We start from the raw sequence: 72089 nt of genomic DNA on the forward strand, positions 1-72089 counted from the left end.
GGAAGCCCTGCAAGAGAGCTGGGAGAAACATAGCCTCAACAAACCAGGACGGAAGGCTCACCGCACCGCAGCACGCGACAGGCAGACAAGGGCACAATTGCACCAACGGATCACTACTGCCCGGCGGAGAGGGGAAGCGGACACAGCACCGGGCACCCAGAACCACAGGGTAGTGCGCAAAGCACTCGTTGGACACTGGCAACCAAGCTACGGCGGCCTAACACAGAGGGGCATCGGCTGAGTAGCCCACTGGGACTTTAAATACCCTGGCAGGAATTACGGCACCTGAAACCCGACAAAGCCCTACTCACCTCTATCTTTAATAAGTCACAATGGACGCAATCCAGCCTTTTCTGCAACCTACCAGGTCTGCTACCTGCAAGAACCAACACGGTGTCCTCACATCTGACCGATATGTACGGTATATGTTATCTCTCCTGCTCTTATCATGCTAATGTTTATTTAATTAGTACATACTGTATAACTCGCAGATACTACTGCTAATACACTAAGCTGAATATGCCTTTATTTACTAAATAGCAACCGTGCGAATTTTGAGGTGAAGTCCACAGTTACTACTGTGTGCACAGCATGCTGGAGACTCCCCATTTTTTGTTGAGGACATACTAGCTCAGCCTTGTTCAGTTCGTAATTTTTGACCCTACAGGTCCCGCAGTTTGATGTACCTGGGCCTGTACCCAGTGGCACACTGTTTCCACTGCCTGCATGCCTTCATGTTTAGCTAGCCTGCCCACATACAGCCACAAATGACTAGCACCTCTTAGCCTGATGTCAATAGCCCGCATAGCCACATGAAAAGCATTTGGATTATACACAGTGGCTCTAATATGTGAAGCTAGCACATTTTGGATAAACAACCTGTCTACATCACACGTACACTATTTCTAGCCCATGCAACCACACTAGCCTGTTCCTGTTTCTAGCATGATATAACCACTTTTGCAAGCAGTTAACCATTTATTGTGTAAGCGTGTTCCTACTATTTTAGTTAAATTTACGCGACAGGGAAATATTGAACCTGCGCATTTATTTTGTACAAAGATTGCGCACTTAATCCCTTACAACTAGTTAACGTTAAGCGACTTAAACTGCATATAGACTAAACCTGTTTACAAAAGCGACATTAAGCCATTATATATAAAAAAGAGGTATAAATACTAAGGAAATGTTAGATACCATTGTTATTGAACCCTATACTGTATTCTAAATGCAATTTCCCCCTCTCTCTATTCTGTATCCCATCTAATATGCCTCAATAAAATACAGATTGACAAAATATAATACAATACATTATATTAAATGCTTTGGTTGTTAAGTTGCAGGAAAATTATTAAAGCCAATTTAATTGGCTTTTGAATAAAGTGGATTAGCCCAGTATTTTCACCCAATCAATGCCCTTCAGACTGGACAGAATTGACATTAATCATGTGGACTTTTCAATTGCATATTATCAATGCTGACAAGGAAGGGATAGTCACTGGATACTGAAAAATGGTGATTAGAATGACCTATTCAATTATTTTGGTAGTGCCTCCATTTTTCCAAAAATAACACTCATGGCACCACGTTTACATTTCACTGACTCGTGTGTCAGTGAACCACAGTGAAAACTATGTTTAAAAAAAAAAAAAATTACTAAAAACTGCTCACATTTTTTTGTTTTGTTTAACATTTGCCAAGGAGGAGCCAGGCCAAGCCTGCAATTACATAAACCCTGACTCATAGATGGGGTGTCTGCCTTCACATAGGGAGACGCCTGATAATACATGCGTAAATAATAAATCATTTAACTAGTAGTAAGCATAATGATAATAGACAGTACATAATAAATCAATTACGGATTAATATGCTGCTATTCAATGCACAACCAATTTCTACCTAAACAGAATATTATTTCAAATATGTTATTCTCAAGTGCTTACATTTTTTTAGTGAATCTGGAAGTTCAGTTATTTAACATTTTCAATTCCTTAGTAAATTCCTGGTAACTCATGATTTAGTAAATTTAGTAAATAATCCCATCAAAGAACACTTGGTTCGCCTATATTATTATGTTTTATTTATGAACAGGACAATACATAAAAAAACACAAGGTCACGCATTTAGACTGGAAGAAAGGAGATTTAGTGTAAGGCAAAGGAAAGGGTCTTTTACATTAAGAGCAATAAGAATGTGGAATTCTCTGCCTGAAGAGGTTGTTTTATCAGAGTCCATAGAGATGTTTAAACAGCAATCGGATAAATACTTGCAAATAATATACAGGGATATCATTTTTAATTAGTGGGGTAATACCTTCTTGGTCCAGTGAGATATCTGAATGCCATTCTGGAGTCAAGAAGGGTATTTTACTTGTTTGTTGCAAAATTGGAAGTGCTTCAGATTGGTTTTTTTTTTTGCTTTCTTTTGGATCAACAGCAAAAACAAATATGAGAAAGGCTGAACTTGATGGCTGCAAGTCTCTTTTCAGCTATGTAAATATTTGTTCTGGTTAGCTCTACCCAGAGATATTCAACAAGCATGCTAGTACTCATTTGTACGATGATAATTAGAGCTGCTTTGGCTATTGTGTTATTGTGTTAACTTTGTTTTCTGCACTGTGGCACCAGGTTGTATTGACATGAAGAGTTCAGCCTTCACTATTCCAGTCAAGGGCGATTCTCTGGGATCTCCCCTCTCCCTAACTCCTTTTACTTCCATACCGTTACACACTTATAATTCTGGGATGTGTCCGCTGTTGGAATGTCTTTAATCTACTTATAGCTTATTGTCTCACTGTAATTGTGAAATGTTAAATAAATAATGTTAAAAAAATAAGAGTACTTGACTCAAAGGTGTCTTCTTCTTCTCCATTCCACCTCTTTTGCCAGAGCAGTGTTTGTGGACCTACGTTTGTATAAACTGACATCCTTTCTTTTGCTTTTGAAGCATCTTATTCAGTTAGCATCCATTTTAATTCTTCATTGAGTCTTTGGATCTTCACCTAGAATCATTCAAAAAATATTGAATTCAGCCATGCTTCCAGATCAGTTTCTTTGGCCCTCAATTTGAAATTCACATTGAATTCTCATTTTAGTAAATTACCCTGTATACGTAGACGTGAGACATAATAATTGAAGGGTAAAATCCTGAATATTTTAAACAAAGGTAAAAGATTGAGAGATGATCTTTGTGGGATCCAACAAAAGGATTTTGATTAATTATTGCATGATATATGTGAGAAGGGAATTAGATGATAAAAAAGATGAATACATTTATAGTAGATATTAAAAATATAGTACAATGAAAGATTTAGATGTCCAGGCAGTTCATAGCTGTGGTGAGACTAGGACAGTCTGGCTGTGGTGTAAGGACATGAAACATTTTGAGAGAAAACGCAGTTGGTTTTTGATATTGTAATTTTCTTCTTCATGTTTCTCTATCATTGCCATAAGTAAGGCCATAAAAAAATTCTAAATAAGGATTGTTGCATATAGTTCCCAATTAATGTAATCCTCGCTGAGTTTCTTTAATTAACATGCAATCAAAAGTGATCCATCACCGACCAACGTGCCAGACATTATACTGAAAGTTTGGTGTGTCTCTAAATACGTCAACCACTGGAGTTCTACATCCCTGCTTTGCAAAACCGTCTGCATTTACCCTGGACGTGTACTGTTAAACACTTTCTGATTTAGTGATATTAAAGGATCGCGAAATTCTCTCACTCCAACATCTCTTTGGCTTATTGCCCAACACAATACGTATTTAAAGGGGAAATGTCACATGTGTTCTCTTGGTACAACCTGAGAGCAAACTAAAATTTTGCTATGGTTATAATGCCAAATGGACTTTATTTTGCAAGTTACATTTTATGTTTTGCTGTTCAGGCATAACCAGTTCATGTACAAGTTCTCAGAAGATGCCCAAATGTATATGGTGCTCTGTCTGGCACTCAATTTGATGCATTGTGTCATTTTGTCATTGTTTTCAACGTGGAACACTCCACCCAAGCGTCTTCTTGCAGTAATCTTGCCCGCGTCATTGTTTGTAGTTTTGGGTTTTAGTTTCTTCATGGAAACACAAGGCACACACATGCTGGTGTCAAAATTTGACTCAGACCAATCAGACTCTCTCTATGGCTATATAAGTTATATCCATGGTTTTTTTCTATGTCCCATCATGGTCGTAGTTTCCCACGAGTGCATTATCTATATTATTATGATTTCCCCTGTTTTGATATGGCTTACTAACTCGTTAGTTCTGACGCCTATGATCCTTGACCCTGGTCTGATCATTTATAATCCTTGTCCTTGCCTTGTCTCTGTTAATGTTTAATTTGCTTGAAGACTGTTTTCTATACTTTCACATTTTAAGCTTAGCCATTCTAAGGGCCGCTGATATATTATTTTCTAAAAGTGGAGTATGCTTAGTTTGCGTGTTAGGGAACGCTCACTCTGACAAACCATAGGATAATTCTGTCTCCCTAGATATGAAGATGTTGCAGAGGTAAGTGTGTACCTTCACTATACTATTCACCTCTGTTAATGCTTTAATAGGGAGTACTAGGGTCATATAACTCACTTTCAGAGGAGTGATATTTTGACTTTAATGATGCAACAACGTAACATGTTGCGTGTTTGCTCTAAATGAATCTCTATTTTAATTCTTCAGCGGAGGTTAGAAATTAATGCATTTGTACATACCAGGGTAGAACTGATTTAAATGCCTTCAAGCATAAATTGCATAATCCGAAATATTACACACAAAGTGTGGTAGGAGCTAATAAAATTATATATTAATATCATGCCACAGGTAAATTCACAATTTCTTTTGCAAACATTTGAGAAGTGTTGAGGCACACCTTTTGGAAAGCTTTGCGTCATGGTTTACACTGGATATTAATGATAGCTGTAATGGAATTAAAGTTTAAAGGCATATAAGATAATGTTCGCTAGTTCATTACTGTACTCAGCAGTCTGATAGTGTTTGTCATTAGTGATGTACCGAACTGTTCGCTGGCGAATAGTTCCTGGCGAACATAGCGTGTTCGCGTTCACCACGGCGGGCGAACACATGCGCGCTTCGATCCGCCCCCTATTCGTCATCATTGAGTAAACTTTGACCCTGTGGCTCACAGTCAGCAGACACATTCCAGCCAATCAGCAGCAGACCCTCCCACCTCCTGTACAGCATCCATTTTAGATTCATTCTGAAGCTGCATTCTTAGATAGAGGAGGGAAAGTGTAGCTGCTGCTCATTTGATAGGGAAATGTATGGCTAGGCTAGTGTATTCAGTGTCCACTACAGTCCTGAAGGACTCATCTGATCTCTGCTGTAAGGACAGCACCCCAAAAAGCCCTTTTTAGGGCTAGAACATCAGTCTGCTTTTTTTTCCTGTGTAATGTAATTGCAGTTGCCTGCCTGCCAGCTTCTGTGTCAGGCTCACAGCGTATACTGTGCCCACTTGCCCAGTGCCACCACTCATATCTGGTGTCACAATAGCTTGCATTTAAAAACAATTTTTTTTTCACTGTAATAGATTGAATAGCAGTTAATTGTCTGCAAGCGTCTGTGTGTCAGGCCTACAGCGTGTACTCTGCCAACGTCTGCCAGTGCACAGTGCCACTCATATCTGGTGTCACAATAGCGTGCATTTAAAAACAAAACTTTTTTTTCACTGTTATAGATTGAATAGAAGTTAGTTGTCTGCAAGCGTCTGTGTGTCAGGCCAACAGCGTGTACTCTGCAAACTGCTGCCAGTGCACAGTGCCACTCAGATCTGGTGTCACAATAGCGTGCATTTAAAAACCCCAAAACTTTTTTTTCACTGTAATAGATTGAATAGCAGTTAGTTGTCTGCAAGCGTCTGTGTGTCAGGCCAACAGCGTGTACTCTACCAACCTCTGCCAGTGCACATTGCCACTCAAATCTGGTGTCACAATAGCGTGCATTTAAAACCCAAAAACTTTTTTCACTGTTATAGATTGAATAGCAGTTAGTTGTCTTCAAGCGGGTGTATCAGGCCTACAGCGTGTACTCTGCCAACCTCTGCCAGTGCACATTGCCACTCTTATCTGGTGTCGCAATAGATTGAATTTAAAAACCCAAAAACTTTTTTCACTGTTATAGATTGAATAGCAGTTAGTTGTCTGCAAGCGGGTGTCAGGCCTACAGCGTGTACTCTGCCAACCTCTGCCAGTGCACATTGCCACTCTTATCTGGTGTCACAATAGCGTGCATTTAAAACCCAAAAACTTTTTTCACTGTTATAGATTGAATAGCAGTTAGTTGTCTTCAAGCGGGTGTCAGGCCTACAGCGTGTACTCTGCCAACCTCTGCCAGTGCACATTGCCACTCATATCTGGTGTCACAATAGCGTGCATTTAAAACCCAAAAATTTTTTTCACTGTTATAGATTGAATAGCAGTTACTTGTCTTCAAGCGGGTGTGTCAGGCCTACAGCGTGTACTCTGCCAACCTCTTCCAGTGCATATTGCCACTCATATCTGGTGTCACAATAGCGTGCATTTAAAACCCCAAAACTTTTTTCACTGTTATAGATTGAATTGCAGTTACTTGTCTTCAAGCTGGTGTGTCAGGCCTACAGCGTGTACTCTGCCAACCTCTGCCAGTGCACATTGCTACTCTTATCTGGTGTCACAATAGCGTGCATTTAAAACCAAAAAACTTTTTTCACTGTTATAGATTGAATAGCAGTTAGTTGTCTTCAAGCGGGTGTCAGGCCTACAGCGTGTACTCTGCCAACCTCTGCCAGTGCACATTGCCACTCATATCTGGTGTCACAATAACGTGCATTTAAAACCCCAAAACTTTTTTTCACTGTTATAGATTGAATAGCAGTTACTTGTCTTCAAGCAGGTGTGTCAGGCCTACAGCGTGTACTCTGCCAACCTCTGCCAGTGCACATTGCCACTCATATCTGGTGTCACAATAGCGTGCATTTAAAACCGAAAAACTTTATTCACTGTTATAGATTGAATAGAAGTTAGTTGTCTGCAAGCGTCTGTGTGTCAGGCCAACAGCGTGTACTCTGCAAACTGCTGCCAGTGCACATTGCCACTCATATCTGGTGTCACAATAGCGTGCATTTAAAACCAGAAAACTTTATTCACTGTTATAGATTGAATAGCAGTTACTTGTCTTCAAGCGGGTGTGTTAGGCCTACAGCGTGTACTCTGCCAACCTATGCCAGTGCATATTGCCACTCATATCTGGTGTCACAATAGCGTGCATTTAAAACCCCAAAAGTTTTTTCACTGTTATGGGTTGAATAGCAGTTAGTTGTCTTCAAGCGGGTGTCAGGCCTACAGCGTGTACTCTGCCAACCTCTGCCAGTGCACATTGCCACTCATATCTGGTGTCACAATAGCATGGATTTAAAACCAAAAAACTTTTTTTACTGTTATAGATTGAATAGCAGTTAGTTGTCTTCAAGCGGGTGTCAGGCCTACTGCGTGTACTCTGCCAACCTCTGCCAGTGCACATTGCCACTCATATCTGGTGTCACAATAGCGTGCATTTAAAACCCCAAAACTTTTTTCACTGTTATGGGTTGAATAGCAGTTAGTTGTCTTCAAGCGGGTGTCAGGCCTACAGCGTGTACTCTGCCAACCTCTGCCAGTGCACATTGCCACTCATATCTGGTGTCACAATAGCATGGATTTAAAACCAAAAAACTTTTTTTACTGTTATAGATTGAATAGCAGTTAGTTGTCTTCAAGCGGGTGTCAGGCCTACTGCGTGTACTCTGCCAACCTCTGCCAGTGCACATTGCCACTCGTATCTGGTGTCACAATAGCGTGCATTTAAAACCCAAAAACTTTTTTCACTGTTATAGATTGAATAGCAGTTACTTGTCTTCAAGCGGGTGTGTTAGGCCTACAGCGTGTACTCTGCCAACCTCTGCCAGTGCATATTGCCACTCATATCTGGTGTCACAATAGCGTGCATTTAAAACCCCAAAACTTTTTTCACTGTTATGGATTGAATAGCAGTTACTTGTCTTCAAGCGGGTGTGTCAGGCCTACAGCGTGTACTCTGCCAACCTCTGCCAGTGCACATTGCCACTCATATCTGGTGTCACAATAGCGTGCATTTAAAACCCCAAAACTTTTTTCACTGTTATGGGTTGAATAGCAGTTAGTTGTCTTCAAGCGGGTGTCAGGCCTACAGCGTGTACTCTGCCAACCTCTGCCAGTGCATATTGCCACTTTTATCTGGTGTCGCAATAGATTGCATTTAAAAACCAAAAAACTTTTTTCACTGTTATAGATTGAATAGCAGTTAGTTGTCTGCCACCGGGTGTCAGGCCTACAGCGTGTACTCTGCCAACCTCTGCTAGTGCACATTGCCACTCATATCTGGTGTCACAATAGCGTGCATTTAAAACCAAAAAACTTTTTCACTGTTATAGATTGAATAGCAGTTAGTTGTCTTCAAGCGGGTGTCAGGCCTACAGCGTGTACTCTGCCAACCTCTGCCAGTGCAAATTGCCACTCAAATCTGGTGTCACAATAGCGTGCATTTAAAACCAAAAAACTTTTTCACTGTTATAGATTGAATAGCAGTTAGTTGTCTTCAAGCGGGTGTCAGGCCTACAGCATGTACTCTGCCAACCTCTGCCAGTGCACATTGCCACTCATATCTGGTGTCACAATAGCATGCATTTAAAACCCAAAACCTTTTTTCACTGTTATAGATTGAATAGCAGTTACTTGTCTTCAAGCGGGTGTGTTAGGCCTACAGCGTGTACTCTGCCAACCTCTGCCAGTGCATATTGCCACTAATATCTGGTGTCACAATAGCGTGCATTTAAAACCCCAAAACTTTTTTCACTGTTATGGATTGAATAGCAGTTACTTGTCTTCAAGCGGGTGTGTCAGGCCTACAGCGTGTACTCTGCCAACCTCTGCCAGTGCATATTGCCACTCTTATCTGGTGTCGCAATAGATTGCATTTAAAAACCAAAAAACTTTTTTCACTGTTATAGATTGAATAGCAGTTAGTTGTCTGCAAGTGGGTGTCAGGCCTACAGCGTGTACTCTGCCAACCTCTGCTAGTGCACATTGCCACTCATATCTGGTGTCACAATAGCATGTATTTAAAACCAAAAAACGTTTTCACTGTTATAGATTGAATAGCAGTTAGTTGTCTTCAAGCGGGTGTCAGGCCAACAGCGTGTACTCTGCCAACCTCTGCCAGTGCACATTGCCACTCAAATCTGGTGTCACAATAGCGTGCATTTAAAACCAAAAAACTTTTTTCACTGTTATAGATTGAATAGCAGTTAGTTGTCTTCAAGCGGGTGTGTCAGGCCTACAGCGTGTACTCTGCCAACCTCTGCCAGTGCACATTGCCACTCATATCTGGTGTCACAATAGCGTGCATTTAAAACCAAAAAACGTTTTGTCTATTATAGATTGAATAGCAGTTAGTTGTCTTCAAGCGGGTGTGTCAGGCCTACAGCGTGTACTCTGCCAACCTCTGCCAGTGCACATTGCCACTCATATCTGGTGTCACAATAGCGTGCATTTAAAACCAAAAAACTTTTTTCACTGTTATAGATTGAATTGCAGTTACTTGTCTTCAAGCGGGTGTGTCAGGCCTACAGCGTGTACTCTGCCAACCTCTGCAAGTGCACATTGCCACTCATATCTGGTGTCACAATAGCGTGCATTTAAAACCAAAAAACTTTTTTCACTGTTATAGATTGAATTGCAGTTACTTGTCTTCAAGCGGGTGTGTCAGGCCTACAGCGTGTACTCTGCCAACCTCTGCCACTGCACAGTGCCACTCATATCTGGTCTCACAGTAGCTTGCACGCATAGTACCACTAATCCAAAAAAAAATGACAGGCAGAGGCAGGCCACCCCGCAGGGGCTGTCGTGGTCGTGGTGCTGTGATTCCCTTTTGCCCTAGAATAATGCCCAGTTTTCAGAGGCCACGTACCCTGAACTTGAAAAGTTCTGAGGCCATAGTTGACTGGCTAACACAGGACACCCAATCTTCTACAGCTTCCGCTCGGAACCTTGATGCACCATCCTCCTCCAGCTTAGCTTCGGGAACCTCGCAAGATACCACTCACCCGCCTGCCGCCACCACCAACACTAGCACCACAGCTGCTTCACTTTATCTGTCAGAGGAGTTATTTACACATCCATTTGAAGAAATGAGTGATGTGCAACCATTATTGCCAGAGGATGTAGATAACAGGGATATGTCTCAGTCAGGCAGCATTACACACATGGACGTACGGTGTGATGATGATGATGTTGTACCCGCTGCTGCTTCCTTTGCTGAGTTGTCAGATACAAGTGAAGCGGTTGATGATGACGATGCGTCCATGGATGTCACGTGGGTGCCTGCTCGGCAAGAAGAATAACAGGGCGAAAGTTCAGATGGGGAGACAGAGAGGAGGAGGAGACGAGTTGGAAGCAGGGGGAGGTCGTCGCAAGGAGCTAGTGGCACAGTCAGATAGCATGCATCGGCACCCGGAGTCAGCCCGACAGCACGCCAATCAACGCATGTTGTGTCCACCACCAGAATGCTGTCATTGCAGAGCTCAGCAGTGTGGCATTTTTTTTGTCTGTCTGCCTCTGACAACAGCGATGCCATTTGCAACCTGTGCCAAAAGAAACTGAGTCGTGGGAAGTCCAACACCCACCTAGGTACAACTGCTTTGCGTAGGCACATGATCACACATCACAAACGCCTATGGGATCAACACATGAGTACAAGCAGCACACAAACTCAAAGCCGCCATCCTCCTCCTGGTCCAGCATCTTCAGCCACGTCAACCACTGCTGTCCTCCTTGCCCCCTCTCAACCATCCGCCACTCCATCTCTCGCCTTGAGCAGTTCCCGCTCATCTGCCCACAGTCAGGTGTCTGTCAAGGACATGTTTGAGCGTAAGAAGCCAATGTCAGAAAGTCACCCCCTTGCCCAGCGTCTGACAGCTGGCTTGTCTGAACTATGAGCCTGCCAGCTTTTACCATACAAGCTGGTGGAGTCTGAGGCGTTCAAAACATTTGTAGCTATTGGGACACCGCAGTGGAAGGTACCCGGACGAAATTTCTTTTCACAAAAGGCAATCCCCAACCTGTACTCGATTGTGCAAAAGGAAGTAATGGCATGTCTGGCACACAGTGTTGGGGCAAGGGTCCATCTGACCACTGATACCTGGTCTGCAAAGCATGGTCAGGGCAGGTATATCACCTACACTGCGCATTGGGTAAACCTGCTGACGGCTGCCAAGCATTGAATGCGTGGCTCTGCAGAGGAGTTGGTGACACCGCCACGACTTGCAGGCAGGCCTGCTGCAACCTCCTCTACTCCTCCTACTCCATCCTTTTCCATAACCTCATCGGCTGAGTCCTCTTCTGCTGCTGTGTCTTGCTCCACATCAACGGCACCCCTCCAGCTCCCCAGGTACTATTCCACATCCCGGATACGGCAGTGTCACCCCGTCTTGGGTTTGACTTGCTTGAAAGCAGAGAGTCATACCGGACAAGCACTCCTGTCCGCCCTGAACACACAGGTGGAAAAGTGGCTGACTCCGTAGCAACTGGATATCGGCAAAGTGGTTTGTGACAACGGAACAAATTTGTTGGCGGCATTGAAGTTGGGCAAGTTGACACATGTGCCTTGCATGGCACATGTGTGTAATCTGATCGTACAACACTTTTTGCATAAGTACACAGGCTTACAGGACGTCCTGAAGCAGGCCAGGAAGGTGCGTGGCCATTTCAGGCGTCCCTACACGGCCATGGCGCACTTTGCAGATATCCAGTGGCGAAACAACATGCCAGTGAGGCGCTTGGTTTGCGACAGCCCGACACGTTGGAATTCAACACTCCTAATGTTCGCTGCCTGCTCCAACAAGAAAAAGCCGTTAATGAATATTTGTATGACCGGGGTGCTAGGACAGCCTCTGGGGAGCTGGGAATTTTTTTGCCATGTTACTGGACGCTCATGCGCAATGCCTGTAGGCTCATGCGTCCTTTTGAGGAGGTGACAAACCTAGTCAGTCGCACCGAAGGCACCATCAGCTACATCATACCATTAGTTTACTTCCTGGAGTGTGCCCTGCGAAGAGTGCTGGATCAGGCCGTAGATGAACGTGAAGAGGAAGAGGAAGAGTTGTGGTCACCATCACCACCAGAAACAGCCTTATCAGCATCGCTTGCTGGACCTGCGGCAACGCTGGAAGAGGATTGTGAGGAAGAGGAGTCAGAGGAGGAATGTGGCTTTGAAGAGGAGGAGGAAGACCAACCACAACAGGCATCCCAGGGTGCTCGTTGTCACCTATCTGGTACCCGTGGTGTTGTACGTGGCTGGGGGGAAGAACATACCTTCATTGAGATCACTGAGGAGGAGGAACGGGAAATGAGTAGCTCGGCATCCAACCTTGTGCAAAGGGGGTCTTTCATGCTGTCGTGCCTGTTGAGGGACCCTCATATAAATAGGCTGAATGAGAACGACCTGTACTGGGTGTCCACGCTACTAGATCCCCGGTATAAGCAGAAAGTGGCTGAAATGTTACCAAATTACAAGAAGTCGGAAAGGATGCAGCATTTGCAAAATAAATTCAAAAGTATGCTTTACACAGCGTATAAGGGTGATGTCACAGCACAATGGGAATCTAACAGGGGAAGAGGTGAAAGTAATCCTCCTCCTCCCATGACCACGCCGGCAAGGACAGGACGCTTTAAAGACGTGTTGTTGATGGAGGACATGCGGAGCTTTTTAAGTCCTATGCATCGCCACAGCCCTTCGGGATCTACCCTCAGAGAACAACTCGACCGACAGGTAGCAGACTGCCTCGCCTTAACTGCAGATATCGACACTCTGAGGAGCGATGAACCCCTTGACTACTGGGTGTGCAGGCTTGACCTGTGGCCTGAGCTATCCCAATTTGCGATAGAACTTCTGGCCTGCCCTGCTTCAAGTTTCCTGTCAGAAAGGACCTTCAGTGCAGCAGGAGGTATTGTCACTGAGAAGAGAAGTCGCCGAGGTCAAAAAAGTCTAGATTACCTCACCTTTATTAAGATGAATGAGGGATGGATCCCAAAGGGACTGACAGTGGGCGATACATTCGACTAAAAAAGGCCTGTTGAGATGAGCTGCTTTGGGCTAAAATGGTGACCCTATGTAGGAGGAACAGTCCCTATTCTGCTCTGTGTCAGTGTGTATCAGGGTCCCTGAGGACAGGTGTGAATCCATATCTGCCAAGTGACCCTATGTAGGGGGAACAGTCCCTATTCTGCTCTGTGTCAGTGTGTATCAGGGTCTCTGAGGACAGGTGTCAATCCATATCTGCCAAGTGACCCTATGTAGGGGGAACAGTCCCTATTCTGCTCTGTGTCAGTGTGTATCAGGGTCTCTGAGGACAGGTGTCAATCCATATCTGTCAAGTGACCCTATGTAGGGGGAACAGTCCCTGTTCTGCTCTGTGTCAGTGTGTATCAGGGTCTCTGAGGACAGGTGTCAATCCATATCTGTCAAGTGACCCTATGTAGGGGGAACAGTCCCTGTTCTGCACTGTGTCAGTGTGTATCAGGGTCTCTGAGGACAGGTGTCAATACATATCTGCCAAGTGACCCTATGTAGGGGGAACAGTCCCTATTCTGCTCTGTGTCAGTGTGTATCAGGGTCTCTGAGGACAGGTGTCAATCCATATCTGCCAAGTGACCCTATGTAGGGGGAACAGTCCCTATTCTGCTCTGTGACAGTGTGTATCAGGGTCTCTGAGGACAGGTGTCAATCCATATCTGCCAAGTGACCCTATGTAGGGGGGACAGTCCCTATTCTGCTCTGTGTCAGTGTGTATCAGGGATCCTTAGGATAGGTGTCAATCCATATCTGCCAAGTGACCCTATGTAGGGGGAACAATCCCTATTCTGCTCTGTGTCAGTGTGTATCAGGGTCTCTGAGGACAGGTGTCCATCCATATCTGCCAAGTGACCCTATGTAGGGGGAACAGTCCCTATTCTGCTCTGTGTCAGTGTGTATCAGGGTCTCTGAGGACAGGTGTCAATCCATATCTGCCAAGTGACCCTATGTAGGAGGAACAGTCCATATTCTTCTCTGTGTCAGTGTGTATCAGGGTCTCTGAGGACAGGTGTCAATCCATATATGCCAAGTGACCCTATGTAGGGGGAACAGTCCCTATTCTGCTCTGTGTCAGTGTGTATCAGGGATCCTTAGGATAGGTGTCAATCCATATCTGTCAAGTGATCCTATGTAGGGGGAACAGTCCCTATTCTGCTCTGTGTCAGTGTGTATCAGGGTGTCTGAGGACAGGTGTCAATCCATATGTCAATGTGTCAATATGTCATATGTCAAGTGTCAATCATATCCATTGTGATTTAGGAATGTTAGGTGATTTATGCCCTTTATGGATTAAAACAAGACTCTGCATCAACTGTGTAATTTTACATGGGAGTTTTGCCATGGATCCCCCTCCGGCATGCCACAGTCCAGGGGTCCCCTTGAAACAACTTTTCCATCACTATTGTGGCCAGAAAGAGTCCCTGTGGGTTTTTAACATTCGCCTGCCCATTGAAGTCTATGGCAGTTCGCCCAGTTCGCCGGTTCGCAAACGTTTGCGGAAGTTCGCGTTCGCCATCCGCGAACCGAAAATTTTATGTTCGCGACATCACTATTTGTCATGTCTCAGCGTAGACCATGTTGGACAGGCAAACATAGAGTTGTTGGACAGGCAAATTCCTGGAAAGTATGGACCTGTGCATTTTGAATTGACAAAATTCTACTCTGGGATTTTATTTCTACCAAATATTCTGCTTAAAGACTCTAAGCCCCATAACCACTACAACACACTAAAGTGTTTATGGTGCCAGGAGTGCACTAAGTTGTCAAAGAGTTTTAGAACAGTTTGAATTCTTACTTGGGTTCCACCGGAGATTACTCCTTGCCTCCACAACTTCCAACATAGGGTTGGATGTTCTCAGTTGAAATTGTATTTATCTTTTTTTGTTGTTGCCTCCAAACCATAATCTCCTGTTCACTATACACCAAACTCCAAAATTTCCATGCTTGTATACCATACCTTTTTCTTATTTACCATCATATTTGTATCGATTCCTCCCACTCCCTGTTTTTTTCTTTCTACCGTCTTTAGGTTACTAAAGGTTGATCCACCCTTTTCGTTGTATTAAGTAAACATAGAAATTGATTTATTAGTATTGATTATACTTCTGACCTGTAGACCTTTTCATATGTTCTTTATAATTTTTAAAATCCGAACTTATTTACTGATTGATAAAAAAAAACACACTCAAGGGAAAAAAAAAACAGAGAGAAAGTGGGATTTACTAAATAACCTACATTTAAATATGCATAGAGATTTGGGCTATTCTTTCTTTGTTTTGTACAGTATGTATTGGTGCTATGGTCTTTGCTGCCACCCAGGGGTAGTGGGAGTTTGAGCGCAGGACTTATTTTTGTGCATTTTTATTGACTAGTTGATTCCTATTATCATTCTCTTAATAAAATTACAATGACAAAGTAGTTATTATTTATGTTATTTGTATGAACAGTTTGGGTGTTTTTATATGTATTTAGGTATTTTCACAGCTATGTATATTTTTTTCAAATTTTTTTCAAACTTTGTTTTTACCCCATCAGATAAACCACTGTAGATAATAGGCCACAAAGCCAAATTAACATTCTTGATAATGGTAGAACCCCAATTTATCTTGTACCCCTCTTTATCAATTAGAAAAGCATTACTTTTATACACAACTGTCTGTTCTTTAACTTTCCCCTGAATTAGGCAGGACCTTTTAGTACACCTGTGTGAGGTGCAAAGTGCACAGAGTAGTTATGACAAATCTGGGTGTGTCGATGTGCAACCTGTTCCCTTCTGGCATTCAAGCATGAATACATGAACCTGCTGTTTGCTGAGTTTCAGGTTACTACTAAAAAAAATCACAATAAGGAAGCTGGCTCTGACAACCCTATCATATTCAAAGCTGATGTCACAAGAAGGAAGGTTATAAAGGTAAGAGGTGATTTGATTTCACAAACAAGTTCCTCGCTCCTTCATTTAAAGTCTCAGAATCAGGATTTGGCACATGAAGGTAAGTTCTGGTTAAGCTTCGGCTATACTTGAGAGATAAGCGTGGACGGACATTTATTTACAAGAGTTCTTTTTTTTTCTCCTTTTTTCTGTTAATGGATACATGATAACATTAAACGTGTGAAGACCAATTCTAAGATTTCGCCCTGCTTTTGGGGTTAAAAGTTACTATCAAGACATTTGTGAAAAGGACTGGCACGTGTCCGTAAGATATTAGTGGAGAAAGGGTTAACGGTTTAAGCAATCTTTTTCATTGGTACATCTTATTTCTACTACATTCGTACATCCTTCTATAAACAAAAAAAGTAAAAAAGGTGCATAGGTACACAAGTGTACAAAATTTAAACAATATATATTTGTATTTTATTTATTTATATTATTATTATTTTTATGAGAAAATCTGAAAATCTGAGCAATACATTTCACATTTTTGTGTACATAGAAATCAATATGCAATATTTAAGCAAATATAGCAAATTGTGAAAAATGTGCCAAACTCCCTTAGAAATTGACACTCTTTTTTTCATATATTATATATAATCATTATATATATTATCATTTCATTGCAATATTGTATTTAATATGTACACAGTCAAACATATATTTATGTGTATTAACTTGCTCTTTATTATGTACAAACAAAAATGTGAATGCACGCAAGGGTCCTTCTTAGAAAAATCTAAAAAACACTTACCGTATAAGCCGACCCGAATATAAGCCGAGGCCCCTAATTTTACCCAAAAAAACTGGGAAAACTTATTGACTTGAGTGTAAGACTAGGGTGGGAAATGCAGCAGCTACTGGTAAATTTCTAAATAAAATTAGATCCTATAAAAATTATATTAATTGAATATTTATTTACAGTGTGTGTATATAATGAATGCAGTGTGTGTGTATGAGTGCAGTGTGTGTGTATGAGTGCAGTGTGTGTGTGAGTGCAGCGTGTGTGTGAGTGCAGCGTGTGTGTGAGTGCAGCGTGTGTGTGAGTGCAGCGTGTGTGTGAGTGCAGCGTGTGTGAGTGCAGCGTGTGTATATGAGTGCAGCGTGTGTATATGAGTGCAGCGTGTGTATATGAGTGCAGTGTGTGTATATGAGTGCAGTGTGTGTATGAATGCAGTGTGTGTGTATGAATGCAGTCTGTGTATATGAGTGCAGTGTGTGTATGAATGCAGTGTGTGTATATGAGTGCAGTGTGTGTGTATGAATGCAGTGTGTGTATGAGTGCAGTGTGTGTATGAGTGCAGTGTGTGTATGAGTGCAGTGTGTGTATGAATGCAGTGTGTGTGTATGAGTGCAGTGTGTGTGTATGAGTGCAGTGTGTGTGTATGAGTGCAGTGTGTGTGTGTATGAATGCAGTGTGTGTGTGTATGAATGCAGTGTGTGTGTATGAGTGCAGTGTGTGTGTGTATGAATGAAGTGTGTGTATGAATGAAGTGTGTGTGTGTGTGTGTGTGTTGCAGAGCCTTGGTGGGGGGTGGGCAATTTTATCATTATTGTTTTTAAATTAAATTAATGTTTTTTTTTATTATTATGTTTTATTATATTTAATTATTATTTTTATTATTTTATTTTATTATTATTTAATTTTTTTTCGTCCCCCATCCCTGCTTGATACATGGCAGGGAGGGGGGCTCTCACTCCCTGGTGGTCCAGTGGATGGGCACTGTGTAGGAGGGGGGCTGGCAGAGCTCTTACTTACCTCTCCTGCAGCTCCTGTCAGCTCCCTCCTCCTCCGCGCCGGTCCCGTCAGCTCCCTCTGCCAGCTCACACTGTAAGTCTTGCGGCCGCACTATGACCCCGCGGCTCTCGCGAGACTTACACTGGGAGCTGGCAGAGGTGCTGAACGGACCGGCGCGGAGGAGGAGGGAGCTGACAGGAGCTGCAGGAGAGGTAAGTAAACGCTCTCTGCAGCCCCCACAGCCCCAGTCTGTATTATGGCAATGCAAATTGCCATAATACAGACATTGACTCGCGTATAAGCCGAGTTGGGGTTTTTCAGCACAAAAAATTTGCTGGAAAAACTTGGCTTATACTCGAGTATATACGGTACTTTATTTAGGCACCGTTGAAAGAAAAAATTTGCAAATGTACAATAATAACCATTGACTTGCAGTCTGGACCATTCCTAATATTTGCAAAAATTAAAAAAAGAAAGCTATCTCTCTGTCTATCTAACTATTATGATGTTTAAGTAGAGATTGTAGCCGTATTAGTCCAGTGATGTAGATGTAAAAAACAGATACAATTCGTATCTTGTAATACCTTTTTTATTGGACTAACAGAATTTTTTAATGACAAGCTTTCGGGAGAACCTCCCTTTCTCAAGTCTGAAGCATTTCTGAGCAAGACAACACATAGAATTCAAAGTTGAGTTGTGATACAGGGGTTAAAGTGACAATAAAAAATAAAAAAGGTATTTCAAGATACGAATTTTAACTATTATGACATATATATATATATATATATTCTAAATGAACATATATATCATACGCACACACATTGCTGCATTCTTGCTCCTGTAGTCACATCAAATAGAAATGGGCTGTAACATCTGTCCTCATTCCAATCAGGATAACCTGTTTGTGAAGCTGTAACAGGTATTACCCAAATAAAATATTTAAAGATAGACAGAGATTGTTTGTGTTCATTTAAACTTTTTGTTGTTGTTGTTGTTCGGGATACAGATAAGCTCAGTCATGAAAATGTATATTTTCCATTTGCTGTTTTCTCTTCAAATCATATCTTTATATTGCTTTGTTTACTTTTATTTGACTGCTGTGAAAAAAAATAACGTGTAGTCTTGTTTTTTTTTTTAAATCATCTTTTGGTTTCAAGTAAATAAACCTGTTGAATATTAATATTAATATTAAACACTAAAAATATCTCCTCCAAAGTATTCCAATGAGTATGACAGTGAATTTTATAGGGCTGCGAAATTTGTTGGCGCTATATAAATAATAATAATAATAATAATAATAATAATAATAATAATGAACCACGTTCATTTCTTTGTTAACATTTATAGACTTGCAAAATGCTATTTTTTTTATTTATTCATAGTTACACTTTAAAAAAAGAATAATATTATATATATATATATATATATATATATATATATATATATATATATATATATATATTTATATATATATATATAAAACAAAAAAATCTTGCACTCCACCAATACCAAATATATGTAATGCCCGGTGCTTGTCAGCCAAAAATACAAAAGTTACAAAAGATAGCACTCCAAGGACTTATCTAAAATATAACTTTTATTTACCTTCAATAAAAATCACACTGTCAACGTTTCAGCTTGATCCCTTCAAGCTTTCCTGATGAAAGCTTGAGGGGGATCAAGGTGAAACGTTGACAGTGTGATTTTTATTGAAGGTAAATAAAAGTTATATTTTAGATAAGTCCTTGGAGTGCTATCTTTTGTAACTTTTAATTGCAGTAAATAATGAGTTGTAACAGGGTTGACATTTACTTACCTAGTTGAAAAGGTATAATTTTTTATTTTTTTTTATTATTATTGATCTTGGTAAAAGCAAAGATAAGCAGGGATTTAATTTTCTATTGTCTGACAAGTAAATCCCTCTTTAAATAACTTGTTATTGTATCTATGCTGAATTCATGATTGTTTGTATATGTAAATCATGATGGGGTATCTCCTGACACCATAAAGCTGACACTATGATACAGTTTCGGAGATATACTCATTTTATCCTACAGGGTTATTAACTTAAAGAATTTACACCTGCAGCATTGTTTTGTCCCTGCAATGTAAAGATAAACACCCAAGTGGGCTGGGATTATATAATATATTATACAACAATTATTATACTATATATATAATACACCAATCAAATGGGATTATATTATATTAAATACATATATACACACACACGTACCAATCTGATTGGTAATTGGTGCATTCATTAGAGCAGCTGTGCCCAAAAGGTAGCTCCCCAGATGTACAACTACAACCCCCATGATGCTTTGCATGCCTTTAGAATTGCAAAGTATCATGGAGGCTGTAGTTTTAAAACATCTGTGGATATGACTTTCGGGCAGCCCTGCTTTAAAGAGTAAAGCATGCCGATTGGCAGCCTGACAGTGAAAGAAAGTGATCTTTAGATGGATGTGTATACAGGATTATTCACTAAACTGAGAATTCAAAGAGAATTTCACATTTCAGGCCAAAGTAGACAAACAATTTTTTCCCTTAGATTTGGAATTCACTTTGAATTCTCATTTTTGTTAATAACCCTGTCAGTCTGAGTGTGCGTCTTTAAACCGTGAATGGAAATATCAGTTTTATTTCCACCTTAAATAAAATTAGATTTTACCGGAATTCCACATCAGGACAGAATATGTTGGGATGATTGTGGTAGTCATTATCTAGTGCCGTGAAGGTAGGTGTTTTTTACCTCCACGGCACTAGATAATGATAATAATTTACCTCCAATACACACCTTATCCAGTAAACACTTCAATTGATTTTACTGAAGTGAGGTAAAGAACAGTCTATATAATAAAAGTTAAAACAATATTAATTTCACTTTCTGACTGAAATTCTCCAATCTGCATAAGACACCTTGTGGAATTTTTTGATGCGGTCTAAGATTTTCTGACACAAGTTTCGCAAGTCCTAGTTCAGCAATTGAAACAGCACACTACTTTCATTCCACATGTATAAATGTTTCTTTGAAATGGCTTGATGTCTGGTTTCTGTTGTATCTTTCTTTTCTCACATCCAGTCACTCTTCAAGTCCTTCCACCTTTCATCAACTTCTCACAACCAAAACTCTGAATCATTTCCCGGTAATCTGCAATACACCTTAAAATTAAATAAATAAATTTATAAATTTATAATGAACTTGTCACCTAAGACACAGCTTAGCAATTAGCTGAACATTTGAGGCATGGTTCCTACAAATATTTCTGCTTACTCCAGAGTATATAAATTAGATGTTTATCAATGCTCTACATATATACCGCCTATAAAAAAGTCATATAAACGTGTCTCTTCAGTTCCTAAAGTCTACAAATTTTTAATCGTTGACTTGAAATCTTTTCATTGGAGCTTTAAAACATTCCACATGTTGTATCAGCCTTTTTGTTTTTAACAACCTCAGCAGTTTAGGTTATCATTATTATAGTACTTTTTGTGTGCATAAACACATGAACACTATAACGCAATAAATATTGGGCTTAATTATTAAATCAGCTTAGCAAAAATCTTAGGTTTCCCCAACATAGAACCCAGCCAGACAACTCTGCCCATCAGATGACTTGTGTCTCTTCAAACTTTTTTCCGTATGATTGCTGTCTCTCCGACACACTTTTTGGCAAACTCTAAGTGGAATGTTGTTTCCATTGGACTGATGCTCAGTTTTGGTGGATTACATTATCTGGACAGAGTTGTAATTGTGTCATATTCTTTCCAGTTTAATTGTGGATTTAATATTCTAGATCTAGGGTAGACAACCTTCAGCACTCAGTTGTTGTGGACTACATCTCATATAATACCAAACATGCCTACCCCGTGTCTAGATAAGTGGTCCCCAACCCTGTCCTCATGGACGACAGTCCAGGTTTTGTCAGTATCTCCATTTGAATAAAAAAGGGAAATACATAAATCCTGAACTGTTGGTGGTCCATGAGGACTGGGCTGGAGACCACTGTTCTCGATGAGGTCAAAAGTTAGAGACTTTCTATAAAACTTGTTTTGGACTTGTTTTGCTTGAACATCTTGGTTTTCATATTACTGTTGGCCTAAATATGTTTTCTAACAATCTCCAGGGCCGTCCAGACACAGGTGTATTTATTCTAAAATCACGTGGACTTTTCATTGCTCTTAAGTAATGTGTCTTCAGAAGGCAATTGGAGAATGCATAAAGATATTTTATTTCAAACATTAATTTTTTATTGAAACTTTAACAAGATGTACAAAAGATAGACTGTGAAACTGTGCCATTATATGAGAAATTAAAATTGCAGATCAGTTTCTCTCATGGACAGTATTATAAAACTTGCCTTAGGGTAAGAATGAGACATTTGCAATTGTTAGAAAATAAGGGTTGAAAATGTGCATTTCAAATATGTATTTTGTTATGTCAGCATCTATGCTCGATATCATGGCCTTTTCCATAAACAAAGTGCAATAATTAAAGTCCTAAAAATATTCTGCCAGTATTTTCTTCACTCAGTACTCTCACCTGTAGTAAATCTAGGAGATTTTTACAGGGTTAATAACAAATGTGAGAATTGTTAGGAATTGGTCAAAGTATGGGAGCATACTTGACTTGGAGAATTTGTCCAGTTTGGCAACGTTGGCCTTAAATTTCAAAATCCCTTTAAATTAACTTTGAATTTGTGACAGTTCTCAGTAAAGTGACTGAAGAAGAGTTAGAAAACTGAAGAAGAGTTTTTTTGTGTGCGTCTGGTGATGTTAAATTTGGCCCCTTCAGGTGTAAAACTGACAGCATGTAGGTCAAATGCTCGTATATCCGAAATGCTACGAAAGGAGACTAGGCATAGAAGTACTGCTAGTTTGGCTGAAAGTTGTCGAAGTGTCAGACCTTCGTTGGGGGGCCTGGATTCCAAGAATTCGAAGATTTGGGTGACATCCCAAAGGGATGGCTGGGGTGGTCTAGATGGCTGGGGTGGTCTAGCCAGTCGAATTTCTCTCAAGAGTCTACAGACAGAGAGGTGTTTACCTATGGAAGCATTATCAATAGAGTTGTGAGCCGCTGAAATAGCGGATCGAAACACATTGATCGATCTGTAGGATTTGCCTTGATCAAATAAGGTGGATAAGAAATTCAGAATGGCCGTGAGAGATGCTGAAAAGGAATCGATATCCCTTTTCCAAACACCAGCTGACCCATGTCTGCCAAGCAGAAAGGTAGGCGCGTCTACTGCCTGGTGCCCAGGAATCCCATAGGAGTGTCTGAGCTGTTGTCGGAAGTCCTGACACATTCCAGGATCCCCTGAAACAGTCCAGGCAACTAGTTGGAGTCTCTCCTGAAGAGCGAGAGGATGACAGTCCCCTACTGGATTCCTGAGGATGTCGTGGCACTGGGGCAGTAGAATTGGATAATTCACGGAGTTGGAAACCAGGTCTGGGCCCTCCATAATGGAGTTACAATTAATATTTTCACTCCCAGAGTTTTGATCCGGTAGATGGTGCGTTGTATCATGGAGAAAGGCAGGAGCGTGTATGCTCCCGTCTTTGGCCACGGGTGTAAAAAGGCGTCTACTGCCCAGGATTGGGGGTCTGGAAGCCAGCTGAAGAAGGCCTCTGTCTGGCGGTTCAGCCGAGACGCGAAAAGGTCTAGCGAGAGGGGTTCGCGAAGACCCTGAATCTGGTAAAACGAAGTGTAGTCTCGTTATTGGGGGAATTGGATTGTATGCTGACTGCCAGGAGTGTAAACCTTTCATATGATTTTACCTGTTCGGCTGTTTCCAGGATTCGTGTAGTTTGCAGTTTGGGAGATTGGTGCTTACTGTAGCTGCCTCTGCATCTGGAAAGGGGAATATCGCCTAAACGGTTTTTAACCTCGTGTGCAAAACCGTCTGTTACAGGGACCATAGTCCCCCGGTGGACCTTTCTGAGCACGTGGCGCCCCAACCTAGGAGGCTGGCATCGGATTCCAGGACAAAGTCTGGTTGGAATCCGAATATGGCTTTGCCATTCCAAGCTTCCATGTTGTGGAGCCACCAGTGGAGTTCTATGCGAACTTCGTCTGTGAGGGAGATCAACTGATCGTATGAAGTGGACCGGTGTAGGTAGTATGTTTTGAGCCGCTGCATGGCTCGATAGTGTAATGGTCCTGGGTAAATAGCCTGGATGGAGGCTGCCAGATCGCCAGATCGCGTAAGCGAATGTTTTGGGATGAGAGTAATTTGCAGATGTCTCTCTTTCTCGGCTTTATTTTCATGGAAGGCAATTCTAAGTGTGCTTCTATCGAATCTATTAAAAAACCCAAGGAATTGAACCATCTGTGAGGGTTCCAAGGCCGATTTCTGGAAGTTTATGACAAACCCTAGGTTTTGTAGCAACGCGGTTGTCATGTCTGTATGTAGGCAGAGCAGAGTTGGATTCTGAGCCATGACCAGAATGTCGTCTAGATAGATAATGGATCGTATCCTGCGATCGGAGTAGCGCCATCACTGGTTTTATCAGTTTAGTGAAACACCATGGCGCCGAGCAAAGGCCGAAAGGCAGACAAATGAACTGCCAAATCTCCCCTTGCCAGATGAACTGAAGAAAGGCTTGATGGTTGAAGTTACAGGGACTGTGAGATAAGCATCCTTAAGATCGAATCTCGAAAACCAGTTTCCCACGCAGAGGAGGTCCCTTAGAAGATGGATGCCTTCCATCTTGAAGTGTCGGTAACTGACCTGTCGGTTCAGGTCTTTTAAATTGATAATAGGGCGAAGATCTCCTGTCTTCTTGTGAACCAGGAAGATGTTGCTGATGAATGTGTGTGGGAAAGGCGATCTTTCGATCGCTCCTTTGTCCATGAGTTTGTGTAATTCTACTTGTACTGTGAGGTCGTCTGTTGTGGACATTCTCAGAGGTGTGGGTGGTGTATCCTGAAAAGGAGTGGAAAGCAAGTCTATTTTGTAACCCCTGACAGTGTTTAGGATCCATAGATCTTGTGAAAGCAATTCCCATTGCTGAAAAAAATGGGTTAGTCGGCTTGCTATAGGAATATTGAGAGAAAAAGGGGTTATTACCTGGAGCAATGCGTCCACGTAGGGAGGCAGATCCACGCCGTCGTATGAATCCCCTGTTAGTAAACAACTGCCGATGGTAAGGGGGAGTAGTTCCTGAGCTCCAATAGTTGTCCGTGGGATGAGGCCTGTAGCCTGTGAAGGCTGCTCTCCTGGTCGTTCGTCCTCTGTAACACCCAGCTCTCCCGGAGAAACGCTGTGACTGTGAGCAAAATACTCTGCGTAGGGAGGATTGGGCTTTGGTCAAGGTAGTAAAGACCGATACATGTTTTGATAGGTCTGTTATAAAAGAGTCTCCAAAAAGTAAGCCATTGGCTTCTGGTCCCAATTCTCGGGATCCTAGGTCTGCTAAAATAAAAATTTGCACAATGGGGCCAGCTATATCCATGAGTTTATCTTGGGTAGATTTTAGGCCTTGTTCAATGCCCTTACGAGGGTCTTTGCCTGTTCTATTGAGGAAGGTTACTAACATGGGGTCGAATTCGAGAGCCACTTTGTTAGGTATGGTAGGCCGAGGGCATTCGGCTCTGAGTTTGGCACATACTTCTTTTACAAGTGGCTTTTGTAGCCACATTCTGCAAAATTTGGCTATGTGGGCAGGTGGGGCCACTCCGGCCGAACGAGGGTGTTTAATGACCCTAGGATCGAAAAAGGGAGCGCCCGACGTATCCAGAAGGATGTCTGATTTGGGTTCTTTGGTTTTTGGAGGATTTCGATCTGAATTTGTATCTAGGTAGGTCTCTTTAACAAATTCTGATGGGGGATCTGGTAGCGCATTCGCTGTGGACGAGATAATAGTCATCAGTCATAGAGGTAGAACCCTCTAAAGGGTCTGAGGTGGCCTGGGCTGGACGGGTGGATGAGCGTTTAAGGGACTTGGCGGAAGCCTTGCCTTTTCCTGCTGATGCACTATTCCCTTTCCAGGGACGTTTACGTGATACCTCCTCCTGATACGAAGGCTGAGAGTCCTCGGAGTCAGAGGGGAGGCGTATGGTGGGGTTAACTTCAGTACAAGATTTAGTGTGAAAAGCTGCTAAAGCTTTAGGGATGGATTCCATAATAGTGAAAATGAGCCAGGTGCGCAGTTCTTGCGTGATTGCAGGCTCAGCTTGGTCAGACATGTTTGGACTCTTAATCATTTCAAAGGCTAGTTCACCCTTAAACAGAAGTATTAAATGGGTAAGACACTATAGTGTTAATTGAAATTGGGGGTCACCCACAAATAGACTCAAATTGAAAAGTGCAGTAGGATCTTAAGTGGTTAATACACTTATTATTAAATGATGGTGGGGGTCACCCACAAATATACACAGACAATTGAATGCAACAGTGGGGGTCACCCGCAAAAAGCCCTCCTTTATTGTTAAACACAGTCAAAGCAAAAGTATTTTTTTGAAAGAAGTCTGAAAGGAAAAATAAGGGCAAAGTGAAACACAGGGTCCTAATTAGAGAATACACAAAGACATTTGTTCAGGGACTCAGTAGGTACTTACCGATCCGGTGAGCATCTGGGATAATTCCGACCGTTATCTAGCCGACTACAGTGTGGAACGAGCGGAAGAAAGCCGTCGGAAAAAAATGGCCGCGGTCTCTTCTGAGGAGAGAGCCGGGGCCAGATATAATTAATAATCCAAGTGAACCTCCGTGGGGAACGGAGGTCGCCAGATATTTAAAGTGGAAGTTAGTCATGAAAAGTATTAATGTGGATGATGTGAATATTATTGTGGTAATAGTGACTAGTAATGATGTAAAAAGGACCTGTGTAAACAAGTGTGTATCATATAAAAGAATAAACAAATATATAATTAGCCTAAAACAAAAGGCAATATAATTGGAGTAGACTCGCCTGGGAGGCAAGCAGCAAAGAAAGAGGAAGTGGGAGGAGCTTGAGGACACTATATTCTATGCTTGTACACTCTGATTAGTTAAATCTTGTACATCATTAACTCAACCTCCCAGCAGCAAAGAAATAGTTAAGAAAGATAAGCAAATATGAAGCTTCATGTCTTGCCATAAAATTACATGTTAATCTGTCAGGTTAAAAATGTTTTTTTAAATGTTTTTTTTATGTACAGTACTTGCCTTGTATTATTTTTGCTGATGCTTCAATAATTCAGGCCTTGGTACTCTTGTCATCATAAATATCTCCTGGTTAATGTATTAAATGTTTCCATGTTTCTTATTAAACTCCCCATATCCCACCCATATACCCCCCCTACCCCCACCCTATTTTTTAAATCCTTTTGTGAAGTTCCTATCTATCAATCTTCTTTCCCTGCTTACTTTTGGAGAGAGAGAGAGCACATCTTGCATCCATTATATTACAATTAATTTTTGTATTCTGTTTATCTGCCCATTTTGGGGAGTTCTATACGTTCATCCCATCTCCTCCTTTCCTCTTCCCTGTTACCGCTCCTCTCTGGAACTGAATATCAGTTATACCCAACTTCATTATTACATACTAAGGTCAGGAGAGGAGAAATACGATATTACTTCCAGCTCCAGTTTTGTAGTTATTTAACCCCCCAAAATTAAAAATAAATAAAGATTTAGGGGGAAGAGGGGTCACTTTTTAACTCTATGGATTTGTATTTGTTTGGTTGACGTTTCCATTTTGCTTATCCATGTATCTCAGTCTTCTATTTGAGTATATCTATTTTCTAAGTTCACCAGGATACCCCTTCCCATTTTTGCCTGCCATATGACTTGTTTAATTAGTTCTTGGGTGCATGGGATTGTCAATTTTTTTCGGTTTCGTGCTAAAAGTAATTTAGCGGCCGTAATAATATGTAGTTTTAACATTAGTTTCTTTTTTGTCATTTTTGGCCAGTGCAGGTTTAACAGGACCACTTCAGGCTTAAATGCTAATTTCGTTTCTGTTATATCACATTGATTATATCTTTGCAGAATGTGTTTATGGGTGCACAATGCCACCGTGTATGAATCAGATTGCCTTCATTAACATTACATTTCCAGGAAGATTTACTTTAGATGTTAGGTACCCTCTGTTTGAGAGTTTGAATTGCGTTTCAGTAAGATTTAAGCAATGTATATGTTTATATATATTTGATTAAGGAACCTATCCACTCTTCTTCTGCTAAATGTACTTGCAATTATTTTTCACATTTATTAATCAATTCTATCGGTTTGTCGTGTCTCCATCTGTAACGGAGCTCCGTGTACTCCGACCGAGTACCCTCCGTTGATGGATGCTCCTAGCGCTCTCAAAGGACTCCAAGCACTGCAGACGACACCACAACCACCGAAGGCTCCACAACCGCCGTAGCTTAACTGGAGCAGCGCCGTCTTCCTTCCACCCTGGATCGGCTTCTGTCCTCCAGGACCGTGTGGGGAAGACCTCTCCTCCAGGAGAGCGTAACAGGAACAAGCTCTTAAAAGAGCTAAGTGATTAAGCTCAGGGGAATATGCAGAGCATAGCAATCCCCAGTGTGATACAGCAATTCCCTCCAATAACGAGACGAGGCTACGTTTTGAAGGGTCAAGAAGAGGTCTGAAGTGCTGGCACACCCAGCCTGCTTTTTATTACCAAAAGTACACACAGGACACACCCAGGGGGAGGCATAAAATAACCAATAACAGAATAGTACAGCCCACAGGTTCCCTCCCCTCTGCTGGGGAGATAATTGAGTTTCCTACTATATCTACTCAATTATCTCCAAGCTAAAACTTGCACATTTTTATAAATTTTTATGCACTTTCATAACTTTCCCATTTTACATGGTACATTAATAAAACTTACATTTTTATGCACAACATAAATTGTGGGACAACATATCCAAAATTCGTGAGAATCCGTCCAGTGGTTCTCGAAATATTAAAAAGTCTCTTTGGACCGACCGCATGCCTGTTTGCATGCCCAAAAACAGTTCCACAGATTCAGGCTGGGTGGTCGGTCTATTTCTGTCCTGAAAAACGGTTAAGTTCCATCCGAAATCGGTGTTCGGATATTCGAACGCACTTCGGCTTTTGCCGAAGTGTCGAAGTCAAATGCGGTTAACACTTCCGCGGTGATCGCTAGTCGAGTGGCGATCTATTTCCCCTGAAAAGATGATAAAGTCCCATTCGAACGAGTGTTCGAACGTTCGAACGGGACTTAGTCTCCAGCCGGGGTGTCGAATGGATAAGGGAAAGTGCAGTTCACCGCTGACCGCGTTCGGTTGCCTTAAGATGGCCGCCGCCACGTGTTCGGCTGTAATGGCGGCCACTTCGACGGCTTCGATAGTTCGACGGTTTTGGTACTTCGATGGCTTCGGCACTTCGACTGTATTCGAAGTGCCAGTTAAAATGTTGAAACACTGCTCCCAAGTATTAAAAGGGCCAGGAGCAGTATACACAAATCCATTATGCCCAAATGTACGTTTTCCAGGCCAATACAGTCCAGGGCCATAGTCACAGGGGAGGAGGCAGGCAAGCAGGCCTCTCCAGGACAAAGTGGCGAAGGGCACTTCGTCACACCATCTGTATATAACTTTGGTGCATTTTGCCAACAATTTTTTTTTTTTTAATTCAAGGTTTTTATTGTTTTCAAGTTGTAAGAAGGGGATATAGGGATACAGAAAAGAAGGGTTGGGGGGGGGGTGGAGGGGAGAGCGGTAACAGGGTCTTACGACCAGTCTTCCATATAATCCTTGTTATTACAGACAAAGTACCATTCCTTGACATGGGATCACATGACAGTCAAATTGTACATTATGAACAGTATACAGAACAAGGTTGAGCTTATAGCTGTCTTTTTTTACGGTGTGTGTACCGAGGGGTACTGCTTTCCTGGTCTCGTTTTTATAGAGATTCTTTACCTTGGTTTTTACATATAATTCGGGGTAGGGTACAGAAAGGGGAACTTGGGTTTAAGTATGGGTTCACAGAGTTAACAATTTTTTTTAATTCTTCCGCCAGGTTAAAATTAGTGTAGGACAGCCTTGTATTGGGGTACTGTGAAGTAGTGGTGGGCTTAACACAATATGGCAATATGGTGGAACTGAAATTCAATATTTGGTTGTTGAGATAAGTGATTTGTAATCAGACTTGTACAATTTAAAACTGTATTATTTTTTGTGTGTGAACTGTTTAACCCCTTAAGGACCAAACTTCTGGAATAAAAGGGAATCATGACGTGTCACACATGTCATGTGTCCTTAAGGGGTTAATCTGTATTTTGTATAGATTTTGGTCTTTACGACAGCACCACTTCTTAGATATGCATGTTACGGGTATGCACCTAATTCCCTTTTTTCTGTGCAACAAAATGCCGGTCAGCATATACTCAGAGACATTTCTGATTCCAACAGGCTAATCCAGGAAATATTGTTGGACTTTCATATACTATTATGTTAGTCTATGGAAAACTTATCTGCATAAATTAACCTTTCTGGAAAATAAAATCGCTATTCCAGGAAACAGACAGTGAAAAAGTAAACAGACATTACACAACCCCAGGGCTGCTACACCTCTCATCATATCATGTTCTACCTTACGCGGTTTCATTTTTATTTTATTTTATGTTTCGTTTTTTTTGGTACTTGGAGCTTCCAAGCTGATGTTTTTATGTGTGTATGTAGTCTCACAGACAGAATCATAAGCCAGTAGAACGCATATGTGCTTTTTATCACATGTTATTCTCAGTTGCTAATGCAACACTCTGGCAGTTTTCACCTGTTGGCTGCAATGCTCAAGGGTCTTTACATTTTTATGTGAGGGTTTGAATATATATTAATTATTGGCATTTATGTAGCGCTAACATATTCCACAGCGCTTTAAAATAGTATAAGAGGGGGAAATTTAACAATAAATGAGACAAGTACAACATGTTACAGGAACAGTAGGTTGAAGAGGACCCTGCTCAGATGAGCTTACAGTCTAGAAGAGGTGGGGTATAAAACACATTATGACTGGGGGCGGGGCCGGGCCAGCATGGCGGACGGTGGCAACTTGCAGGAGCTCCCAAGCACACTACCTGCCCAAGCGACAAATCGAAACTCCTGCAGCTCACTACTGGACCCCAAAAGGGACTTACCTAACACAGACGACGGCTGGAGTGTTCCGGTCCGAAAAACCAGGATGCCGGCTGCCAAAAGCCTTGCCGAGCGGTTTCGGCCTGGCGGGGGCTACGGGCGGGAGAGGCAAATGAGACAAGTACAACATGTTACAGGAACAGTAGGTTGAAGAGGACCCTGCTCAGACGAGCTTACAGTCTAGAAGAGGTGGGGTATAAAACACATTAGGACGGGGGCGGGGCCGGACCAGCATGGCGGACGGTGGCAACTTGCAGGAACTCCCAAGCACATTACCTGCCCAAGCGACAAATCGAAACTCCTGCTGCTTACTACTGGACCCCAAAAGGGACTTACCTAACACAGACGACGTCTGGAGTGTTCCGGTCCGAAAAACAGGGATGCCGGCCGCCAAAAGCCTTGCCAAGTGGTTTCGGCCTGGCGGGGGCTACGGGGGAGAGGTGGCTGATCTCCGTCCCAGATCTCCTCACCCAGCAGGACCACACAGAGCTCCGCTTCCCCCCCTCTGGACCGGGGGGATATCCCGGTCCGTATTCCACTGCCTACAGAGCGGATGGCTCCCAGCGGAAGACACAGTGGAACCACGGAATATATTAAGATTCACAAAATACTGGATTCACATACCTGCCACGGCAAAACAAAGAGACTAACCACTCAAAGCAGGCCAGTGTCCCAGGGGTGCCTAGAGGCTAAGCTTGGAGCTATCTTGGAAGCCTTCTGGGCGAAAATGGCGGCAAAAGCGAATGGTCACCAACGGGACCCCCCAGCAAAAGTCCAGAGGCGGACAGCCCAAAATGGCCACGGATCGCATAGTGGATTCCACGGGGTCCAGCACCCGCCATTAGCGGCAACCGCCTCTCTGGGCCGGGAGCCACCAAGAGATCGGCTCGCTGGAAGCAACCAGGCAAACGGAACATACCACCCACACCTACAAGCCGCCATCTGGGGAGACCAGCGCTGTCGGAGGGGAGGCTTACACAGTGGCGCTCAAGCAAACTACGGGACACAGTAAAATGCAGACCAAAACAGAGGAAGGTACAACAACGACCAAAATTGGACCTCCTGTGACCACTCAGTCTCACTGGCCCCCACATGTGCTCAAGACCCTGAGGGACTGCCCAACAGATCACCAACGTTTCCCGGTGTCAGGAGTGGGCTGAACTTGAACTGGACATACCCTTCCGTGCCTAAGTTACCAGACCCGCTATACACTAATAGCAGCCACCTTACCTGATTGTGCAAACTGTTACGTGCTTTAACCCATGGTTTACCCTGTTCTTATACATGTTCAGATGTCCTAGCTAGTAACCTCTATTTTACACTTTCTATCCCTCTGTAAAGTGTTTATCCATGTATAACCATTTAGGCAAGCAACAATACTGAAGATATACCTCGTTAGTTAAACATCTTATGCCAGCATAAGTACCAATCGATAGGAGCTAGACTTGACTGATTAGCTTGTATATGACCTATTTAAAAAAAGGCTGCTTAAAATATAAAAATTTGCCTGTTATCCATATGTCCCGCATGTTAAGTGAGGAAAAGCCTGAGGACTGCTTCTGGGGCACCTCAGACATGCTTGTATCACTTGCTATGCACTGCAAAAAAAAACACGGGATAGCAATCAAACAAGGTGGGAGTGAAGCCGAACTGGAGGAGAGAGTAGAGTCCTACCCTTTAGGAGAGAGCAAAGGTCATGTATGTGAGGTAGAGGTTACTCTTGGAGGCCATAAGCTATCCTGAAGAGATGGGTTTTGAGCACGTTCTAAATGATTGAAGACTAGGGGAGAGTCTGATGGTGGTAGGCAGGCTGTTCCAACAGAAAGGAGCTGCCTACGAGAAGTCTTGCAAGTGCGAGTTAGCAGTAAGGGTGGAAGAGAAGGGTCATACCTATGAATCAGTGAAGAGATATTACAGGGGCTAGATTTGTTCAGTGCTTTGTAGGTATGGATTAGTATTTTGAATTGACTCAAGGAAGGAAGTCAATGTAAAGACTGACAGAGGGGTGAGGTGTGAAAGGAGCGACTAGAGAGGAAATTCATTAGAGACTGTAGGACGTCAGTATGGCTTCTGGGAAGGCCAAGTCATAATTTGAATCTGAATACATATCTCTAGGTCTTTGAAGTGTAACCTTGATACATTTTAGTTATGGCAAAAAGTACCAAATGGCAAAATTAAGTGAACAGGTGCCAAAGACACTAAAATATTATTTATTGCTAGATGGGTAGGGCATCGTTTTTGGGTTATGTTCTGTATGATGACTAAGGTCCTTGTTTTGCTCCTTTAGGCATTAACCCTTTAACCCTGAAGCTTGAAAGTGAAGTCAAGTTTGTCGTAGTCTGTATAGAATAGTACATGCATTTTGACATACAGTTATGTCAGTTTTTTTTTGTTTTTTTTTAAGGTTTTTATTTCAACAAGTGCATGTTTACAGAGAAGATGCAGGCAGTGATAGTTGAATACAGTGGTAGAGTACCAACAACATATCTACATATACACTGTCATGTGAATCATCAGATATACGGCAGAAACTGAGAGGCCACCAACCCTAAATATGGGGTCTGTTTTGCAGGTGTTACTTGTGGAAGAGGTGTTGGGCCCTCTGGGCTATGTTCCTTTGTTTGCGGATTGCTAAGGCCAAGGTCTAAAAGCATGATTCGTTTTTGTAGGAAAAGTGGTGAGAACCACCGATGCCATTGAGATACAATTCGATGAGTGTAGGGGTGTGTCCCATCATGTAATTGGTTGGGGTCTAGGTTCCGTCTGCCATATAGTCGTAGTTCCCTGTAGTATCGTAAAACACATGCAGACTGGTGAATAAGGGAAGTAGTAACAAAGAGGGGGGTGAGGAGTAAAAAGGGGAGTACTAAGGCTGCCACATATCAAGTTGGGTATACGTAATGGAAGTGATCAAGACTCCAGTGTGCGTTACCATGGGATCCTATGTCAGGGCCGAGGGTGAGTGAAAGATGATTTTTAGTCACTCTGGACCTGTTGCAAGGGGGAGTTGAATTGTAGTTACAAGTTTTTTATTATTATATTTCATTTATAATCCTTAGAAAATATGAGTTAGTGTCCTTCTCTGGCTGGGAAAACAGAGGTTTTCCCTAAGCGTCAACAGGTGGGGTAGGTACTCAGGGCTTATATTAAAAATATGTGTCATTGCAAGCAGATCTTGACAGAATTGAATGGTTCTCCAGTAGAGGTAATTAAATTACCGCATTCAGGTATTTTCAAGGGACCTGTCAGGCAATTAATGTGAAAGTGTTTTTGTTGTTTTTTTTTTTTTTTTATGTCTGCTACGTCTTTGTTAAGCAGCTTAATGTATTTTTTTTTCTCTCCTTTGGTTTTTATAGATGAAGTTCCTTTTATTGATCGTTGTCATGATACCATGGGCTCAGAGCCATGGAACACATACCAGATGTAAACAACCTTCACATGAACATTTAAAACAGAGACTTATCCGATTGGCTCCAGATGCTCTCCTCTATCTTAACAAACAGGACATTACTCCAGACCTTGAGTTAAAGAATTGCCCCAAGAATGTTAATCAGACATCAGATCTGATCCAAGACAGGAGCATCTCTCCATGGTCCTATAGGTGAGTAAATACGTGTGCAGATATTTGTAGGTTAGTTTGAAAATATTGCTCCTGCCTACAGCACTGAGATTAAAGGGACACAATAATCAAAAACAAATTTAACTTAATGAAGCAGTTTTTGTGTATAGATCATGCCCCTGCCATTTAGGAGTTAAATCACTTTGTTTATGCACCTTATTCACACCTCCCTGCTTGTGACTTGCACAGCCTTTCTATTCACTTCCTGTAAAGTGAAATCTAATGTTTAAACTTCCTTCATTACATGCTTGCTAGACCCTGCAGGAGCCTCCCGTGTATGATTAAAGTTAAATTTACAGCACAATCTTCTAAAGTAAGTTAATGTCTGGTTGAAAATTGAACCATTTGCTTTTACATGCAGGCTGTGTGAGTCACAGCCAGGGGAGGTGTGGCAAGGGCTGCATAAATAGAAACAAAAGTGACTGAACTCATAAATGGTTCAGTCACTTCAGTTCAGAATTGAGCGGTGAGACTTTAAAAACACCTAAACTGCTTCATTAAGATGACATTTTTATGGTGACTATAGTGTCCCTTAAAACACAAGTATACACTGTTTGGGTCCTTAGGATACACAAATTACCAAAGCCTGCCTGCTTCAGTTCCCCATTAAAAAATACAATATGAATAGAGATCCTTAATTATCTACCAAAATTGTGACAAATAAATAGGTAAATGGGGTTACAGAGTTAAACACCACAATCATCAAACAGTCTCTTTATTCTACCACCTTGTGTACAGGGAGGGTATTACAATTGGGTAGTGGTTTAGTGAAGAGACGCTATCCAATCATTGTCATCCTGCTCCTGAACAGTTTTCCGATGACATCACTAATGACATCAAGAGTCACATATCATGGCTGTCCATCCATTGCAGCCGCAACCCTGAAAGGTTTAAGTTAAATCTAGGCAAGGAATTGTGAGGACTACTTACTATGAATATGTAGTGGTTATGGTGCTTAGACTCTCCTTTGAATTTCATGTTTGCACTCCCACAAATGGAGATAAGTCCATTCCATGGTCTGAGTGAACAGACCTGCTTCATTTGGAATGTTGCAATTGACATTTTCATTTGAACAACGAGGCTCACATTAAAACATATCAAATTATTGGAATTTAGTCATAGATTTTAGACATGATACATTCTGGTAATATATGTACCATTCTGTATTCTTTTTTTTCCTTTTCCTTACTTATCTGTCCATAAATACATTTTAGTAATGAAGATGTTGTAATGGTATGAAGGAAACTATTTAACGTTTGCCTTTCTAGGATCAACGAAGACTTAAACCGATACCCGCATAAAATACTGGAGGCCTATTGTCTTTGCAAAGGATGCATTTCCTCATTCAACAAACCGGCAACCTCTATGGTCAGCGAACCATTTAATAAAGAAATCCCTGTTCTCATCAAAACCTCAAAATGCAAGAAAGAAAAAGCAATCTACAAGCTCCGATACATAAAAATTGCCCAGTTTTGCATCTGTCGATTCCACTGAAGGAAATATTGGAAAAAGAAATGTCTCGATCTTGGATTTCTTCCTAGCAATATTCAAAGTTGATGGCTTTGGGTTTATGGTCTGACCTATCTCGCAACTTCCTCTTGTAGCGTAATCCTTTAGTCACTAAGTCATTAAGGATGTGATCTTGTAAATATATCCTTCACAAAAAAAAAATAGCTTTTTTGATGACAGGGCCAAAAATGTATGTTCTGCGTTATGGCATAAGTGACTGGAGGCCATTGTGTTATTGTCTTAAGTGTTTCGACATTCCTAGTCAAATACTGGAGAGGGTGGTGCAACCATCAAGTGGGAACATTATTTCCTGCTAGCAAAGTCAATAAAACTTTGTAACAATCACTGCTCGGACTTCATGTCCAGTTACTGCTTGCAGCATGTGGTGAGTGAGTGCTACTTTCGTGAAAATGAGGGCGCCATTTTGATTACCTGAAGATACTGTTTCCTGTGGTGCCATTTTTTTTTTTTTGGTTTGTTTTTTTTGGTAACAAACACTGTTGAATAAATAAGGGGAAAAATTGCAGTAAGTCCAGTATCTCCATGATGCTTAGCACTTCTTTTGTTTACTGGGGCAAGAAAATACGGGAATCTTCAGGTGAAAGACATTTATACTCTTGTAGATATTAAGCATGTCTATTCTTTTGTAAATAAAGCGTTGTGATAAGAATTGATAAACAGCCAGTTTTTTTGTTTCTACTGGCAGGCCAGTAAAGAAAATTAACAATTTTTTTTTTTTTTTTTTTAAATCATAGAGGGCCAATCATCAAACAGAAGCAGTAGCACAGCTCTTTTTGTTTGTAGAGATGGTTAAACCTTACCTTTAGACCTACCTGATCTATTGTACATAGTTGAGCTATAGACCTCATATTTAGTATTGTGTAACATAGCATTATACGTTTTTGTAATACATATATATATACAAAGAAATTATTAAAAATGTGCTACAATTTTGATATACTTCCTGATAACCTTTACGTGTTGCACTGTGTGGTGTTTCAGTATCTCTATGATAAACAATAAAACATATTACTTATTTCTGAGACTCACAAATGTATATTTGCTACATAAACCGTGGACTATTTTTCTACTTTCTCTAAAAAATATGAACTAAATCTATATTCTCAGATATATAAATATATGACTGATGTTTTGCAAATAGCACTTGGTTTAATTTTTTATGGGTGTGACATTTAAATAATTAGAGCACTAAACATTGTGACTTTAACAAGGTGTTGATCGTATTCTAAGATACAGTAATTACAGAGCTTTTGTTTTTTGATACAAAGGGTGGTGTTTCATAGAAGCTTTGGATGTGTTTTTAGATACTGCATTTTTTTTTTTTTTGACAGATCAACCTATTAAAAGGACATTTTTTTTGCTTAACCCTGGATTCTGTCTTCATTTTGGTTGTGTGTTTGTGCTTAGGATGGGTTGGTGGTATCATCACGATGATCCAAGCATAATAGTCCACACGGCAGATTGACATGCCAAAATGGATAGTGATGTCATAGTTTTACATAATTATCTTCTTATTTGAGTCATACTTCTATTGAACAGTTTTTGTGGTGTGACCTAGTGACATCAAACGTTTAATTATGTGCCCTTTTCAAAGAAGTCATAAAACATTGAGTTGCACTCTATGACCCCCTGTAAGTAGGTCTCTGAATACCAAATATAATTTCCCAAAATATATCAGTGCAGAAACTTTTATTCAATTACCAAATTTAGAAAGATAATGCTATTTCTTAGCAGCCATGGATTAGGATGTTTCTGCTCTTCAAGGTTTGTCACCAGATTCACATGTTATCAGTGGTCTGAAAATCGAAAACCATTCATTTGAGTCCCAGTGGACGTAAGGCAACACATTTAGTTACATAGTTAGATAGTTGCATAAGCTGATAAGAGACATGTCTCCATCAAGTCCAGCCTTCCTCACTTCTCCTTTTTTGCGTTTGATCCAAAAGAAGGGACAAAAAAGTTTGAAGCACTTCCAATTTTGCAACAAACTAGGGGGGAAAAAATCCCTCTTGACCCCAGAATGGCAGTCAGATTTATCCTTGGATCAAGAAGCTATTACCCTACAGTTGAAAAATAGTTAATTGATTACCTGCTCTGGAAAGAAATCAGGAGTATTACTTAGACTGATTGGGTAAGTAGTGTGTGCAAATATACCCAGAGTACAAGAACGCTACATATATGTGATGGTTCTTAAGTAAATCTAAAAACACTGAAATCTTTTGAATATTTATCGATGCCAAAAAGTCTTAAACGGCAATTATGCTGGAAGAATAAATTTTATTCTGAAAACTAACGATATTGTGTCAACTCCGAGTAACCAATACAGGTAATACGATATTTCGATATACTCTACCACATGAACCTTGAAAGTACGTCACTTAATAATTTCAAGTAAACATGTTTTTTTGCATCTTTGTAAGAATGTTTTAAGTAACTAGCCAATGCTAGTATTCTTTGACACTCAATGAGTGTCAAAAGCCTTAAATCAATTTCCAAACCTTCAACATAAATGTTAAAACTATTATTAATTGCTTCCAAACACATAGCTCACTCATGTTCTCCTACTCAGATAACGCTGTAATCTTATGGTCTGCCTAACATGTGGGACAAATGTAGGTCTATATACAGCAGTGAGTTGTTAGACTAACGTGTATAACCGTGTCTATAACTATAATTCTAGATGAACATAGCCTGCGACCCCTTAGACGCACCTAACTCATAAATCAATATGTGTCACTACTCGTAGACTACATCATGCAATAATCTGAAACAACACATACCTTAGCAACTAGTATTATTATTCTGGTATTTTGTCTTTCAAAAACAAAAATGTGCTGTTCATTCTCGCCATGACAATGTATGGAATTGAAAGCTTGTGCTTGCTGTTGTGGCGCTACAGGTCTTTATGTTATATGATATTATGCACACGAAAAATAAAGAATAAAAAAACTTTAAAAAATTATTATTGATCTAAAATAACCAGGTCCATTAAAATAACTGTAAATTAGTCAGCAGTGGGTCAAACTGTATTTTAATAAAGTGAAATTCTTTATTAAAACTACACAGTAGTTATGTTTTTTTGGTGGGTGGTAAGTGCACCATTTAAAATTAGATGTAAGGTACAAATAATTTTTCTGGAACATCTACCTTTACACATTTTTGCAGCTTGCAAAACCTCTTATTTGCGTCTAATTTGGATTTAGTATTAGCTAATTCATATTGTATTATGTCTTCTCTGGTGTCAAATATGTTTATGTTACATAGACATGAACACTAATCGCCAAATCCCCTTACAAGTAACGCCCCAAACAAAGCCTCCAGCAGACAGTCATTCGAAGATAAAGACTTTATTCTTTAAAAATCCACAGCACTATGGAAAAAATGAGCACAAGAATAAAAAATGCACAAGACACCTGTGACATGCTCATGTAACATCCTCCTAAATAAGGGAACATGGGAGGTATTTAGAATGCATGGGACCCATTAGGTTCTTTGATCAGTTGATTACTAGAAGATACAGGTGTAGAACAGAGTATTCTTAGGTCCATAGGATCATTTGTTGCACCTTTTTATTTGCTGCGCAACTTTTTAACCCCTTAAGGACACATGACATGTGTGACATGTCATGATTCCCTTTTATTCCAGAAGTTTGGTCCTTAAGGGGTTAAATAGGCAAACAGAGACATCTAACATTTAGAACTTACATTGCGTCGCTTGAAGTCAACGGAAAACATTTGCAAATGTAGATAAACGCGAAAAGTCTTTTTGAGTGCCAAGTAATTAAGCATATTAAGGTCAATGACAAGTTGCACTTGCAGGTTGGGTACCTTGACATTTTATTTAAGGATCATGGGGAACCTAGTAATTCTGAACTACATTATTAATGTGTCAATCTTAACATAAACTAAAAAGTAAATACAGAGTTATGTGTGCTGTTGTATGCATAAAATGTTTGTCCATCCATTAAGTTCTAATGACATTTCCTGATATCTGTGATATCTATGCTCATGACAATAGATAGACAATAGATAGAGTCTTCGCAAAGTTAGCACAGCCACATGGATTCCACTCAAACCAGGTCTACCAAAAGCTGTAGGATTCCTATATTTACGTTTTATTTATTATACATAGAATTATGCAAGTATGAAAAGGAAGAGATAAATGAAAGTGGAACAATATTTGTTAGACTAAAGAATACGTTACCAATTTCAGAAAAAAATTGCAGTTCATAACAAAACAAATTGCCACGTCTAGATATTACACTTATATTAATCTGATTTTTTTGGAATGGACAGTAGGGATTAATACAATGCAAAATGAAACTTCATATCGAGTGTAGTAAAGCACTCTATCACTGGTCTCTGGATCAGTCGAAACGTGTTCGGTGGAGAATCATGATTCTTTGTTTGGCAGTCTGATGGGCGACAATGGGTTTGGCAGATCCCAGGAGAATGTTGCCACTATATTGTGCCAACTGTAGAGTTTCGTGGAGGAGTGATTTTGGGTTGTTTTTCACGGGTCGGGCTAGGCTCCTTATGTCCAGTGAAGGAAAGTCCTAATGCTTCATGATATCAAGACATTTTGGACAATGCTATGCTTTCAACTTTGTGGGGACCTTTTTTATTCCAGCATGACTGTGCTCCAGTGCACAAACCAAGGTCCATAAAGACATGGTTGCATGAATTGGTGTGGAAGAATTGACTGGCCCACACAGAGCCCTGACCTCAACCCCATCAAATGCCTTTGGGATGAACTGGAACGGAGATTGCGAGCCAGGCTTTCAGTTCCAACATCAGGGCCTGATCTCACAAATGCTCCACTGGATGAATGGGCAAAAAAATCTCACAGAGACACTCCAAAATCTTGTAGAAAGCCTTCACAGAAGAGTGGAAGTTGTTATAGCTGCAAAGGGGGCCCAACTGCATATTAGTGTCTATGGTTTGTATTTTCCATGTATTTGGAAAGCAAGGTCATCAAAGTCCCTGTTGGTAAATCATCAGGTGCCCCATTACTTTTGTCTATATAGTGTATGTGTGGATAACTGTATCAATTCTTTTTCTTTCTACCTATTACTTACTGGTGTGGTCTATAATAAAAGTGAAATCTAACCCATCCAGTACAGCAGGTTGTCAAGCGGGTTCTGAAAAAGATGATGGAAAGTTTACTGGGCGTTGGTCGTCATTGCAAGGCTGTGTAAGTGTATAATTGTCTAAAGGGAAAGTTACAAAGTAAAACAAAATATTGTATTTAATTTCTAATTTTAATCTGTAACAGTCTTTCAGTGTGTATGTACATTAAGCATGGGTGGGATCCACGGGAATGTCAGTGCCTGAACTCAAAAGGGGCACTGTTGGATTTTGAGGCACATTTTAAAAAGTGACAATACACACACACAAACTTAGATACACACACTTATAAACATGCGTACACAGGCTCATATACACATTATGACTTCGGGCATTTGGGGATAGAGGAAATTCAGCTCATTCAGCCTCTGGTTGCCAGACAGCCATAAATGACTATGGCTTCTTGGGGGGAGGGGCAGTGGCGTTCTAAGGGAGGGGGGGTGGGGGAGGGGCGGTCCGCCCCGGGTGCCATCGGGTAGGGGGTACCTCCAGGGCTGGCCAGGCTTGCTATTCTGTAAGCTGTGTGACTGCACCGGGTGCCATAGCAGCAGGGGCACCGGGCAGCCGACACAGCTCACACACGCAGGGGCTGGGAGCAAGCAGGAGAGTTGGGGGCGGAACCAAGCCGTATGCGGGGCAGAGCTACATGCAGCCTCTTACTGCTGCACACAGAGGGGAAGCAGGAAGGAGTCCCTGCTTCCCCAACTACAGCACAGGAGAGACTGAAACCACTCCTCCTCCAGCCCAAGCTTACAGTAAGTGAGAGAAAGGGTGCTGTGTGAAACTGTGATTGTGACTGTCTTTGACTGTGTGTGTGAGTGTGTGACTATCTGTGACTGTGTGACTGTCTGCCTGTGTTTGTCTGTGTGACTCTGTGAGTGTGTGACTATCTGTGACTGTGTGAGTAACTGTCTGCCTGTGATTGTCTGAGTGACTGTGTGTGTGAGTGTGTGACTATCTGTAACTGTGTAACTGTCTGCCTGTGATTGTCTGAGTGACTGTGTGTGAGTGTGTGACTATCTGTGACTATGTGTGTGTGTGTATGTGTGACTGTTTGCCTGTGTGACTATCTGCCTGTGATTGCGTGCGTGTGTGTGTGACTGTCTGCCTGTGACTGCGTGTTTGACTGTCTGCCTGTAACTGTGTGTGAGTGACTGTGTGTGGGACTGTGTGCATCTGACTGTGTCTGACGGTCTTCGCCGTGCAGTGAGACGGCAGCCGGGATATGGTGTCATCGCGGCCTCGGCGTCATTGCAGGGTGTGCGAGGGGCCTGTGCAGGAAGAACACAGAGATCCCAGCAGCAACCACTGACCACCAGGGACTGAGGATCCACTCCAGCCCTTCTAGAGCAAGGTAGGGAGGCTAGGTGGACCTCTTATTTATTAAATGTGTGTATGTATGTAATGTTTGTGTGTGTATGTGATTGTGTGTCTGTGATTGTATGTGTGTGGGTCTGTGATTGTGTTTGTGTATATCTGTGATTGTGTGTGTGATTGTGTGTATCCCTGTGTATGTGTTTAGTAGATAGCACCCTTATTTGGTGTCCTTAAATATTGGAATCTAATATAAGGATAACAAATAAGGGATTTATCTACTAAACAACTGAAAATAAGAAAAGGGCTTTTTTAATTTTGATCCTTTAGCTGTTTAGTAGATAATTCCCTGAATTATATGCAAATGTGTTGTCAGATGCCAGCATGCAGAGCACAGTGTTTCTGCGTGTGTGTGTGTATATGTATCTGCATGTGTGTATGTCCGTGTATGTGTATATGTGCAGACATCTCAAAATCTCGCCAACACTACACACAAATACACTCATGCATTTCAATGTCAACACTACATACAAATCCCACCATTATATATAACCACATCACTGCATTCAAATACCACATAACACACAAATGCATGCTTGCATTCAAACACCAACACTACATACTAACACACCCCTACATTCACTCACACATACTCCATACAAAAACATGCATACATTCACACACTGCTCAGTGCTAAATACATAAAAAATGTTTTGCCCCCCAGGCCGCCCGAAATTCTTTTAGGACCGGCCGCGGCGGACCGGCCCTTTAAATGCTGCAGCCGCCTGAGCACTCTGTAAAGAGCGCTCAGACGACTGCAGCTGCTTTTCCCTCCCTCCCCTCCCCTCCCCTGTAGCGTGGCCGAGCTGCTCTCCGGTCCGCGGTGCCCGGCCGGAGTGATAGGAAGGTGCACACTGAGTGTGCACCTTCCTGTCAGTCCGGCCGGGTAAAGGAAACAGAAACTCCTGTTCCGCGTGGAGTTTCTGTTTCCTGTAACCGGCCGGACTGACAGGAAGTGCACACTGAGCGTGCACCTTCCCATCACTCTGGCCGGGCACCGCGGACCGGAGAGCAGCTCGGCCACGCTACAGGGGAGGGGGTAAGAAGAAGGTGGTGGGGACTAAGAAGAGGGGAGGGGGGAGAGTAAGAAGAGGGGAGGGGGAGAGTAAGAAGAGGGGGGGAGAGTAAGAAGAGGGGAGGGGGGAGAGTAAGAAGAGGGGGGTGTAAGAAGAGGGGGGGTGTAAGAAGAGGGGAGGGGGTAGTAAGAAGAGGGGGGAGTAAGAAGAGGGGAGGGGGGAGTAAGAAGAGGGGGGAGTAAGAAGAGGGGAGGAGGGGGGAGTAAGAAGAGGGGAGAGTAAGAAGAAGGGGGAGTAAGAAGAGGGGAGGGGGGGAGTAAGAAGAGGGGAGAGGGGAGTAAGAAGAGGGGAGGGGGGAGAGTAAGAAGAGGGGAGGGGGAGAGTAAGAAGAGGGGAGGGGGGAGAGTAAGAAGAGGGGAGGGGGGAGTAAGAAGAGGGGAGGGGGGAGAGTAAGAAGAGGGGAGGCGGGGAAAGAAGAGGGGAGGGGGGGTAAGAAGAGGGGAGGGGGGAGTAGGAAGAGGGGAGGGGGAGTAAGAAGAGGGGGGAGTGGGGAGTAAGAAGAGGGGAGGGGGGAGAGTAAGAAGAAGGGGGGAGTAAGAAGAGGGGAGGGGGGAGTAAGAAGAGGGGAGGGGGGGAGTAAGAAGAGGGGAGGGGGGAGTAAGAAGATGGGAGGGGGAGTAAGAAGATGGGAGGGGGAGTAAGAAGAGGGGAGAAGGGAGTAAGAGGGGAGAGGGGAGTAAGAGGAGGGGGGAGTAAGAAAAGGCGAGGGGGAGAGTAAGAAGAGGGGATGGGGATAATAAGAGGGGGAGTAAGAGGGGAGGGGGGAGTAAGGGGAGGGGGGAGTAAGAGGAGGGGGGAGTAAGGGGAGGGGGAGTAAGAAGAGGGGGAGTAAGAAGAGGGGGAGTAAGAAGAGGGGAGGGGGAGTGTAAGAAAGAGGGGAGAAAAGAAAAAGAGGGTGAAGAAGAGGGGGAGGGGAGTAAGGGGAGGGGGGTAAGAAGGAGGGGAGATAAGAAAAAGGGGGTAAGAAGAAGAAGGAGGGAGTAAGAAAAAGAGGGGGGAGTAAGAAGAAGAAGAGGAAGGAGTAAGAAAAAGAAGAGTGGAGAGTAAGATGAAGAAGAGTGGAGAGTAAGACGAAGAAGGGGGGAGTAAGAAGAGGGGGAGTAAGAAGAAGGGGGGATAAGAAAAAGAGGGGGGTAAGAAGAAGAAGGGGGGGTAAGAAAAAGAGTGGGGAGTAAGAAGAACAAGAGTGGGGAGTAATTAGAAGAAGGGGGGTAAGAAGAAGAGGGGGTAAGAAGAAGAAGGGGGAGTAAGAAGAAGAGGGGGAAGTAAGAAGAAGAAGGGGGAGTAAGAAGAAGAGGGGGAGTAAGAAGAAGATGGGGGTAAGAAGAAGAAGGGGGTGTAAGAAGAAGAAGGGGGTGTAAGAAGAAGAAGAAGAATGGGGAAGAAGAATGGGGTAAGAAGAAGGGGTTAAGAAGAAGAAGTGGGGGTAAGAAGAAGAAGAGGGGGTAAGAAGAAGAAGAGGGGGTAAGAAGAAGGGGGAGTTAGAAGAAGTAGGAGGGTTAAGAAGAAGAAGGGGGGAGTAAGAAGAAGAAGAGGGGGGTAAGAAGAAGGGGGAGTAATAAGAAGAAAGGGGTAAGAAGAACAAGGGGGGGAGTAAGAAGAAAAAGGGGGGGAAGTAAGAAGAACACGGGGGGGTAAGAAGAACACAGGGGGGTGAGGAGAACACACAGAGGGAGGAGTGAGAAGAACACAGGGAGGGTGGAGGGGGGATGAGAAGAGCACAGGGAGGGTGGGTAAGTGTTAGGAGAGGGTGGGGGAGAGGAGAGACCACTAAGGGGCAGGGGAGAGCTCTAAGGGACAGAAGGGACAGCTCTATAGGACAGGGGGCAAGACAGGGAGCTCTTTCACACTACGCGCACACACACACACACACACACACAATGCATCCCTATACGTACACAGAAAAACACAATGCATCCCTATACATACACAGAAACACAACATGCTTCCCTTACACACAGATAAATACACAATGCATCCATTACACACACACACAATGCAACCCTTACACACAAAGACAATGCATCATTTGCACACATACACAGAAACATACAATGCAAACCCTTACACACACATGCAAACACACGCACTGTTTTTCTTACATACACACAGAAAATGCACACACACAATGCATCCCTATACGTACACAGAAAAACACAATGCATCCCTATACATACACAGAAACACAACATGCTTCCCTTACACACAGAGAAACACACAATGCATCCATTACACACACACACACACAATGCAACCCTTACACACAAAGACAATGCATCATTTGCACACATACACAGAAACATACAATGCAAACCCTTACACACACATGCAAACACACGCACTGTTTTTCTTACATACACACAGAAAATGCACACACACAATGCATCCCTATACATACACAGAAAAACACAATGCATCCCTATACATACCCAGAAACACAACATGCTTCCCTTACACACAGAGAAACACACAATGCATCCATTACACACACACACACACACAATGCAACCCTTACACACAAAGACAATGCATCATTTGCACACATACACAGAAACATACAATGCAAACCCTTACACACACATGCAAACACACACACTGTTTTTCTTACATACACACAGCAAATGCACACACATACAGACACACACCTTGCATCCCTTATGCATACAAACACAGATTCACACAATGCATCCCTTACACACAACCAGAAACACATAATACATCCCTTATACACAAATACACACTGCTTCCACTACACACAAACACACTGCATCACCTGCACAAACTGGTATCCCTATACACTACATACCATACGCACACATATTAGATCCTCTACAATAACACATAACACATCCCCTACACACTCCACTCCCTGTGAGCGAACTCATGGGTGGGTGGAACATATAAGTGGACTTATGAGTGGGCCTTATGGGCATACTCACCGTCAGGCCCTGGGGCCCAGACCTTGAGCTGTGTAAGAGGCCCTCAAAAAATGGAGCTGCTTCCAATTCTCCCAGAACATTGAATTTTGTGACCACAGTTGCAAACAGCCTCCAGAGATCCTGTTCTACACCAGACCAGTGGAGCCAAACTGCAGCCCATCATCATCCTCATCTAATTGTAAGTAGGCAATGTAGTATATTATTAGTGACACTAATCTATAATTTACCTCACATTAAAAGGACACTATAGCTTAATGAAGTGGTTCTGGTGTCTATAGTTGGTCCCTGCAGGCTTTTTAATGTAAACACACACTGTGTGCAGCACTGGCGTTAGTTCATATGGCAGATCATATGGGTGGGGCATTGTGATGTCACATGGGGGGCGGTAAATTTATATTTTGTCTAGGGCGGCAAAAATCCTTGCACCGGCTCTGATCCTGGGCAGGTGCACCAGTCTACTGGTGACCCACAGGAGGGGAGTTCACTGATTGCACTGCACTCTCCTCCTGCCCAGACCCGTCTTGACCGCAGTGCAAGTGCCCTCTTCCCTTAATTTACAGTGGCTCACACTCAGAACAAGCAGTGCCTGGAGCCCTTTGCAGAGACGGAAACAAAGAGGTTCTGCGGCAGATGGCCGTCCTGCAAGCATTACATTAAACAGCTGTTCCCCATGCAGCCACAGGTGGCGTTGTGCTGGGAGACTGTGATTACTCTTCACTTCCTCCCAGCCTACAGAGCAGCGCATGGGGGAGAGAGAGGAGGAGGCATGATTTAATCTTACAATACATCCTCTAAGCAAACCTTTATAAATTTGGGGGGAATCACCTCTGTTTCCAAAGTTTATTGGTGTTTACTCCGATGTCTGTATTAATATTGAGGGATGTCTAAGTAGTAACATCAGTGTGTGTCAGCAGGGCCTGCCGTTGGGGTGGGCAAGCTGTGCGGTCACGCAGGGTGCCATGACAACAGAGGCACCCGGCGGCCAACACAGCTCACAAGTTGGGTACACCAGCATATTTAATTTAAACGATTCGCTGGTGGTCCACTGGTGCGCACCAGCAGTAGGTGCAGTCAGATCATATCCTCTCCCTCGTGGTTCCGGCGCTCAGTTAGTGAGTCGGAGCACAGGCTCAGAGATTCTCAGCCTGTGCTCTGACAACATTGAAAGTCAGAGCCGTGAAGGAGTGGGTATGGCAAAGAGCTACTGATTAGCATAACATCAATATACGTTATAAAACCAGGAAAAGGTGGGCATGGATGGTGAACTGATTTGGTGGCGCAATGGGCCACTTGACTGGTTTTGCCCCCCAGGCCTAAGGCTGCCAGCCCTCCCCTGTCTATCACCCCAGAACCGCCATTACAAATTGTGGGTCGCCCACTTGTCCAAACAAACACATACACTCGCTGAAGTGATTTATTTGTGAAGGGTGTCCTCTTATTTTCTCTTTATGAAAAGTGTAGATTCCAATAGAAAATGACACATAATTTAAGAAACACTGTAGGCTCCCAGACTACTTCATTTCATTGATGTAGTCTGGGTGATGTGTCCCTTTCCCCTTAACCCTGTAATGTTTACATTGAAGGGTTAAGACAACTTCTAGTGGCTGTCTTCCAGACATACACAATAGGCACTTCCTGGACTCAAATAGAGTTTAACTCACAGTAAGGGAGGGAGTGGCAGAGTGGCTGAGGGAGGGGGTGATACAGAAAGGGAGGGGTGACACAGTAAGGGAGAGGGTGGCAGAGTGACTGAGGGAGGGAGGGGGTGACACAGTAAGAAAGAGGGTGGCAGAGTGACTGAGGGAGGGAGGGGGTGACACAGTAAGAAAGAGGGTGGCAGAGTGACTGAGGGAGGGAGGGGGTGACAGGTGGTAGAGTGACTGAAGGAGGGGGTGACACAGTAAGGGAGGGGGTGGCAGAGTGACTTAGGGAGGGGATTGCAATTAAAAAATACCTTTATTTTTTTACCTGTTGGCCCAGTGTCTTTGATCCCTGGTGGTCCGGTGGGCTGTTTCGCCAGTCTGCCCTGAGAGGCAGAGAACCAGCACAGTCTGCAGCTCCGCCGGGTGTGATCTGCAGACTGTGCAGTGTATTGCGATATCCAGAAGTCAGAACGTTGCCGTGGTAACCCGGCAGAACCGAGGACCTGACACAGTCTGCCTGCCCTTTGGCGAGTTGCCTAACTCGCAAAATGCTGCCCCTGTCAGAGTGACGCCTGGAGCCGTGGCTCCACTACGAGCTATGGACAGGACAGCCCTGCCTGTGCATATTTATATAAATGGAGGTTATTTCGTGTGGCGAAACCAACCTCGCAACTGTGAACTGGAGAAGCCTGGTTGCCCGCCTCCTACCTGCTGACTATGTGTCAGGATCGGGACAGGGATCCAACACGCAAAGTACAAACAGGAGGTAGGTACGTATACCGGACCTAAGAATGGCCGGACTAACGTAAGGAGTAAGCAAAGAATGGTCTAGAGACAAGCCGAGGTCGAGGGAATGAGAGAGTAGATAAGCGAGAGACAAGCCTAGTCAAAGGGTAATAGAGGTAAGCAGGGTAGAACAAACAAGCCGGGTCAAAACCAAAGAGACAAATAGATAACAAGAGCACTGAGTGACTAGACAAGCTAGAACCACGACAGGGCAATGAACAAATGCAGAAAGCCCTACTTTATACCCTGGTTCTAGATAGGTAATCACGCCCCCGACGAGTCCTGATTAGTGCTCGGGACTTGATTGACAGGTCGGAACGGATTGTCGTCATGACGTCGGCTACTGAGCGCGCGTCATAAAAGGAAGCGGGTCCCTCGCGGACGGCGTGTAAACGACCGAGAGAACTGCGAGGAACGAGTGAGTCAGCCCCTCTGAGAGGATGAACGTCTAAGTGTCTCACCTCCTCTGAGGTAGAGACAACAGGTACCCTGACAGTACCCCCCCTCTCAGAAACGCCCACCGGGCGGAAGGAACCAGGGCGAGATGGAAAACGAGAGTGAAAAGCCCTGCGGAGGCGAGGAGCATGCACATCCTCCTGAGGTACCCAAGTCCTCTCCTCAGGACCATATCCCTTCCAGTCAACAAGATATTGTAACCTCCCCCGAGAGATTCGAGAATCGAGGATGGAGTTGATCTCATACTCCTCCTGACCCTCAACCTGAACAGTGCGAGGAGAGGATACAGTGGAGGAAAACTTGTTACATACTAGAGGCTTCAACAAGGAAACATGAAAGGAGTTAGGAATGCGTAAGGCAGATGGAAGGACCAGACGATACGCAACTGGGTTAATTCGAGTCAGAACCCTGTAAGGACCAATGTAACGAGGGGCGAATTTCATAGAAGGAACCTTCAAGCGAATGTTTCTGGTACTCAGCCATACCCTATCACCTGGAACAAAAACCGGAGCCGCCCTTCTACGATTATCAGCGTGTTTCTTGAACAACGCGGAATTATGCAGGAGAATTAGTCGAGTTTGATCCCACAACTTCCTCAAATTGGCAACATGAACATCAACCGACGGTACCCCTTGGGAAGGAGAAACCGAGGGAAGAATGGAAGGATGAAAGCCATAATTCCTGAAAAAGGGGCTAGAACGAGTAGAATCACAAACGAGATTGTTGTGTGCAAACTCCGCCCAAGGAATCAGACCGACCCAATCGTCCTGGTGTTCGGAAACAAAACAACGCAAATATTGTTCAATCTTTTGGTTGGTGCGTTCAGCACCTCCGTTAGACTGGGGATGGTAGGCAGAAGAGAAATTCAATTTGATGCCCAGTTGAGAACAGAAGGATTTCCAAAAACGGGAAACAAATTGGGAACCTCTATCAGAAACAATTTCGGAGGGTATCCCATGTAAACGAAAAATCTCTCTCGCGAATATCTCAGCCAATTCGGGAGAAGATGGAAGTTTAGGTAAGGGCACGAAATGAGCCATCTTAGTAAACCTGTCAACCACCGTGAGAATAACAGTCTGTTTTTTAGAAACAGGCAAATCGACAATGAAGTCCATAGCCAGACAGGACCACGGTCTCTCGGGAATTTCCAAGGGATGCAAAAACCCACATGGAAGCGTATGAGGTTGTTTAGTCACATGCTCCGACGAAATCCCTAATATCCTTACGTAGTGAAGGCCACCAGAAATCTTTAGAAATCAAGGCACACGTCTTGCGAATGCCAGGATGCCCAGCCACCTTACTGTTGTGAAAGCACTGTAACAGTTCCAGTTGGAGTTCAGGAGGAACGAAATACCGTGCCCCAGGACCCTGTCTAGGAGCCAGATGCTGTAACTTCATGATCTCGGCAATCAACGGAGAATGAATCCTGAGAATCCTGTTGGCGATAATATTGCACTTGGGAACTATAGAAGACAAAACCGCCTCAGATATAGTAGAAGGTTCATGTTGGCGAGACAAAGCATCGGCTTTAGAGTTCTTAGAACCAGGTCTATAAGTGAGCACGTAATTGAAATGAGTGAGGAACAAGGACCAACGAGCTTGCCTGGCAGACAAGCGCTTGGCCTCCCCAATATAGGACAAGTTCTTGTGATCCGTCAAAATAGTAACAGGATGCAAGGTCCCTTCCAATAAATGTCTCCACTCCTTTAAAGCCATGATAACCGCTAGTAGTTCCCTGTCACCAATGTCATATCTGCTTTCAGGCCCAGATAATTTCTTGGAAAAAAAAACCCATGGATGTAACGGTTTATCCACACCTAACCTTTGAGACAAGATAGCGCCTATACCTGTCTCTGAGGCGTCTACCTCGAGTAGAAAAGGCAAAGTCGTATCAGGGTGAACTAAAATCGGTGCAGAAGCAAAAAGTTCCTTGAGTGTCTTGAAAGCAACGAGAGCTTCAGTAGACCAAGTCTTAGTGTCAGCCCCCTGTCTGGTCATATTGGTAATAGGAGCAATAATAGAAGAGTATCCTTTAATGAAACGCCTATAATAATTGGAGAATCCAATAAACCTCTGAATGGCCTTGAGACCCCTGGGTAATGGCCAATCTAAAATAGACTGGAGTTTATCCGGATCCATTTTAAACCCGTCCCCAGAAATCACGTAACCAAGAAAGTTTATCTGAGATTGGTCAAAACTACATTTCTCCAATTTGCAGTACAACCCATGTTGTAGAAGTTTGCGCAATACCCTTCTGACTTGTCTGTGGTGGGTCTCAATTTCTCTAGAGTGTATTAGTATATCATCCAAATATACAATAACGCAATCATGTTGAAATTCCCTAAGAACTTCATTGATCAGGTCTTGAAATACTGCCGGTGCATTACAGAGCCCAAAAGGCATTACCGTGTACTCATAGTGCCCATAACGGGTATTGAACGCTGTTTTCCACTCGTCTCCCTGCTGAATTCTCACCAAGTTATACGCCCCTCTGAGATCTAACTTGGTGAAAATCTTGGAGCCTTTTAGACGATCAAAGAGCTCAGTAATCAAAGGAATCGGGTAGGCATTTCTAATAGTTATTTTATTCAAGCCTCGATAATCAATGCAAGGCCTTAACGTACCATCCTTCTTATTCACAAAAAAAAAACGGCCCCGGCAGGAGAGGAGGATCTCCTAATGAATCCCTTGTCTAGGTTCTCACGAATATACTCCTCTAAGACTAAGTTCTCCTTAGTGGATAAAGGGTATACCGTACCCCTCGGAGGCATGGTCCCAGGCAGGAGTCTGATCTTGCAGTCAAAGGGCCTGTGTGAAGGTAAAGTGTCAGCATTCTTTTTGTCAAAGACTGCCTTTAAATCCAGGTACAGAGGCGGTATTTGTACGTCTGTAGACTGGGTAGAATTAGCCGGTGCGTTAACTACGCAAACCGGTGAGACTTTCTGTAAGCACCTGCTCTGGCAACCCTGGCCCCATGAGACTATCTCCCCTAGTTCCCAATCAATAATAGGGTTATGTTTCTTTAACCACGGATACCCCAGGACTATAGGAACAGAAGGAGACGAAATAAGCATAAGAGATATACCTTCCTCGTGTAGGATACCAACAGTTAAGTTAACAGGTATGGTCTCACGAAAAATAACAGGTTCAGATAATGGTCTACCATCTATGGCCTCAACGGCCAAGGGTGTATCCCTAAGCTGGGATGGAATAGAGTGTTTAGTAACAAAAACTTGGTCAATAAAGCTCTCAGCAGCTCCGGAATCTACCAACGCCATAGTTTTTAGTACTCCCTTCTCCCAAGCTAAAGAAACAGGTAGCAGAAGCCTGTGATCTTTATAATTGTGTATAGAGGACAAAATAGAAACACCCAAGGCCTGTCCTCTAGAGAAACTTAGGTGCGAGCGTTTCCCGGGCGATTAGGACAATTTAGGCGTAGGTGCCCTCTTACTCCACAATACATACACAACCCCTCCCTTCTCCTGTACTGTCTCTCTTCTTCTGAGAGGCGAGTATTGCCTATCTGCATAGGTTCTGGAAAAGCTGAGGTTGTGGATTCAGGACTTTGAAATGAAGGAGCTAGTTTAAAGGAAGGTCTACGGGTTCTATCTCGAGTGTTCTGCCTCTCTCTTAAACGTTCATCAATACGAGAAATAAAAGAAATTAAATCCTCCAAATTTTCAGGAAGCTCTCTTGTAGCAACCTCGTCTAGAATTTCATCTGATAATCCGTTTAAAAATACGTCTATATAAGCCTGTTCATTCCACTTAACTTCTGCCGCCAAGGACCTGAACTCTAGTGCATAATCCACAAGGGTTCAGTTATCTTGTCTAAGGCGCAACAGTAATCTAGCTGCATTGACCTTTCTACCTGGAGGGTCAAAAGTTCTTCTAAAAGCAGCGACAAAGGCATTATAATTATAGACTAACGGGTTATCATTCTCCCACAATGGATTGGCCCATCTCAGAGCTTTATCAATGAGTAGTGTGATAATGAATCCAACCTTCGCCCTATCTGTAGGGTAGGAGCGGGGTTGTAATTCGTAATGAATACCTATCTGGTTTAAAAAACCACGACACTTATCCGGAGAGCCACCATAACGTACAGGGGGAGTAATACGGGAAGAAGCACCTACTGTGGCTACCTCTAGACCTGAACTTACAGGGGAGATGGATGTAGTACGCATCTCTTCTGGTTGATTACTAGAACGAGATAATAAAGCCTGCAGCGCTAGAGCCATCTGATCCATTCTATGATCCATGGCCTCAAATCTAGAGTCGGAAGAACCAACCTGAGTGTTTGTACCTGCAGGATCCATTGGCCCTGTCGTAATGTCAGGATCGGGACAGGGATCCAACACGCAAAGTACAAACAGGAGGTAGGTACGTATACCGGACCTTAGAATGGCCGGACTAACGTAAGGAGTAAGCAAAGAATGGTCTAGAGACAAGCCGAGGTCGAGGGAATGAGAGAGCAGATAAGCGAGAGACAAGCCGAGTCAAAGGGTAATAGAGGTAAGCAGGGTAGAACAAACAAGCCGGGTCAAAACCAAAGAGACAAATAGATAACAAGAGCACTGAGTGACTAGACAAGCTAGAACCACGACAGGGCAATGAACAAATGCAGAAAGCCCTACTTTATACCCTGGTTCTAGATAGGTAATCACGCCCCCGACGAGTCCTGATTAGTGCTCGGGACTTGATTGACAGGTCGGAACGGATTGTCGTCATGACGTCGGCTACTGAGCGCCGCGTCATAAAAGGAAGCGGGTCCCTCGCGGCCGGCGTGTAAACGACCGAGAGAACTGCGAGGAACGAGTGAGTCAGCCCCTCTGAGAGGATGAACGTCTAAGTGTCTCACCTCCTCTGAGGTAGAGACAACAGGTACCCTGACACTATGGCCCCATGTATGCTTGTCCTGTTTGAGCGGTGATACCCCAGATAGCTATGCCATGGAGCCCATTCGTATTATGAAAGACTATGGGAAAGACTTTAGCTCCATGGCAATTGAACTGGATGTGTGTGGTCTGAGCGCCATTGAATAATGTGCGCTCCGACCTAAGCTATCTGGGGATATGTTGCATGTATATGTTTTATGTAGTAATGGTAACATTGTGTAATTTTATGTCATTTTGCAACCATGTGCTCAATGGAGTCTGCCTCTATCTCTGGATATAATTGGATTATTTTACCCATTGTCTCCAGGATAGAGGGCTCTGTAAACCGGCTTGGGCCAGAAAAGCCATGCTTCATTTGGTCAAACAGGACTTTTCCTTAACTTTTTAACCCCTGGTCTGATTCGTGTCATTTTTTAATATGTTGTTCCCCTGAATGGATTGATTGTGAATATGTAGTTATGTGAATGTGATTTATAGTTTTAAAGTTATAGCATATTTGTAAAAACTGTATTTCTCTGTCTGTGATAATTAAATTTCCCATTGTGTAAGATAATTGTATCACAGGCAGAGGGAAGGACTTATCTGCGGGATGTAACCATTGTGTGATTGGTGTATTGTAAATCCCTCCCTTGCATGGGAGAATCCTTTATAAGACAGTGTGTGAATAAATCAGTGTTGTTCCTGTTTAACCCTCAAAGTGAAGTGTCGTCTCATTCTTGGGGGGAATTTGACTGTATGCCGATTGCCAGGAGTGTAAGCTGTTCGTAGGGCTTTTCCTGTTCGGCTGCTTCCAGGGTTCGTGTGTTTCCTGTTCGGGAGTTGGGGATTCGTACAGTTTGGAGTTTGGGAGATGGGTGATTGCAGTAGCTGATGGTCTATCTAGAAGGGGATTATCGCCTAAACGGTTTTTATCCCCTTGTGAGCGAAACGGCCCGTTACAAGTGGTGGCAAGCGGCAGGATCGTTCCTACAACCAGAAGGACAGCTACAGGTAACACCATCCCCTGGATTTACAAACTGAGGGCAACGTTAGTACCCGTACAGCGACCCTATCTACAAAGGAACCAACTTCGGCAGAGCAAGCATGGCGCCTGACTACACTCAGGAGGAGTTTGACAGAGAGGTTAATGAGGTGCTGTCTGTCTATGGACCCAACCCCCCGGAGAGAGCCGTGCAGCTCGCCAGGAAACTAGTAAGAGAGTACCTGCAATCCCTAGCAGATTTGGCCAAAAAGGAATCCCAGGGAGACGAAGGTGCCGTCCTTCCTCCCCAGCGGCAGTGTGAGTCCCAGGGAGCTGAAGGTGCCGTCCTTCCTCCCAAGTGGCAGTGTGTACCCTAGGGAGCAGAAGGTGCCATCCTTCCTCCCCAGCGGCAGTGTGAGTCCCAGGGAGCTGAAGGTGCCATCCTTCCTCCCCAGCGGCAGTGTGTACCCCAGGGAGCCGAAGGTGCCGTCCTTCCTCCCCAGCGGCAGTGTGAGTCCCAGGAAGCTGAAGGTGCCGTCCTTCCTCCCAGCGGCAGTGTGAGTCCCAGGGAGCTGAAGGTGCCGTCCTTCCTCCCCAGCGGCAGTGTGTACCCCAGGGAGCAGAAGGTGCCGTCCTTCCTCCCCAGCGGCAGTGTGTACCCCAGGGAGATGAAGGTGCCATCCTTCCTCCCCAGCGGCAGAGTAAGTCCCAGGGAGCTGAAGGTGCCGTCTTTCCTCCCCAGCGGCAGATTGTATCCCAGGGAGCAGAAGGTGTCGTCCTTCCTCCCCAGCAGCAGTGTGTATCCCAGGGAGCTGAAGGTACCGTCCTTCCTCCCCAGCGGCAGTGTGTATCCCAGGGAGCTGAAGGTACCGTCCTTCATCCCCAGCGGCAGTGTGTATCCCAGGGAGCTGAAGGTGCCGTCCTTCCTCCCCAGCAGCAGTGTGAATCCCAGGGAGCTGAAGGTACCGTCCTTCCTCCCCAGCGGCAGTGTGTGTCCCAGGGAGCTGAAGGTGCCGTCCTTCATCCCAAGTGGCAGTGTGTACTCCAGGGAGCTGAAGGTGTCATCCTTCCTCCCCAGCGGCAGTGTGTACTCCAGGGAGCTGAAGGTGTCGTCCTTCCTCCCCAGCGGCAGTGTGTACCCCAGGGAGCCGAAGGTGCCGTCCTTCCTCCCCAGCGGCAGTGTGAGTCCCAGGGAGCTGAAGGTGCCATCCTTCCTCCCCAGCGGCAGTGTGTACCCCAGGGAGCCGAAGGTGCCGTCCTTCCTCCCCAGCGGCAGTGTGAGTCCCGGGGAGCTGAAGGTGCTGTCCTTCCTCCCCAGCGGCAGTGTGTACCCCAGGGAGCTGAAGGTGCCGTCCTTCCTCCCCAGCGGCAGTGTGAGTCCCAGGGAGCTGAAGGTGCCGTCCTTCCTCCCCAGCGGCAGTGTGTACCCCAGGGAGCAGAAGGTGCCGTCCTTCCTCCCCAGCGGCAGTGTGTACCCCAGGGAGATGAAGGTGCCATCCTTCCTCCCCAGCGGCAGAGTAAGTCCCAGGGAGCTGAAGGTGCCGTCTTTCCTCCCCAGTGGCAGATTGTATCCCAGGGAGCAGAAGGTGTCGTCCTTCCTCCCCAGCGGAAGTGTGTATCCCAGGGAGCTGAAGGTACCGTCCTTCCTCCCCAGCGGCAGTGTGTATCCCAGGGAGCTGAAGGTACCGTCCTTCATCCCCAGGGCAGTGTGTATCCCAGGGAGCTGAAGGTGCCGTCCTTCCTCCCCAGCAGCAGTGTGAATCCCAGGGAGCTGAAGGTACCGTCCTTCCTCCCCAGCGGCAGTGTGTGTCCCAGGGAGCTGAAGGTGCCGTCCTTCATCCCAAGTGGCAGTGTGTACTCCAGGGAGCTGAAGGTGTCGTCCTTCCTCCCCAGCGGCAGTGTGTACTCCAGGGAGCTGAAGGTGTCGTCCTTCCTCCCCAGCGGCAGTGTGTACCCCAGGGAGCTGAAGGTGCCATCCTTCCTCCCCAGCGGCAGAGTGTCCTGCAGGGAGCAGAGACCGTCAGTCTCGCACCCCAGCAGCAGGACAAAATAATGTCCACCAGCAGAGAGAGTGTCAGGGAGAGGAGCCTGCTACCCCCTCTCCCCAGTGGCAGTTTACAGTTCAGAGAGAGGAGCTTGTTACACCCTCTCTCCAGCGGCAGCCTAACCCAGCAAGGGGAGATGTTACACCCCCCAACGATGCAGATGGGACCGTAGTCTCTGCACTTGCAACACCAGGGGTAAGGACTCTCAGTCCTGTCCCCCAGCCACAGAGCGGTGTATCCAGAGGGGAGACAGTCGGTCTCCCCCTCCCACAACCAGGCTCCAACCAGGCTACTTCCGTGGTAGTGCTGGCCCCAGGGCAGAGTACCGCTGGTCTCTGCCCACTCAGCAAACCACCAAGGCAGCCTAACAGTTCCCCACACAGTCATGGTGAGGCACCTGGACATGGACAAAGTTCTCCTCTACCCAGGTGTAGTAACCAGTTATTGTGGGTGGGCTGTACTGCTGTTTCTGTTTTGTGGGTGGGTTGCTGGACTAACCAGGGCACTGACTGGCAGGAAGTCAGATACCCTGTTAGTCTAGTTGGTAAAGGGGAGAAGTGTGGCGAAACCAACCTCGCCACTGTGAACTGGAGAAGCCTGGTTGCCCGCCACCTACCTGCTGACTATGGCCCCATGGATGCTTGTCCTGTTTGAGCGGTGATACCCCAGATAGCTATGCCATGGAGCCCATTCGTATTATGAAAGACTATGGGAAAGACTTTAGCTCCATGGCAATTGAACTGGATGTGTGTGGTCTGAGCGCCATTCAATAAAGTGCGCTCAGACCTAAGCTATCTGGGGATATGTTGCATGTATATGTTTTATGTAGTAATGGTAACATTGTGTAATTTTATGTCCTTTTGCAACCATGTGCTCATGGAGTCTGCCTCTATCCCTGGATATAATTGGATTATTTTACCCATTGTCTCCAGAATAGAGGGCTCTGTAAACCGGCTTGGGCCAGAAAAGCCATGCTTCATTTGGTCAAATAGGACTTTCCCTTAACTTTTTAACCCCTGGTCTGATTCGTGTCATTTTTTAATATGTTGTTCCCCTGAATGGATTGATTGTGAATATGTAGTTATGTGAATGTGATTTATAGTTTTAAAGTTATAGCATATTTGTAAAAACTGTATTTCTCTGTCTGTGATAATTAAATTTCCCATTGTGTAAGATAATTGTATCACAGGCAGAGGGGAGGACTTATCTGTGGGATGTAACCATTGTGTGATTGGTGTATTGTAAATCCCTCCCTTGCATGGGAGAATCCTTTATAAGACAGTGTGTGAATAAATCAGTTTTGTTCCTGTTTAACCCTCAAAGTGAAGTGTCGTCTCATTCTTGGGGAGTTTGACTGTATGCCGATTGCCAGGAGTGTAAGCTGTTCGTAGGGCTTTTCCTGTTCGGCTGCTTCCAGGGTTCGTGTGTTTCCTGTTCGGGAGTTGGGGATTTGTACAGTTTGGAGTTTGGGAGATGGGTGATTGCAGTAGCTGATGGTCTATCTGGAAGGGGATTATCGTCTAAACAGTTTTTATCCCCTTGTGAGCGAAATGGTCCGTTACATTTAGTAACTTCAATGGCCATTAGATGTAAGCCCACCTGCCACGTCAAGGCAAACTTCTTAGGTGGGTCTACACTAACAATTCACCTTGCTTGCTTCAGTGAGGACTGCTGTACAATAAGGCAGGACTTTTCTTGCAGTGATCACCACCAAGAAAACTTGGTTTATCCAAGAATAACACTAATTATGTTTCATAAGTACAGGTGTGCTGCATGCATCAAAGCATGTTTAAGACTCCCCTAATAAATCCTTTATAAATAATGGAATTACACATCCTTGGTTAAAATTCAGAATAACACCAGGGGTTAGGTCTACACCTCTTGTACTTTTCCCCTCAATATTTACTTTACGTCCCCACCTCACTCTTATCTATACAACCGTGTCGACCTGAGGGTTTTATTTTCTTGGATTCTAAGTTGTTTTCAAGAAAAGGTGTGCTGTTTGGCCGTGGCACACTCCCCTCAGTATGATGGAATGTTGACATTCAGCGTTGCCAAGTAATATCTCCACCTTACTTGCTGCCTATTATGAAACTGATCTGGAACAGCCAAGAGTTCTGTAAACAGCAAGATAGATGGGAGGGTAAAGGTTATTACAGTTCTCTAAACCAGACTACAGTCATACACTGATAACTTGAATAATTATGAGATAAAGTTCAGGACCATGCATTGGCTTTGACATAGATGGCCAGAACCTAATTTTTCACCTGCTGTGGCTTTCGTTTTGTTTAGCCAATCTAATAGCTAGCCAAATCTTCTAGCAGCCCATGTTCAGAAATTCTGCAGTATCAAATGTTTGTTAAAGGAACACTGCCACCCCCACAACAATTTAGGCTCATTTAAGACATCTTCATACTTTCAGTGGTTAAGCTGCTTTGGAACAGTTTAAAACCAAAGTTGAACTCAGGTGCCCAACACTGCTGGAGCTCTCTGATGTCACTAGTCACCCAACTAAGCCTTTTTCATACTGCAGTGCAGAGAAAAAGAAAGGCTGGAAAAGTGGTCTTTGATGCAGGAGCCACAACGTCTGGGAAAAGCCATTGCAAAGGTATAAAGCACACTCCTTGCCCATAACAACTTCCCCATAACCAGTGGCATACACATAACCCATAGGGCCCCAGTGCAAAACTGATCCATGGGCCCCTCCCTGACCCCCCACCCTCCCCTCCCTCTTCCCCCCTAATTCTCCCCCCCAACAGACACACACACATACAGACAGACAGATACATACAAAGACACATACATACATACAAACAGACAGTCAGGCACACATACATACATACAGAGAAGACACGCATACATACCAACAAACACATACAGACAGACACACAAATACACACAGACAGACAGACAGACACACATACAAAGACACATACATAAAAACAGACAGGCATACACACATACATACAGACAGACACAGACAAACACACACACGACAAACATACATACAAAGACACATACAAACAGACAGGCACACATACATACAAACAGACAGACATGCACACATACATACATACAGACAGACACACATACATACAGACAGAGAGAGACACACACACATGACACACACACACACATACATACAAAGACACATACAAACATAAAAACAGACAGGCACACATACATACATACATGCAGATAGACACAGACACATACAGACACATACATACATACATACATACATATAGACAGACAGACACACACACAAGACACACATACAGACAGATAGACAGACACACAAGACGTACATACATACAAATACACATACAGATAGACAGACACATACATAGTTACATAGTTACATAGTTAGATAGCTGAAAAAAGACTTGCGTCCATCAAGTTCAGCCTTCCTCACACCTGTTTTTTGCTGTTGATCCAAAAGGAAAATAAAAATAAAAAAAACCCAGTTTGAAGCACAATTTTGCAACAAGCTAGGACAAAAAATTCCTTCTTGACCCCAGAATGGCAGTCAGATTTATCCTTGAATCAAGCAGTTATTACCCTACATTGAAAGATTATATCCTTGAATATTCTGTCTTTGCAAGTATGCATCTAGTAGCTGTTTGAACATCTGTATGGACTCTGATAAAACCACTTCTTCAGGCAGAGAATTCCACATCCTGATTGTTCTTACAGTAAAAAAACCTTTCCTTTGCCTTAGACGAAATCTTCTTTCTTCCAGTCTAAACGCATGGCCTCGTGTCCTATGTAAAGTCCGGTTTGTGAATAGATTTCCACACAATGGTTTGTATTGGCCCCGAATATATTTGTATAATGTTATCATATCCCCTCTCAGGCGACGTTTTTCTAAACTAAATAGGTTTAAATTTGTTAACCTTTCTTCATAGCTGATATGTTCCATTCCTTTTATTAATTTTGTAGCCCGCCTCTGCACTTTTTCTAGTGCCATGATATCCTTCTTTAGAACAGGTGCCCAAAATTGCACACATACAGACACACACACACACACACACACACACACAAGACATACATACAAAGACACATACATACAAACAGACAGGCACACAAACATACAGGCAGACAGATAGACACAGACATACAAACAAACAAACACACACACATAATATTTAAGTCACCCTCCTGTTTCCTACCTTTTGGGTGCAGGAGGGTGACTTTCCCTGGGGTCCAGTGGTGGCTCAGGTTGATGGGAGTTCCCACTCTGACTCCCTGTTCTTCCTCCCGCGCGCAGTCACTTCCTCCCAGCAGTGATGATCTCATCACAGGGGGCCAAGTCGCGCTGTTAAAGCGACCAGCGCTGACCGGGACCCCTCACAATCCATCTCCATCAGGTGGCCCAGACAGCATGGGCCACCCGATGGACCCCTTGCCATGCGGGCCGGGGCTGCAAATGGTGATGGCGGGCACCCGGACCCCCTGGAGTGACGGGCCCGGTCGCAGCTGTGACCCCTGCGACCACGGTATGTACGCCAGTGCCCATAACACTCAAAATGATTAGTGCTTTCATTTACAAACAGTTTAGCCCCAAAGTTAGCTCTCCAGCACCGTTCCTCACTTTCCCCATCAACATTTGGTTTCTGACATTCAGTAAATCAGTTGCTCCCCATAAAAAAGGTATGTATCTTTAGTATATGTTAGGATTCTTCAGCCATATACACTGATCAGCCTAAAGTCATGTGGGTTCCCCTTACGCCAAATAGCTTATGTCAAAACAGCTCTGATGTGTCAAGGCATGGACTCCACAAGGCCTCTGAATGATTCCTGTGGTATCTGGCAACAACACATCATCAGCATGCCGCAAGATGGGGCCTCCATAGATCGGATTTGTTTTTTCAGCACATCCCACAGATACTCAATCAGATTAAGATCTGGGGAATTTGGAGGCCAAGGCAACATCTTTGTCCTATTCTTTAAACCATTCCTGACCACTTCCTGTAGTGTGTCGGGATGAATTATCCTGCTGAATGAGGCCATTGCCATCAGTGAACACTATTGTCATGAAGGGGTGTATATGGTCTGCACCAATCTCTACGTTGGTGGTAAGTATCAAAGCAACATCCCCATGAATGCCAGGACACAAGGTTTTCAAGCAGAACATTGCCCAGAGCATAACTCTGCCTCCTCCGACTCCCATAGTGCATCCTGCTGCCATCTCTTCCCCAGATAAATGACACACACGCACCCGGCCATCCACCAGATCTAAAAGAAAAAATGATTCATCGGACCAGGCAACCTTCTTCCGTTGCTCCATGGTATAAGTCTGGTGCTCAAATCCCCATTGAAGGCACTTTCAGTGGTGGACAGGGTTCATCATGGGTACTCTGACCCAGTGGCGTACACACAACCCATGGGGCCCCGGTGCGAAAACTGATCTGTGGGCCCCCCCGCACGCTTACTCGCGCGCTGGGGCCGCAACACATGGGGCCGGGCACCTGGTCGCAGGGCTGCGACCCCTGCGACCGCGGTATGTACGCCAGTGCATGCAGATACACATACACTTAAAGGACCACTGCAGACACCCAGATCACATTAGCTCAATGATGTGGTCTGGATGTCAGGTCCCTCTAGTTTTAACCCTGCAGCTGAAAACATAGCAGTTTCAGAGAAACTGCTATGTTTCACTGAGGGTTAATCCAGCCTCTAGTGGCTGTCTCATTGACAGCCGCTAGAGGCACTTCTGCGATTCTCACTGTGAAAATCACAGTGAGAAGACACTGAACGTCCATAGGAGTAATGCTTTCCTATGGGCGGTTTGAATGCGCGTGCGGCTCTTGCCACGCATGCGCATTCGGAGCTAAGAGGCGGATCGGGGCGGAGAGATCCCCAGCACCAAGGGAGTCCGGCGCTGGAGAAAGGTAAGTGCTTAAGACACACACACACTCTCATGAACAGACGCATACACACTAGCTAACAGACACACACTCAGTGACAGACATTCATACACACTCACTGACAGACAGACACACACTCACTCACTTACAAAACACACACTCACTAACAGACGCACACAAACTAACACACTCAGTAACAGACACACAGTAAAACACACACTAACACACACACAATAACACTAACACACACACACTCTAACACACACACACACACTCTAACACTAACACACACACACACTAACACACATTCTAACACACACTAACACACACTCACACACACCATGACAGGTGCCACTGTAACTATGTAATTAATGTTATTCACTTCACTTGTAAGTGGTTTAATGTTGTGGTTGATTAGTGTACATGCACCCCGGGTCACAGTATTTGAAAACCAACACCTAGTCTTGTCTTCCAAGTTTCTGTGCAGGGAGTGAAGCAGGGAAGAACATGGAGACTAACTGTCTGACCCAAGGTGTGTGCACAGTGAGGGGAAAAAGTATTTGATCCCCTGCTGAATTCGAACGTTTGTCCACTGACAAAGAAATGATCAGTCTGTAATTTTAATAGTAGGTGTATTTTAACAGTGAGAGACAGAATAACAAAAAAAAAAATCCAGAAAAAAATCATGTCAAAAAAGTTATAAATTGATTTGCATGTCAATGAATGAAATAAGTATTTGATCCCCTATCAATCAGCAAGATTTCTGGCTTATATGTGTCTTTTATACAGGTGACGAGTTGAGATTAGGAGCACTCTCTTAAAGGGAGTGTTCCTAATCTCAGCTCGTTACCTGTATAAAAGTGTCAGGGACCAGGAACCAGACAGAGACGGAAGTAGATGCAAACACACCTTTATTAATAAATAACAAATAATAAACAAAAACAAAGTCCAGGAATCAAGCAGGGGTCAGTCACCAGAGCGGGTAGTCAGACAAGCCAGGATCAGGAGCACGGAGAGCAGCGGAGTCAGGAACAAGGCCGGAGTCAGGAACCAGGATCAAACAGGAAACACAGGAACAAGGAGACTTCTGGGAAACAGGAAACCACGCAAGGGCAAGGAGGTTCTGGGCTTAGCTGCTTAAATAGGCAGAACTGATTAGCAGCAGGGTTGATTACTACTCACAGGTGAGTAACCGTGGCAACAAGCAGAAGCAGCTCATAGTAATTGCAGCTGAAAACTCAATCACTGAAACAGAAAGGGTTGCTGTTTAAAACAGCACAGAAACCCTGACAGTACCTCCCCCTCAACGACTCCCCCCATCTCTGTTGGTGGGTCCGGGCTTCATGGGGAAGCGGGCGTGATAGGAACGAAGGAGGGATGGTGCATGGACATCAGAGGCTGGAACCCAGGAGCGTTCCTCTGGACCGTATCCTTTCCAGTGCACCAAGTATTGGATCTGTCCTCTGAAGACCCGTGAGTCAATGATGCTGCGTATTTCATATTCCTCATGATTGTCAATCAGAACAGGACGTGGACGTGGCACTGAGTTGGTGTAGCGATTACAAACCAACGGTTTCAAGAGGGAAACATGGAAAACATTTGAGATGCGCATGTTAGCAGGAAGGTCAAGTGCGTAAGCTTAACCCTAACCCTTCGAAGTATACGAAATGGCCCAACGTATCGGGGTGCCAGTTTTTGTGAGGGAACACGGAGGCGTAGGTTGCGGGAAGACAGCCAGACCCTCTCTCCGACCTGATAGGTAGGTGCAGGAAGGCGTCTGCGGTCGGCCTGGAGTTTGTAGTTCTGCATTGCGCGTTGCAAAGAACTCTGAACCTGCACCCAAGTGGAACGGAGTTCCCTGAGATGTCCCTCCAATGCCGGTATCTCCTGTGGCAAGAACGTATCAGGCAACATGGACGGTTGAAACCCATAGTTTGCCAGGAACGGGGATAGCCGGGAGGAGGCATTAATCGCACTATTGTGGGCAAACTCCGCCCAGGGTAGCAGATCAGACCAGTTGTTCTGGTGGTCAGAAATGTAGCAACGCAGAAACTGTTCCAGTGTTTGGTTAGCTCGTTCCGCTGCACCATTGGATTGCGGGTGGTAGGCCGAGGAGAAGGAAAGCTGAATTCCCATTTGCGTACAAAAAGCTCTCCAAAATCTGGACACGAACTGGCTACCCCTATCTGAGACTATCACTTTGGGTAACCCATGCAAACGAAAGATCTCCCGATCAAAAATAGTTGCAAGTTCCTGGGAAGTTGGTAGTTTTTTCAAGGGAATGCAATGCGACATCTTCGAGAATCGGTCAACAACCATGAGAACGACTGTATTGCCACGGGAGACCGGAAGATCTACGATAAAATCCATGGACAAGTGGGTCCATGTTCGTTCACCATTAGGTATGGTTTGCAGGAGACCCACTGGAGGGCGTCGTGGGGTTTTGTTTTGAGCGCACACAGGACAGGCAGCTACAAAAGCGGTGACATCCGAACGGAGACTAGGCCACCAAAATTGCCGGGATACGGACCAGATTAACTGGTTTTTGCCTGGATGTCCAGCTGCTTTGGAGTCGTGGTATGTACTCAATAGTTTCGTACGGAGGTTAATAGGTACAAAACAACGGCCATTAGGTTTCTCTGGAGGAGCATTACTTTGTGCAGCCAGAATCTCCTCGCCTAGGGGTGAGGTGAGGTTAGTACGGATGGTTGCCAGTATATGGTCCGGAGGAATCACAGGAGTAGGGGTTATCTCCTCTCTAGATGGAGGGGAGAACTGTCGAGACAAGGCATCAGCCTGGATGTTTTTTGTACCGGGCAAGTAAGAAACCACATAATTGAATCTTGATAGGAAGAGAGCCCATCTAGCTTGCCGGGGGGAAAGTCGCTTAGCTTCAGAAAGATATGTTAGATTCTTGTGGTCTGTGAGTATGAGGATTGGCACTGAAGTACCCTCAAGAAGGTGCCTCCATTCTTTGAGAGCTAAAATTATGGCTAGAAGTTCTCTATCACCAATCTGGTAGTTGCATTCCGCCGGGTTCAATTTCCTCGAGAAATACCCGCACGGATGCCTGGAGCTCTCTGGGTTAGGACGTTGAGACAGGAGGGTGCCCACTCCTGTCTCAGACGCATCGACCTCAAGAATGAATGGTAAGGCAGGGTTAGGGTGTGCCAGTATAGGGGCAGCAGCAAAGGCGACTTTGAGAGACTCAAAGGCAGTAATGGCTTCCTGTGACCAATGCTGTGGATCAGCATCTCTCCTGGTCATGTCCGTGAGAGGTTTAACCAAGGAAGAAAAGTTGCGTATGAACTTCCGATAATAATTGGCGAAGCCCAGAAACCGTTGTATAGAGCGAAGACCCGTAGGTCGAGGCCATTTAAGTACAGCCGAAAGTTTCTCCGGATCCATAGAGAATCCAGTATCTGAGATAACATATCCCAAGAATGTAACCTGTTTGCAGTGAAACTCACATTTCTCCAATTTGCAGAACAGACTATTTTCTCTAAGTCTCTGTAGAACACGAGAAACGTCTGCGTGATGGTTCTCGAGAGATGTGGAATGGATCAGAATATCATCAAGATAAACCACCACACATTGCTGCAGCATATCTCGCAGGACGTCATTTATAAATTCTTGGAAAACCGCCGGAGCATTGCAAAGACCAAAGGGCATTACTAGGTATTCGTAATGGCCGCTCCTGGTGTTAAATGCGGTTTTCCATTCGTGGTCCTCTTTTATCCGGACGAGATTATATGCCCCTCTCAGATCAAGTTTGGTGAAGACCGTTGCTCCCTTGAGGCGGTCAAATAATTCCGTGATTAATGGAATGGGGTAGGCATTCTTAATAGTAATGCGATTGAGACCCCTATAGTCGATACAGGGTCTCAACTCGCCATCTTTTTTCTTTACAAAGAAAAAGCCGGCCCCGGCAGGAGAAGATGACTTCCGAATAAAACCCTTAGACAGTGCATCGGTAACATACTCCTCCATGGCTCGATTTTCTGCTAAAGACAGTGGGTAAATCCGGCCCCGGGGAGGATTGGTACCCGGTTGGAGTTCGATACCACAGTCATACGGACGGTGTGGTGGCAGAACGCTGGCTTGACCCTTGTCAAATACATCTTGGAATTCTTGGTACTCAGCGGGTAAGGAAGAGGCAGAACATGCGCCCAAAACTTTGACCGGTTTCTGGAGACAGGACAATGTGCATTGCTGGGACCATGATAATATCTCAGCTTTGCGCCAATCAATTGTGGGGTTATGCTTCTGTAACCAAGGGTATCCCAAAACAACCTGGTAATATGGAGAGGAAATGACCTGGAATTGGGTCGTCTCATGATGTAGAGCCCCTACAGCCAGAGATATGGGCACGGTTTCTTGGGTCACGTGGGTTGGCTGTATTGGTCTGCCATCGATGGCTTCGAAGGCTAGTGGGGAGTTGCGAGACTGTAAGGGTATAGAGTGCTTTGCTGCAAATGCACAATCTATAAACAAGCCTGCGGCCCCAGAATCAAGTAACGCCCGGGTTTCAATGGATGAATCAGACCAGGAGAGGATAACAGGCACCAAGGGTTTGTGCACACATATCTCTGGGTCTGCAGAAAGACCACCCAAGATCTGCCCCTGACAGTATCTTGGGTACGGACCCTTTGCCGGACGGATCGGGCAAAACTTTAACATGTGACCGTGGTGTCCGCAGTATAGGCACAGGCCCTCCCTCCTCCTAAAGGCTCTCTCCTTGGCCGAGAGGCGTGAGAAGACTAACCGCCTTGGCTCCACACAGACAGAGGACTCAGGACCAGGAGGCAAGGGAGGTGAGGGAGGTTCGGGTGGGCAAGAAAAGCTCGGTGTCAAATTTACAAGAGGCCTCCGCAGGCGCTCCTTGGATGAGGATCTCTCTCGGAGTCTGATGTCAATGAGGGTGACAAATGATATCAGTTCCTCGAGATCTTTAGGTAATTCTCTGGCTGCAATCTCATTTTTAAACACATCGGAGAGACCTTGTGCAAAGGCAGCCACAAGAGTCTCGTTGTTCCAGCCACCCTCTGCTGCCATGGTACGGAATTCACTGGCATACTCGACAATAGTTTTTGTGCCCTGAGAATTAGACATGAGTAGTTCGGCAGTAGGGGTGGAGCGAGCTGGAATATCAAAAACCCTATTGAAGGATGCAACAAATTCAGGGTAATTGTAAATAATAGGCTTCTCCGCCTCCCAGAGAGGTTTTGCCCAAGCTAGGGCCTTTTCAGACAGCAAAGAAATCATGAAGTGAACTTTGTCACTGTCTGTAGGAAATGCCTGGGGCAGGGTTTCAAGGTATCCTTTAACCTGATTTATAAATTCTCTGCACTGTGCTGGGTCGCCCCCAAAATGCTGAGGGAGCGGGACAGACCCAGTCATTTCTCTAGCCGCTACAGGTTTGGAGGCTACAACCGGTGCTAGAACAGGAAGTGAGGCAGAGGCGGCCGCAATCGCAGGCTGGCCGGGTACTGGATCCAGATGGGCATACTGGTCCAAATGGTGGTTCTGCTGGTCCCACTGGGTAAGCAGGTTAGGTATAGGTGTCTTGCCTGTACCATCTGTATTCATGGCCCTTGCGTAATGTCAGGGACCAGGAACCAGACAGAGACGGAAGTAGATGCAAACACACCTTTATTAATAAATAACAAATAATAAACAAAAGCAAAGTCCAGGAATCAAGCAGGGGTCAGTCACCAGAGCGGGTAGTCAGACAAGCCAGGATCAGGAGCACGGAGAGCAGCGGAGTCAGGAACAAGGCCGGAGTCAGGAACCAGGATCAAACAGGAAACACAGGAACAAGGAGACTTCTGGGAAACAGGAAACCACGCAAGGGCAAGGAGGTTCTGGGCTTAGCTGCTTAAATAGGCAGAACTGATTAGCAGCAGGGTTGATTACTACTCACAGGTGAGTAACCGTGGCAACAAGCAGAAGCAGCTCATAGTAATTGCAGCTGAAAACTCAATCACTGAAACAGAAAGGGTTGCTGTTTAAAACAGCACAGAAACCCTGACAAAAAGACACCTGACCACAGAAGCAATCAATCAATCAGATTCCAAACTGTGCTCCATGCAAGATTTCACTCCGTGGAGTTTCAATGATCATGAGAATGGTATGGAATCAGCCCAGAACTACAAGGGAGGGTCTTGTTAATGATCTCAAGGCAGCTGGGACCATAGTCACCAAGAAAACAATTGGTAACACACTATGCCATGAAGGGCTGAAATCCTGCAGCGACTGCAAGGTCCCCCTGCTCAAGAAAGCACAAATACAGGCCCGTCTAAAGTTTGCAAATGAACATTTGAATGATTAAGAGGAGAACTGGGTGAAAGTGTAGTGGTCAGATGAGACCAAATCGAGCTCTTTGGCATCAACTCAACTCACTGTGTTTGGAGGAGGAGGAATGCTGCCATCCCCACCGTCAAACATGGAGGTGGAAACATTATGCTTTGGCTGTGTTTTTTTGCTAAGGGGACAAGACAACTGCACCACATCAAAGGGACGATGGACTGGGCCATGTATCGTCAAATCTTGGGTAAGAACCTCCTTCCCTCAGCCAGGGCATTGAGAATGGGTCATGGATGGGTATTCCAGCGTGACAAATACACAAAACAAACAGCCAAGGCAACAAAGGAGTGGCTCAAGAAAAAGCACATTAAGGTCCTGGAGTGGCCTAGCTAGTCTCCAGACCTTGATTCCATAGGAAATCTGTGGAGGGAGCTGAAGGTTCGAGTTGCCAAACGTCAGCCTCGAATTGACTTGGAGAGGATCTGCAAAGAGGAGTGGGACAAAATCCCTCCTGAGATGTGTGCAAACCTGGTAGCCAACTACAAGAAACGTCTGACCTCTGTGATTGCCAACAAGGGTTTTGCCACCAAGTACTAAGTCGAAGGGGTCACATACTTATTTCACTCATTGACAGGCAAATCAATTTATAACTTTTTTGACATGCATTTTTCTGTATTTTTTTTTTTTTATTCTGTCTCTCAGTGTTAAAATACACCTACCATTAAAATTATAGACTGGTAATTTCTTTGTCAGTGGGCAAACGTTCAAATACTTTTTCTCCTCACTGTATATGGCTGAAGTATCCTGTCATATATGAAAGGTAGGGACACGTTTTTCCCTTTTTTCAAATACTTCATTTAAAAAAATCTATTTCCTTTCAAAACTTGTTGAAAGGTTTATTATATTAAAAATTAGTTTTAGGTTGACAGTTATCCAGTTTTAGGTTGATAGTTGTTTTGGGGAGGGAGTGTGCCTGGAAAAGATATAACAAGTTGTGAAACATTCAGGGCTGGTTAATTATTAACAGATTACAGAAGTGTAGGTGTTCATCATTACCTAGTTTTACATAAAGTTGTATTGTACTTATAAAATAGTTAGATTTTAAATCCAAAGCTACCTACTTATATGTTACCATTTAAGTTATTAAAAAAGCTTTAAGGCTACTGGATAATTTAATGTCTGTAGTCGATTGGTCTGAAATTGACTAGCTTATTGTATAGCTCTGCATGTTGCTACACTACACAGTATGTAATTAGGCCATCTGTAGTTTATTACATAGATCTGCATCTACATAATTCAGCTTAACTGTTTTTAGATTAAAATCACTAAGTGAAAGAATGCTTTTTAATACAGTAATAGAATAGATACAAATTTTAATATATATACTAAAATAAACAGGAAAAACATGCAGGCATTGGAGGGCCAAAAGAGGGCATTCGCTTTGCCTCACATAGCCACCCACACTACACACTGCCTGAAAACTTATCAACATTATTTTAGCTTACCTTACTGCACAGTGTGTTTAATTTAGAATGTCTTGTCTCTTGCTCTACTAATTGCCTGATGGAGCCTACCAGCAGCCACTTGTGTGTGATTCACACACAGCTCAGTTAACAGATCAGTAGTGTTGTCGCGAACCCGGAATTTTCGGTTCGCAAACGGCAAACGCGAACTTCCGCAAATGTTCGCGAACCGGCGAACCGCGCGAACCGCCATTGACTTCAATGGGCAGGCGAATTTTAAAAACAACAGGGACTCTTTCTGGCCACAATAGTGATGGAAAAGTTGTTTCAAGGGGACTAACACCTGGACTGTGGCATGCCAGAGGGGGATCCATGGCAAAACTCCCATGGAAAATTGCACAGTTGATGCAGAGTCTGCTTTTAATCCATAAAGGGCAGAAATCACCTAACATTAACACCTGTCCTCAAAGCCCAGCCCTGATACACACTGACACAGAGCAGAATAGAGACTGTTCCCCCTACATAGGGTCACTTGGCAGATATGGATTGACACCTGTCCTCAAAACCCCTGATACACACTGACACAGAGCAGAATAGGGACTGTTCCCCCTACATAGGGTCACTTGGCAGATATGGATTGACACCTATCCTAATGATCCCTTATACACACTGACACAGAGCAGAATAGAGACTGTTCCCCCTACATAGGGTCACTTGGCAGATATGGATTGACACCTGTCCTCAAAACCCCTGATACACACTGACACAGAGCAGAATAGGGACTGTTCCCCCTACATAGGGTCACTTGGCAGATATGGATTGACACCTATCCTAATGATCCCTGATACACAGTGACACAGAGCAGAATAGGGACTGTTCCTCCTACATAGGGTCACTTGGCAGATATGGATTGACACCTATCCTAATGATCCCTGATACACAGTGACACAGAGCAGAATAGGGACTGTTCCTCCTACATAGGGTCACTTGGCAGATATGGATTGACACCTATCCTAATGATCCCTGATACACACTGACACAGAGCAGAATAGAGACTGTTCCCCCTACATAGGGTCACTTGGCAGATATGGATTGACA

General features: G+C 44.0%; 1 protein-coding gene across 2 annotated transcripts; it reads left to right on the forward strand.

The window, feature by feature from the left end:
• The first annotated feature begins 4427 nt into the window (after positions 1 to 4427).
• On the forward strand, positions 4428 to 37401 carry LOC134611641 (interleukin-17D-like). Of its 2 annotated transcripts, none has more exons than XM_063455731.1 (3): positions 4428 to 4506; positions 34257 to 34501; positions 35788 to 37401. In XM_063455731.1, exons 2-3 carry the CDS (start codon positions 34257 to 34259, stop codon positions 36011 to 36013), a joined length of 471 nt encoding a protein of 156 aa, XP_063311801.1. In that variant the 5' UTR covers positions 4428 to 4506; the 3' UTR covers positions 36014 to 37401. The 2 variants fall into 2 exon arrangements, with proteins under 2 accessions (XP_063311801.1, XP_063311800.1); XM_063455730.1 differs by lacking the exon at positions 4428 to 4506 and adding an exon at positions 16014 to 16121.
• The last annotated feature ends 34688 nt before the right edge of the window (positions 37402 to 72089 follow it).

The sequence above is a fragment of the Pelobates fuscus genome, chromosome 5, assembly GCF_036172605.1.
Source record: "Pelobates fuscus isolate aPelFus1 chromosome 5, aPelFus1.pri, whole genome shotgun sequence".
Classification (NCBI taxonomy): Eukaryota; Metazoa; Chordata; class Amphibia; order Anura; family Pelobatidae; genus Pelobates; species Pelobates fuscus.

Coding starts and splice junctions, on each gene's coding strand:
- LOC134611641 (XM_063455730.1), top strand. Junction 34,502..35,787: donor ATCTCTCCATGGTCCTATAG/GTGAGTAAATAC, acceptor TTGCCTTTCTAG/GATCAACGAAGACTTAAACC.